At 38.4% G+C, this 71008-nt stretch overlaps 2 protein-coding genes across 4 annotated transcripts in view; one reads left to right on the forward strand and one right to left on the reverse strand.

The window, feature by feature from the left end:
* Positions 1-469: 469 nt before the first annotated feature.
* ccdc181 (coiled-coil domain containing 181) lies at positions 470-43315 on the forward strand. 2 transcript variants are annotated; one of them, XM_028799725.2, is made up of 7 exons: positions 470-654; positions 4834-4879; positions 18971-19089; positions 34317-35138; positions 38170-38316; positions 40923-41080; positions 41506-43315. In XM_028799725.2, the coding sequence occupies exons 3-7, from the start codon at positions 18982-18984 to the stop codon at positions 41669-41671; spliced, it is 1401 nt and encodes a 466-aa protein (XP_028655558.1). In that variant the 5' UTR covers positions 470-654; positions 4834-4879; positions 18971-18981; the 3' UTR covers positions 41672-43315. The 2 variants fall into 2 exon arrangements, with proteins under 2 accessions (XP_028655558.1, XP_028655559.1); XM_028799726.2 differs by lacking the exon at positions 4834-4879.
* A 13666-nt stretch (positions 43316-56981) lies between these two features.
* Positions 56982-71008, reverse strand: part of blzf1 (basic leucine zipper nuclear factor 1) — a 32515-nt gene continuing 18488 nt past the window's right edge. For both annotated transcript variants that reach the window (XM_028799728.2, XM_028799727.2), the window contains exons 4-8: positions 65874-66310; positions 64426-64625; positions 62946-63074; positions 59606-59825; positions 56982-59013 (exon numbers count right to left, since the gene is read on the reverse strand). In XM_028799728.2, the coding sequence (XP_028655561.1) occupies positions 58828-59013; positions 59606-59825; positions 62946-63074; positions 64426-64625; positions 65874-66310 (1172 nt within the window). In that variant the 3' untranslated portion in view covers positions 56982-58827. The remainder of the gene's footprint in view (positions 59014-59605; positions 59826-62945; positions 63075-64425; positions 64626-65873; positions 66311-71008) is intronic.

Here is a 71008-nt window from a genome sequence, read left to right on the forward strand (position 1 = left end):
AGCAATAAAGATGTGCTTGCCTATTTTCTATTTGACAGTGAAGATTACTCCTTTATTTATGATGACTCATTCTGATCACAACAGTAACGACAACAACAATAATAATAATACTTTTATTTAACCATTTGCAAAACATATTATTTGTTGAATTCTTTACAATCGGAGAATTTATACGGACGAAGAATTAATAAATTATTTTCTTATTCGAATTATGTCTGAATCCGCTCTGTAAGAGCAGCACAATTCCATTTTTTGTGTGACTGTCAGTATTCTAAAGCTGATAATATTCAGTCTGAAGTGTCGAGTACTGGTGAGTCAGGTTTTATGGTCTCAAGTAAACAGAGCGAACAGTGTACAGTACTCCAAATTACGCCGATATTGGCGTGCTCCTTTCATTCTGTGCACCAATGCCTTCTGCTTTTCCTGGTCCCGCCCTCTTCGGCTGCGCGCGTCGGTCTCCATGACAACAGCTGCCGCACATAAGAGGATTGCTCACATTCTGTCGTCTAGCCTGTAACCAGATTACAGAAGTGCAGCTAAAAAGAAAGGGCCCAATAAACGACGGCGACAGAAAATCAAGAGAAGCCCCTGTGAACACTTTCACGAATTAAGACTTCATAGTTTGGATCAGTTTCTGCTGCAATATTGTGGAGGGTAAGAAAATAAACAATTCCATACTGCGTTTGTCCAAATAGTTGCGGTCTTTTCGAGTTTAGTACTGGTTACCAGACCGTGTCTTCGCAGAAATTCTGAAAGAAAGAATAGTTTGATTCTTCACGTATTAAATAAGGCAAAAACAAATGTTTACAAGAGGTGCTTACCGCGCTTTTACACCCATTAACTGTGGTATGTGAGTCGGTTTGGTGCAGTGTTCTTAAGAAAACGTGTGTTTACAGTATTACCCTTATGTATGACAGCTGACAATATCAAACAAGCAGAGCATGGAAGGCTTTAGTTGAAATGTGATAACGGAGCTGTGCCTTTCATTTGTTGGGGTCACATTATAATGAACTCTTTCTATAAATGGGCTACTCCCACTTGTACACACTCATACTGAGCCAATGAAGCCCACAATGAACCTAACTTTCTTGTTTTTCGTCGGGGAAAAATATGCGTCTACGCGTACGATTTCTTGTGGGGAAAAAGTAGCGCATTCAGATAAAAATTCATCTTGTCCCGGAATTCGAAGAGCCTTACCATGCAGACATTGTGTGGGACTGCATTTGTGTCATGAGCAACAAGTGCCAGCCTGTTCTATTGTAAGATCTTATAACAATTTTGCACTTCTGTATGACAAGACAATCAGGACGTTTATCTCTAAATAATTATCAAATGTTCATGTACCTGTTTTGACAAAATGTACTTTGTTAAACATATGGTCTGAGACCTGCTGGGGCTCAATTCAGGGTTGGTACCAGTGCTTCTGATGCTTCCAGAGTGGATTTCACACTCTCATATATGCATAGGAAGAAGCAGGTTCAAGTGGCTAAATAGATAATCCATATACATCTGTTAATTGAAAAATTATGTGATAAGTGATGAGGCAGGCTTTGTTGAAAAAGATTTATGAATAGATTACAGTGTAACACCACTATCATTGAATAACAGAACTCAACTGTTATTTTCCAGAAGACATGGCCACACCTTTGTGTAACTTTCATTACAATTTTTAGACAGAGTTTAATAGTGCTTTTAAATGTTATAGCCAATTTTATTGGAGTGACTATGGCAACCAACAGAGATTTGATGTTCAGGAATAACACACAAGTTACATATTGCTGCAGAGTAAACAAACAAGTCAACCACCTCACATTGGGGAAGGGACATTTGCTTCTTCAAAATAGAGGTTTAACAATAAATTACTTTAATTTGTGCTTCTAGATTGTTCCAGTGTAGTAAATCACAAGCACAGAAGAAGTCTAATCTCTCAATTAGAAAACTGTCTTTCATTTAGACTTGCTTAAGACAAAGGTGGCAGAAAATGTTTTGCAGCTTGTCAGAAAGAAAGCCATTTTATGAAGTTTGCACATGTGGTACGCTTAGTGGTAATATCAGTACTCTTGTAGCAGCATATTGAATTTGGTCTTATTAATGAAGTCAGTCAGTCATTTTTCAACCCGCTATATCCTAACACAGGGTCATGGGGTTCTGCTGGAGCCAATCCCAGCCAGCACAGGGTGCAAGGCAGGAACAAACCCTGGGCAGGGTGCCAGCCCACCGCAGGGCACACACACCAAACACACACTAGGGACAATTTAGGATCGCCAATGCACCTAACCTGCATGTCTTTGGACTGTGGGAGGAAACCGGAGCACCCGGAGGAAACCCACGCAGACATGGAGAGAACATGCAAACTCCAAGCAGGGAGGACCTGGGAAGAGAATCCAGGTCTCCTTATGTGAGGCAGCAGCGCTACCACTGCACCACCGTGCTGCCCTATTAATGAAGTTGTAATGATATATTTAATGCTTTATTTCCTTTTCTTTTCCTCCTTATATCTGCATTCATAACATCTATAAGCCTTTAAATATAGACTTGAAATCTAACTTATTTTTTTGCAATGTGTAATCTCTAAAGACTGTAAAAAATAATGGGATCATATCTTTTAGGACCTTGACTGTTGATGGGTTTGGAGAGTTCTGGGCTGACATACTCAGTCTGTTACCACTGTGATTTTCATAAGGAAAATGGACAGAAAATGACATGAGATAACATAGTAATTAGCTGTTGAATTGTTTTGCCCACTTTGGGCACTGCATATTGTCATGGTAGCCTATGCATTGTGGCCTTCATGTGGGTAGTGCGATTAAAACTATTTATTATTCCAAAGCCTGATGTGCTTCAGTGATTGGATTGTTTGGTGGAATGAAAGGTGATTCACCTGTACTCTTCTGGCCACATGGGTACTGCATAATCTTATACACTAATTATTAGTGACTAATATATTTATATTGTGTTCTTGTGTAAATGATTTTCTGTGTTTATATGATATATCTACATTTACTGTCATGACCTTTGGTTATAATTGTTATCCTAGATATACAGCTATAATAAATTCACATGCAACAGAGTTAAAAAGTGGACTTGTTAAAGTAGCACACCAGAACCAGACCCAGTCTAGTATATTTGGATGAAGGGGCTTGCATTTTAATATTTGTGTAAAATGTTGGAATGTGGAGAGTGAAAATTCTACTATAACTTCAAGGTTTTTCATGTGATCTAATTTTCCCATGTAAATTCATTTTTCTTTCCTGTATTTTTATGCCTATATGCAAAACTTTCGATTTCCAGTATTTACATAAAGTGTTTTATGTTACATACAATTCAATACAGAATATGAAAATTTGAAAATTTTGTGCTAGATTTGCTTTTATTTGGTGCTTTTTTTTTTCTTAGAGTTTACCGGTGGGAGATGTTAACAAAATTACTACTCATTTTGGTGGTAATGTTAGGTTTTATGGAAAGAGTAACAATGGTGTTATATACTGTGTATTAGTTATTATTATTCATATTTTTGTTTACATTTGTTTCAAGCAAAAAGTTGTGCTACATTAATAATTTGGCTGTAATTTTGTTAATGTAGAAACTGATAAAGTAGTTGACTTATTTGTGATTAAAGAAAGTCAAGCAGCTGTATGATAAAACCTTAAAGTTACTGTTCTTGGCTACAATAATGAAAACAAAAATAATCAAGTACCCTTCCAGATGGGTATGTATTTATGGTCGTATGTAATACTGAATATAATAAAGGAGATACTGATTTCAATAATGGTGCTGATTTAATAAACAACCAATGCTAAATTAAATATTACATTTTTGTATTATACCACTAGAGAAGAAGTAAAAGATTAACCAGAGGAAGTCTATTTTCAACAGAATGTGTAATTGTTGGGAGTCATATTTATAATCCATCCTTACTGTGTAAATTGAGTGTAGGTATCTTAAATGTTTTGCTCAATCCAAAATAAAAATAAATGGCACATTAGTCTAATTGAGCTACCAGGAAGCTTGAGATGCAGTATACTATATGGCAGGACAAAGAACATTGCTTTTTATGAATAGAACCTTTCAAATGCACATTTCAGTAGGGGGGTTACAGTAAGTCCTTATAGAAGAGGATCTATGGGTTAAACATAGTACAGGGGGGGTTAAAGGAAATTGGGATGACATGTGCTGAGAAGACAACCAAATAATCTGTTGGATTGGGATACATGATCCTGAGAGACACTTGATACTGCAGTTTAGAAGCTCCAAAAGGCGAACAACATTCAAAATTAACCTTATACATGTAGGTCAGTACATTAATATACTTTCAGTCACCCCTTACATATTGGATCACTCTATGAAAAACTACAAAAATCTTTTGCTAACTTAAATTTATATCACTCCTCATGTGACAAGTATGTGCTTTATTTGAATTGTGCTGATACCTGGATTTCTTTTTTAATTAACTGAATAAATGTTTTTTGTGAATCACTCTGTGGTTCTGAGCCATTATTAGACACAAAGGAAAGCTGAATATTTGTCGAAGAACATAGCATCAGCAATACCTAGGGTTTGGAAACTAAGTTAGACATCTGGTAGCCAACTGGTGACAGTATTCATTGACTGATGTGGACCAACATGATTGCTGCAACATTAAAGCTTCTTTTACCGGCTGCTTTCTGACACCTATGGTTGTGGCCCAGGTACCCGTGATCTCTTGGACAGTGCAAGTCAAGAAAATTACTTGTATGTGAGAGTTTCAAATAAACATGTTGATGGATGATTTTAAAAATTATTTTGCAGCATTTTACGTTAACTGACATTATCTTTTCATGTATTTACTCATAGGAATGCTGGGATAGTAAGTTATTCAAATATGGCGATTGCATTTTAGGTAAGTTCTCTCTGTTAATGGTAGATCTTTGAGTTGAATATGCTTGAAATGGTATGATTTAGAGTGAATTATAAGGATAGTTTTTACATTATGCAGACACCTTAATCATATATGTTGCCAATAGGATGTAGTTTTTTTATGTCCCTTACTGACAGTTTGGGATGTTTATTAGCACTAGAATATACTGCTATATAGAAATGCTTATAGGTCCTTATGTTCATGTAGAGAAAAAAATGAAATTATTTGCATGTGATAATCAATGCACAACACATCACCATTGTCTGGCACCATGATTAGTGAGCAGAGCTACCTTGGCTTACAGCTTTGTCCAGATGTTTTGGCATATTTCCAGAAACATTCTTAACAGTTATGCTGACAATAGTTCAGACATTTGGATTGTAAAGCACAATATCCCAGGTTCACCTTCTTCTACTGATCTACTGTGTGACTATGAAAAATGTCTAGTAATTTATGTCTTCAGAGTATTCATATAAAAAAGGGTTACTATGAGCTCACCATTGTGCAACTATACAGGTTATTTAAAAGGAAGAGAGCTCTCTCCCGTTTTAAGTTTTTGGTTAGTAAATAAACATATCAAAAATGCAATTAATTGTGGGAAGTGTACATGTCTTTCGTTTGTAGTAGGCATTGATTCACTATAATGATCCAAGAATTTAAATTCCATTACTGAACTTTGGCAATAAAAAATATGTCTAGTGTTTTCCATGATATTTAACACTTAGCCAACATTATTTGAATCTCACTAAGAATAACATCACTTATAATCATGTAAGCAGAGTTTAGTGCAAATTTGGAAACATTTATGCTCAGTGAATTCTCCTATTCATACAACATCTCATGCTGGTATATGTGGAAGTATAGTAACAATATTGATATAGGAGAGAGTGCACAGTGCTACTTAGTGTCCTTGTTCCCTGTAGTTGGTCAGATTTCATAATTTGATTCTTGTATGGACAATTAAGTGAAATGTGGACACAGTACTGCTTAAGTTGAATAAAATAAATAGTTTTAAGACTACAAATGAAAACCGACCATGGGGTGCTACTAATTGACTATTCTTATGTAACATTGTTATAATCAATAAATATATTTGTATTCTGTTTTTATAACTTATTTCACAAGATACCAGTTACCATAACATCATTTGAAACTGTCTCTTTCAGTACTGTGGCAATTTTACCGGTTAGTACATAATATGGCAAACTACTTAGTTATTAAAGACAATGTCTCTTTCTAATGTCATGCCTAATTACATGCTGAGCTGAAGAACATACTTATTTGATCTTTTATGTGCAATTTTTAGTATGCTAAAACTAGGATATTTGCATTTCCTCATCATAATTGAAATTATATATCTCAAGGTGAAACTTTGCTTTTTATAGAAGCTCAAGAAATATTTTTTAATTTTTTTTTAAATTTTTTTTTTATTTTATTAATTTTTATTGTAATCATTCCATACAAATAGATCAATTTATAACCAAACAAATTAAAGACAAATCAGACCCCACCCCAGAGAAGGAGAGCTTAGCTAAAGGAGAGTTGCTTAGGGCTTTTTAATAAGACAACAATAAGCAAAGGAAAGGGAGAAATAAATATATATATAAATAAGAAATGGAGAAGGGAATTAAATGCGGTAATAGTTATTTCTCTTATTCTAAAATAATATTGATCAGATCCTGCCAGGTTTTGAAAAAATTTTGTACAGATCCTCTAACTGAGAATTTGATTTTTTCCAATTTCAAATAATATAAAACATCGGTTTCCCACTGACTTATCAGAGGAGAGTTAGGATTCTTCCAATTTAACAGAATAAGTCTGCGTGCCAAAAGTGTAGTAAATGCAATCACCGTTTGCGTGTCCTTTTCCACTTCAAGTCTGTCTGGAAGACACCGAACACAGCTGTTAATGGGTTAGGAGGGATTGTGACCCCAAGGCTGTCTGAAAGGCACTTAAAAATCTTTGTCCAAAATGATGTTAATTTGGTGCAGACCCAGAACATGTGACCCAGTGAGGCAGGAGCTTGGTTGCAGCGTTCGCAGGATGGATCTTGCCCTGGAAACATTTTGGACAGTTTGAAGCTCAAGAAATATTACAACAAACATCAACACTACCCATCAAACACACAGAAGAATTGTAAAAAAGATGGAAAAGACGCAAACTTCTGACTTGGATAATGCCAAGGGAGTAGTCACAATAAGGCAAAATAAAAACATATTGGTTTAGGTATGAAGGAGTCCTATTCTCCCACAGTGGTATATCTAAGAGGTCTTGTATCAATGAGTATGTTAACTCCATTGAAAAATAAATAAGTAAAAAAAAAAATATATATATATATATATATATATATATATATATATATATGTATATGTGTATATATATATATATATATATATAATATGTATATGTATATATATGTATATGTATATATATGTATATGTATATGTATATATATGTATATGTATATATCTATATATATATCTATATATATGTATATCTATATATATATCTATATATATATATATCAAATTGAATAAAAGAGAAAAGTACATTTGGTGGACAGTGTCAACAACATGTTTAGATAGTGGAAAATCATTGAGATTCTCAACAAGGATATAATTATCATAGTATAATGAATAATCAAAGCCATGAAATCAAAGACAATCAACAACTATTTAAAAATGTTTCATACCTAATGATTTAACTCAAGCATTTTGATAAAAAGGGCAAATGCTGTATGTTGGCTGACCATGGAAGTCATGTAATAGTTACTGATGACAGATAATGTGGAATACATGTAGGAATGTATTGTGACAAGCTATTAAACAACTGGTGCTTTCACATTTAGATTGTTAACAAACATCTGTGTAAATTGACAACTGCCAATGCACCATAAAGACAAAAAGAACATAGGTTAATGATTAATGATTTTTATTAGGGTTGTGCTCATAATGATTAATTGAGTTTATTGTATTTCTCATAAAAGGTGAAATGGGTGTGCAAATTTTTACTAAACTATCTGGTGCTGGCAAACTTGTAATTGATCTTAGGACTAAGCTATTTAGATAAGTCTTTATTTTTCTTAAAAAGACATTACAGTTTTATTTTTTTATTTAAAGTTAACCACATTACAATGAAGCTATACGTTTAAAAGAAAATATTTCAGAATCTGTAGGAACCAAATGAGTTTATGAGAAGGATAAGGGTTTTCATTAACTTTTTTAGGTTGCTTGCTTTTAATTGTTGTTTTTAATTAAAGGTTAATTGTATGTACCGAGCACTGCCCCTTTGTGTTTAAAAATGTCTTTAGTTCATCATGGAAAATTAAAAAAAAATTATTAGCAGTTTCAGAGGCTAGAATAAATGTTTAAACTGTAGAGTGTGATTGAGTCAATGCATACTTTTTTTGGGTGTTGCAATGAGGAGGACTGTTTTTGCAAACACTCCTAATAGTATCCAGGTAGAAGCTATGATATGCATGTGCAGGCATGTACCAGGTAACTGCTGGATTATGTTTGCTTCCATTCTAGTGATTTAAGTAGTTTTTTTGTATTTATAGCACCACATACATGTCGTTTGTTCAATTGTTCATCAGACTTTACTTTTTTGTAGAATGTGTGTTTTTTTTTAAATGTAGTAAGACAGTGTAAACATTAAGGTCTCAATTATTTAATAGACTATTAAGTTACATTTAATCATCATAAGTTTAGTCTTTGACCTAAAAATAACAATAATTATTTTGTAATCTAATTATACGATTATACTGTAATTTGATTATAAAATTATTTTCTTTATTGCTGATTTCAATCAATTACCCTAAGGTTGAATGCAATAGATCTTTTCATTCAAAGAATCAAATAATAAAATAGGCCAGTTTTCATTGAGCTGATAGCTGTTAATGCTGTAGTCTATAGTGGTTCAATGCAAATATTTATAATAGAGTTAATGATGAACTTGTTATAGGTTAAAATTCAGCAAAGTGGACATAATGCTGGCTTGTCTTAAATCATGTGTTGTTTGTTTAAAGGATTCTATTTTTTAATCAGTACATACTATATATCACTAGTTGCTGTAAAAAATGTATTTTCTGCATTAATTTTTGTTTTTTTCTGCTGATTATTGTCATTAGTTCAGTCTTGGTGGCTTACTCAGTTTCCATAAACTGTATGCCATTCTTCAACCCAGAATTTGCTTATTGTACATTTTCAGTTGCTTTTGCTGAGGAGCAGGGATGCTATGGTGCAGTTATTTCAAAAAATAGTTAATAATGAAACATATATTTGTATTACTCCGAGTCTTAAAAAATTCTGTTAAAAAGTATTATTATTTGTTAAATTATATTAAAAGTAAATACATTAATGCTTCATAAAATACATTATTTGATTAGAATTGCCCAGAAAATAAATTAAATCTATGGAGAAAGATGAAATGAATGTGTAAACACCCTAATAAGAGAGCTCTCTCCCTTGGTGTCTGTTTCCATATAATAATGCCAAGGAGACCCAGTGTAGTTAAAATAGCCACATTTATTTAAGAACATATGCACAAGGGAAAGATAAAAAAGAAACTACATGTACAAAAAAAAAAAAAATAACATAAGGAACCTGCTGTCCCACTGTGCCTTCATTGCAGAGGCTTGAACTCCTCTCTGTGTGACTGGGTATGATGGCTTTCCCTTGCCTCACCTGTCAAGTATTACATGAAAATAGTCCATTTTCATCTCCTCTCACTCCCCATCGGGATCAATAAAGTATCTATCTATCTATCTATCTATCTATCTATCTATCTATCTATCTATCTATCTATCTATCTATCTATCTATCTATCTATCTATCTATCTATCTATCTATCTATCTATCTATCTATCTATCTATCTATCTATCTTTGTCTCTGTTTCTTTCACTCTTTTTTGACCTTAGCCTCCTGCTTCTGCCAGTAAGCAATCAGTCTAACCCTGTGGACACATAGTAGACCTAGACTAAACCTTTTTTTTTTATCCTATCTTTGACTTATCTTCACCTTTAAATGAGAAGCATAGTCCCAGTGTTTCTGGCTAGGAATGTGTGCTACCATCTAGTAGTGTACAATTCTTCTAAAGTTTTCCAGCATCACGGGGCTCTCACTTTTCAATGCACTGGGTAGACCACTTCTCTTCCTTCCTTTATTGGTATTCTGTTTCTCTTCTTGGTACTCAAATGTGACACTTGGTGCCACGGCCCACCTGCCAAGTTGTTTTGCCTGCCTAAGATAAAGTCATCCCTGATGGAGGATCGCAGGAATTGGCTGGCCCAGCACTGTTTCAGCTGTAGAATGGCCAAATGGGGGAGTCAGCTTGATGGCTGAGGTCTCCAGGACTCTAAACAAATCCAAATCATATTATGTGATATCATCTACTATTAAATTCTGCTCTGTACTTTTTATACTGTATTGAGGATTTGTTCTGTTCTGTGTATTGTATTGTATTGATCCCCTTCTTTTTGACATCCACTGCACGCCCAACCTACCTGGAAAAGGGTCTCTTTTTGAACTGCCTTTCCCAGTGTTTCTTCCATTTTTTCCCTACAAGGGTTTTTTATTGGGTGTTTTTCCTTGTCTTCTTAGAGAGTCAAGGCTGGGGGGCTGTCAAGAGGCAGGGCCTGTTAAAGCCCATTGCGGCACTTCTTGTGTGATTTTAGGCTATACACAAATAAATTGTATTGTATATAGATAATCAGTTTTCCTTGCTCAAGGCCTATGCTGGGCCCCTCACTTTTCTTGAGGCACTCATATGCCACCTGTAGTCCTGGCAACACATTTACAGCTTTTGGCAATAAATGGGAAAATAAAAAAAATATACTTGACAAGACCATTTTTTAAGAAACAGTGCAATTATGGTGTTTTTTATAGTGTCACTGTTTGCTATTTGACTGTTTTAAGTTATCCTTAATACCTGTTGATATTCAACAAAGAACAAAGTATTTGTATTTAACGCCTTACAACAACTGATGTGATTAGGAGCTTTAAATTTACAGCTTAGAATCACTTTCGGGGTAAAAATCTCACCTGCTTCCAGGGTCAGAGCTTGCTTCCCAGAATGTCATCCTCAAAGTCCCTCTGGGGGTACCAGAGATACCTCTGTCCTGAACCCCAGCCTCTATTTAAAGAGTGAGGGAACTCCCAGGTCACCTGTTCCAAGTAATGGGTAGCAGGGTGCCCTATGTTTCTTAAAGGAATACCATGCTGTCATCTATCAGTCTGACCATTAGTCTATTAGCCGTTCTCCGTCATTCTCCTCCCCTAAATAACATGAACTGTGAAATAATAACTTCCAGGTATCTTTTACTTTTGGGGTTCCTGTTAGGACAGGTTAAATTTGGCTTTTCACCCAGAAAAGTGCACAATTTAAAATTAGTCTTGTGACCATCTCAGAGTTTACAATATCTGCAATTCTAATTTTTACTGCTCCAAATAGAATCACAGAACACTGCCAATTGTATTCTGAATATGGAATGGAATTTGCTTTTGCTCTTCAGTGCAATCTAGGCTTTATACATTATCATTTACTATACTTGTATAAATACTGTTAGGATGTCATTTCTAGAAAACAATTATGTCATAAGTCTTATATTTACACGTTCATAGCACATGCATATTTTTGTCTTTTATTACATGGTATTTGGTGATCGTTATTTAGTGTTAAATCATTCTGAATATATATCTGGTGTTTAGCTGTTCCTGGGTTGAATACAAGATTGTTTGGCGACTTAATGATAATAATAATTATGCTGCTGTCTAGGAACCTTCCAGTTAGCCTGGTCCCTTTTCCTTCATCTCTTTTCCTCATTTTCTTTCCCAAGTACACACTCTTTTTATCATAGTGTATATGCTAGCGGCAATGTGTGAAAAGCAGGTATTGTATAGAATGCCTAGGAAATCTAGAGAAAGCGTGATTGTAATATCTATGTTACTTTAATATGCTATATACTGTCCTTAGACATTGTATATACAGTAATACTTTGGTATTATACAGAACAACAAATACTATTTGCCTTTTGGGATTGCATAAAATGCCTAGGAAATTTTTGAAATTTTAATTGTTTCATACTTTAACACCCCATTTTCAGCATTCTATAGATTTCCTAGGCATTCTGCACAATGCCTAATTTCACACATTAACGGTAACATATACAATACAACAGGGGTGCTCTTTTCTGCTTTAATATATCCCTGCTTTTCACAAAAAGGGTACATAATGAGTTATAGTAAGCAGTTATATAGGGCTGCAATGATTAGTCGACGTAATCGACGACAACTACAAAAAATTGTCGACGCAGATTTTTTATTGTCGACGCGTCATAAACAGAACCTTCAATAGAGGCTCCAGTCACAAAGAACCACTTTGGTTTTTGTAACTGCAATGCACAACATGAATGTCTGGCAGTATTGTTTGTTATTGTTTATCAAGACTGCACACAATTTTACCAACGAAGAAAGAACATCTGAGGAGAAGAAAAATCTAGAGGAAAATAAACGTGGTTGCAATGGCGATTCGGATAGAGGAGGGAAAGGAGATGGAAAAAAATTGAGAGAGAAACTTTCTAAAGTGTGGGAGCACTTCACCGAAAAAGAAAAAAAAGTTGAATGCAGATTATACAAAGCAGAGCTTTCTTTTCATGGCAGCACCACTACGATGCATGAGCATCTGAAATGCAAGCATCCTGGAGCTGTGATGCCGCTGTCTCTTGAGAATTTATGCTGGCGCTGTTAGTTAGTTAGGGTCAGATCAGGAGGGGAGGGATATCGTGAACGAGACTGAGAAAATAAAAGTGAAAAAAGTTAACTTTTACAAGTAACAAATTTACACCCAATCTGTTCGTTTTCAAATAATATTGCATTAGTGCGATGATGTTTTCTGATTGGTACTATTCAGGTCATACAATGATTTCTTCAAATTGTCACATATATTTGTCTCTTTCTTTTTTTTTCCCCGGTGCTGCACGCTGACACCAGAAGGCGTTAGCTTATTCAGTGCTAGCAGGAGCACGCAGGTGGCTGGTTGCTTGTGCTATAACAAGTTTGACCTGGCGACGATCAAAGCACACGTACTGTGTAAGGCATGTATGGGGTCCACTGAGAAAAGAAGAGCGTTCATGGCTCACCTTGCAGAGGAACATTCTTTCCTCTGCATGTCCTGGAGTCCTGGGCAAACTGGGCAAGGTGGGGGGAGCGCAAGAAGGTAAACGAATGAATATGAATAATGTTGCATCCGTGCCACAATGTTTTCCGAAATGTACTATAAGGTCATAAAATTAATAATTCCAAATATCATATATACCTATGTCTCTAATTTTTTGTCAGTGTGGCTTTGACATCACGGGCCATAAGGTGCATACTAATTCAGCATAAGCAGGAACACTCAATAAAATTCAATTAAAAATATCAAATGACAATGAGATACGAATAATGCAGATTCGCCAGCGTTTGTGTGTCAGCTTTTATCCATCCAGATCAGAGAATTTCCAGTTCGATTGTCTCAAAACACCACTCACATCTACAGTTATTCCCAGTTTCAGATAAAAAGTAACAGCGTCAGATCCCTGGGGGGGCAGTAGTATGTATCGTGATCGTGACTGAGAAAATAAAAGTGACAAAAATAAATATACGAGGCAGTCAGGATCGAACCGGGGGACTCTTGATTATAAGTCAGCAATTCCTACCGCTGCACCACGGAAGCTATTGTATCATCCTTGAACCTTTTGTGAAAGTGTTTTTTTGATCTTTGCACTTCAGGCTTTACACATTATATAGTTTATGTCTACATTTTGTCATTTATTACTAAAATATGAAAAACATTTCTGTTTTAACGATGCATTTTTTGGTTAAGTTAAATGCACTTTTTTTGTTTAAAGACTACAATCACTTTAGTTTGTATTGTTTAATGTATTTCTTTTTTATTGTGATGGTCACACTAATATAAAAACATCTGATTATTTTCAAATTCATATGTTTCACTGGTTGTTATTTTAATTTAATTATTATTAATTTTAATCGTGTTAATGCAGAGACATCAGGGTGACATTCACAGGTGGACAGACGTGAGCAGATGAGGTAAGACATGCACTGGAGCCCAGAACAGGATGTGCAACCACAGGTTGCAGGCTTCAAAATAGTCAGGCATGAAATAATCGTGACTAATTGAAAAAGAAAATTGAACGATTAGTCGACTACCAAAATAATCGTTAGTTGCCGCCCTACAGTTATAGTAAGCAGTGTAATTATATACAATAAGTTTGCTCATAGGACACCATGACAGACAATATTTTTCCATTTTTTTCTTCCTGTCCAGTTCACTTCTGCTTCCAGAGAAGGCCGAATTAAGACCCGCATGAGCACTAGGCTCTCAAAACTCAAAGCCTCCCTCCCCCTCCCCTCACCACGCTCACCAGGCCCACACACATTAGCAGATATTATGAAAATCAGATATATCAAAAATCTAATTAAAAACTACAGAACAAATTTAGCAGGGGGACACTGGAATCTTAGGGCATCTGATGCATGATTACAGTACAAATATAGCCTGCAGTATTTTCGATTCACAACTAATATGCTTAAGAGTGAATAAGCAACAGAAACAAGAGCAAACAGAACTTTGTCATGCAGAAACTAATGCTGCAGGCTCTCAGCATAATAAGCCAAAGGCCGGTTGTGTCAATCAAACAAGTGGTACCAGCACACATATGGAAAACAAACACATGGCACTGAATATACAGCACTGTTTAATGAGAGACTGTAAAATAAAAGAAAATGAAAATAAATTTAAAAAGGTTGTGTCGGTTAAACAAGTGGCACCAGCACACATACAGTAAACAAATACACAGCACTCAATATATACCACTGTGCAATGAGGGATCATAAAAATAAAGTTAAGCTTACCATGGTATGCCACTTCAAAGAGCTGTTAATGCACCGCTACCTAAATAGCTATCAAAATTCTTCACCTTAGATAAAATACAACTGCACCAGGGCTGGTGTGTGGTATTGTTTAGTATAAACACAGTTTACAACAGTTTGTTAAGTCCATAAGCTGAACTTCAGCTGGTTATATCCTTAAAATCTTGGTGCTCAAATAAAAGTGTATGAAAATTTAAACAAAAGCATGGGCAATATCAAAGTCTGATCATTTATGTGAGAGGATTCTAATATAATAATCTACAAAGGTAGGATTAAAGTTGGGAAAAATATAAAAAAGACGAAAACAATTTGTAAATTAAAGTATCCAGTGTATGTCACATTTCAAATTTGAGTTAAAATTGACTTTCTGTAAGTATTATTAACCAGCTAAAGTCTCCTCCATACACTGATGTGTTCTCGTAACAGCAAATCTTATAAACTTGACAAAATGATTTTCTGTCAAACTTAAAAACTAATCTGATTTATTTTTTTATTTTATTGTTAATTCATGTGGGAATGAGTATTGGTTTTAAGCAATTGTCTGTTTCTCCTTTAGAGGATAGAAACTGTAAGTGAATAATTTAAGTATGTGCATGTGGTAAGCTAAATTGGATAGTCTGTGATCAAATTTTTCTTAATTAACCCCACACTAAAATCCTCCAAAATCAATCAACTTTTCAGCTAATATTGCATAGATGTCCTTTTCATTAATTTACCTCACCAATTTTGTCCACTGACAAGTCCTAAGTATGCTGCGATTATGAGCATGGACCATCTTTTGTTCTCAGCTACTCACAGCTTAGAACTGAATTTTTAACTGGGATTCTTTCAGACTCCATAAGGCTAGCCTCTGCTGAAATGCAGAAGTTCTTCCAGAGAGGAAGTTTCAACTCCCAAACAGTACCATCTGCTAGCCATTTCAGATACCCTAACTATGCATTTCCATTATGTAAGATTATCCTGCAAATGTTCCAAACCGTGTCACCATCAAGTCAACTGGTCAGTACCTATGTGTATAAGGGTAAGGGTCTCTAGTAAGATTACATGATTACAAACTCCATCAGTGGCATTTTATGTAAGGTACTCTTGCAGCAAGTGTGCTTATAAGCAACCTTATCTTCCTTCATGGTGTTTATTATGGACAGTCCATGGCCAGTAAAGAAATCCAATAAAATTCAGATCAGATATAGATCTGCTACATTGTTTTCAGTCCTGCTTCATCTGGTATTTCTGTTTTTCCTGTGAGACCATTAAAAGTCTCATTCCAGGATGGAGGAGGCCATAGGCAGTACATTTAAAAGGACCAAACATGCTCTCTCTAAAATTAATGCATATGTGCCAACAATAGACAAAGGTTTTTGCCTCTGGATTACAACTTCATAGCAATCGCCTAGGAGCTTGGGGGTATCCCTAACTATACTTGAAAACTGCAAAGGAGGAGAGAGGCCAGCTTTGATCAGGAAATCTGGTTGTGGAGAAATTTGTATGTGGGGAAGAGTCTGATTATATTTATATTTATATATCTTTTCATTGTTTTACATGAGATCTAGTTCTTTCACTTGCAGAGAATCGATATTTTATGTTCTTAAGGCCATTTTCTATTTTATAGTCTAACATGTATCTGTCTGTCACACATATGCCTATTATCTGCCTATTAACTGATCCTCAGTTTTCTAATTGTGGGTAGTTAACCCACATCTACTTGATTTAGTTGAATTAGACCATGTTTTGTAAGTCAGGGCAAATACCAACAGCAAGCTTGACTCCCGGAATGGGAGGCGGCAACCTAAGATGAAAAGATATAGGTAGTGATTACTTAAAGATACAGATAAAAATTGATTTGTGATTTAAAAAAAAAATCCAGATGGAAATGAAATGGAGGTATGCAAAGTTTCTCTGTGTTATGTACTTATACTAAATGTTTCTTGTGTGTATTTTTTTAAAGAGCTGTTTTTAATTATTGACATTTTTGGTTTTATTACTGAATTTTCCAGCTCCATGTCTAAGCTTGTAAGCACTGCTTTATATAGAACTACAGATCACACCATTAAATGTAACTGAGCATACCTGTGTTGTATAACCTCTTTACACACTGTGCAACTCTGGTCAGCAACGACAAGTAAATATTGAAATAAACCCAAGAATTTCTTATTGTACAGCTTGAATTTCTAACTTGCATTAATTTTGTGAATGTGAATTCAAATGTTAGAAGTTGTTGCTTTTTTTGTTAGGAGAAAAGACGTTGAGAATTTTTCCCAGTTTTGTCTTATCAGATGTGTAATAACTATAAAAAATTCTCTAGAGGAATATAATGAAAAATAGTTAATTTATATAGTTAATAGTTATTTAAAAAATTAATTGACCTACTCCTTGTTCATAGTTGGTGGACATTATTTTTAAATATGGCATTATACTTTATTGCTGGTTGTAAAAGCTACAAAAAAACTAATTGTAATTGGGGGGTGGTTGGTGGGGGGCATAATGGCACGGTAGGTAAAGCTCTGCTGCCTTGTAGATCCAGAGTCTTGTGGTAAACTTGTCTGTGTGCAGTTTTCCTTTTACCTGGATACTGTGTGTCCTACCACTGCCCTAAAGATGTGCATGTTAGTTTCATATACAATTATTCACAGACCCATGTTAGTTTAAGTATAGATGTATTTAGCAGTGCAGCCCATGCAGCGTTGTCTCATTACCGTGAGTCTGATGCTACACATACCCTGGGTCCTTGCACCAAATTAGATAAAGCCTGTTTGAGAACATTATGTTAGGTTAAGTGTGTGAAAATTGATTATCAGAGAAGATGCTTTTTAGTAATTCTTAAAATACTACAATTTAAAGTAAAGTCATTAACAAATTATTATTAAATAGCAATGTTACATATTGAGGATGGGTATCCTTGTCCTGTGTGTACCTTCAGCATATTTCCATGGTATCCTTGTGTGTTTGAACATCTCTTGACTGTCTTATTTTTCAAGCCCATTACTGTAAAGCCTACTTCTCAGACATGTCATTTTTTTGATGTGCCTTGCTCACCTCCTGTCTGCTTTTGTACTTCCCATCTTCTGCGGCTTTACTCCTCCTTGTGTCTCGTACCTGTACTTCCTCTTTTGATTTTGTCACCAAAGCCAAACTGACCAATTAATTTACTTGGAGGAACCAGACACACGCACACACACACACACACACACACACACACAAACAGACCTTAGCGTTTTCTTATAGCTGAATACACCGACAGCTGTTTCTGTATGAATGTGCATTAGGTTTTTCAGTCTCTACCAAGATCTAAACTTCTGTTTCTCATGGTAATGGCTGTAAGCATAAAGTTTTCTGTGACATTTACAGCCACATAAATGGGCAAAATCATGGGCCACAGGGATAATCCTAAATCACATGTGGCCAAGGGCCAGACAAATACACTACAACAGTGTATTAAGCTATTATGTTAATATGAATAATTTACTACAAGAAAACATTTTATTTTTATAATGTTTATAATGTAATTCACATTTTAGTCAAGTCTTAGTGATGTTGTTCTTGTGAAGGTTAAAGAATGTGCATGACTTTAAGTCCTCAAAATAAAGATGAATCAATTGCAATTATTTTTTCAGTTCTGAAAATTAAATGTATTTGTTTGAGTGTTCATTGTTGTTTTGTAATTACTGTATATATTGCAGTCTTTTTAACCCTGGACATAATATTCTGCTAGTTTGGCAATATTATCAGCTTCTTAATGCTTAATGAGTATTAAAATCACTATTATAAATCTAATGAATCATTCAAGATCGAGAATGTATTTTGTTACTATTTGGATAGTTCTTATTGTCATGTGAAAGTCTCAAAAAGTAATTTATTTAATAGTTCATTTTATATTCTACCATTTTTTTATTTGAAAAGTCAGAGATTATATGTGCTAAAAGTTAAGGGACTCTGATAGTGTAAAGTGAAATGAAAGTAACACTTATTATCCATAAGCATGAGATAATATAGGACTGGGACAACATTAAATATATTTTCTAATACCTTAAAGTCTTTTTCGGTTAGTTAACTTTTCAAATATTAAATGGGTAAATTTATTCTGTACCATTAAGTTTCTGTCATAAATATAATTTTTATGTGGTAATTTTATTAATTTATGTTTAGAACATTATAGGATGTCTGAGAAAGGGACAGACCAGACTATACATGAGGAGTATGAAGATGACTTTGAAAAAGACTTGGACTGGCTAATTAATGAAGAAAACAAAGCTGATCATATAGAGGTATTAATACAATTTTTAATCACCATAGAATGTACTGTATGTGTTCAAATTAAAAGTGTTTTACTTGTTGCCAGTTTGTGAACCAGTTCTTCATAAAATGTACTGATACATTATATGTTCTTTTATATACTTCCGTTATCAGGGTTGTCAAACTTATATACCACAGGCCAGATCCAGCGCTTGGATCTTTTTAAAGTAAATTAACTTCATCCATCAAATCATGTTACGAATTTCATGAGATGGCTTAGTTTTCTCAAAGACACCCATAACATACATTTCATATATAGACTTTAGCCATATTGTATTTAGCATTAAAAAGTACCTCTAGGGTCGGCTTGTATTTATCCGCACAGTTCAGTGCACTGCAACTATTAATCTATAGTTAGAATGGAAAAAAGTGAAAATAGACTTTGTCACACAGTCATAAAGAAGTTTTAGAATGATACCAAATTATCCTATGAAGGAGGTGACAGCTGAATATCACACACATTTTTGCTGCCACACAGACTGCTTTTTAAAGCTGCACAGGTGTCAGGGTTGGACACCCTTCCATGCTTTACCTGGCTGTTGCCACCCCACTACATAGTTCTTTTGTCTTTTCCGCTGACTTGATTGTTGTATGTGGATATAAAATATATTTGCATTACCAATTATGTTAAATGTGATAACTATCCATTTACGACCAACTCTTAATGTGGTCTGTGTGATCCATCATAAGTGTGTTACAGCATTAATGTGTGTGTAAACAGATGTACTTTGCTTTAGCTACAAATTCACACATGCATCTAGACTGACGCTGTCACTGACTTTATACACTGATGTAATTTTTTTACTCAGTACTGATTTTGGTTCCGTGACTGCTGGTAGCTTTCCTAACTTCATGCGGTTTCCTAGAAAAGAAAACAATATGATGTGTTTTGAAATATATATTTAAAGAACACAGACAACTGTGAAGAATTGGGGCACCCATAGGCAAACCCTTTATAATATAAACAAACTGTGGGTTATAAACACATTAAAAGAAAAAACAAAATGTCGTTGTAGACGCAAGTCTCCATAACAGACTACTCAGGATGGCAGGGCTCTCATTGATAAGGACTTCTGGCAGGAAGAGACAGGTCCAGGCAGACGGACACTGGAAGTGATGTCCAAGGGTGTTAAAGAATTCAATCTTCCTGTCTGCAGATGAAGGAAGATATAGGTTGTTAGTTGACAGCTCCCTCTTGTGTACCAGCAGGAAATTACCATTATCTGAGCCTTTAAGCTGCCCCTGATACACATGTGTGTGACAGGAACCCCAATCCTCAGCCTAGATACTTTGGGTCAGGCATTCTGAACCACGAGGTCATGAACCTGGGATTGAGAATTGGTGTTGGCATGGAGAAAGCCTAACAATGAAGGACTTTACACCAAAAAGGTTGCAGATACAAGAACCACCTGGTAACACAAAGATTCGACTTCTTGTGAAGAGTCATGCATGGTCAATCACTAGAGCGAACTCTCAACCCCGGAGGTAGTATCGCAACTGGTTAACAGCTCATTTGATAGCCAAGTCCTCTCTTTCCATAGTGTATATCTGCTTTCCTAATCCAGTAGTTTCTGGGACAGGAACATTACAGGGTGTTCAACACTGTCGACAATTGGCTCAGCACGGCACCAAGACCTCTGTATGAAGCGTTGCTCTGTAAAATAAAAGGAGAAGGAAAATCAGGCTGGTGCTGATATAAGGGCCTGCTTTAAGTCACGGAATGTATCCTCTGTTTTAGCATCCCATACTACTGAGTTAGGGACTTTCTTCTTTGTTAGATCAGTCAAGGGCGCAGCTCTCTCAAAAAAATGAGGAATAAACCGGCAGTAGTAACACGGTAATCCAAAGAAAGCTTGGACTTGCCTCTTGGTCTTCGGATGGGGCCATTTCAAGATAGTGTCTACTTTGGAACACTGTGGCCTCACAGTACCCTGGCCCACCAGGTAGCCTGTTCGTAATGGCATCAATTTTGGCACATTACAGATGAACCGTACTCTTGCCCACCAACTAGCCTAAATATTTTGCCTTGGTCAGTCCACAGAAACATTTCTTCGGATTGATGCCTAGGCCAGCTTTGCCTCAGTGTCAGGAGCACAGTGTGAATGTGCTGTGTGTGTTTGTCCCAGGTGCTGTAATAGACGACCATGTCATCCAGGTAGGCAGCACTGTAGGTGCCATTGTGTTTAGGGTCCAGGACTATGGGGCAATACCAGGGACTAAAATTTTCCTTAATAACACCAAGTTCAACTTCTGCTGTTTTTGCTTTTGGGAGGCGATATGAACATTCTTCAATGATGAACCCCGGTTTTGTAATGATGTTGTGGGCAATCAGGGAAGTTCTTCCGAGTCGCTTATTCACTACTTCCAGAACAGACAAGATGGCTGTTTCAAACTTTTGTCATTGTTTGGGTGTCAAATTCGGACTGAATTTAAGGGTGGTGTTTTCAATGAAGTAAAAACATGGTTGTCCGGAGTAGCAATTAGGGTTCCTGTCCTTATTGAATTTATTAATAGCATATAACATTCCATTCAATCAAGTCAAACTTAAAAAACTAAATTAAAATCAACCCCCACCCATGAAAAAGAGAGGAAGGCCAACAACCAGAGCAAAACTGTTGAGAATAGTAAAGAGAGAAAGGAGTCTTTTCCCCCAGTATAAATGCTTATTCCAAAATCTTATGGAATCTTATCTTAAAAGAGGTGGGGTAGGATTCTTCCAGTTGAGCAAGATAAGTCTACGTGCTAGTAGTGAAATAAAGGCAATTACAGTTTGTTTGTCCTTCTCCACTTTAAGCCCATCTGAGAGTACGCCAAAACACAGCTGTTAATGAATTAGGAGGGACTGTGACACCAAGGCTGTCTGATAGGCATTTAAAAATGTTCGTCCCGAATGATGTTAATTTGGTACATGTCCAAAACATGTGGCCCAGTGAAGCTGGGACTCGATTGCAACGTTTGCAAATTGGATCTTGCCCTGGAAATATTTTGGATAATTTTAAATGAGATAGATGTGCTCGATAAAAGATTTTAAGTTGAATAATTGAATGTTGCCTTGCGCCCTGTGTTGGCTGGGATTGGCTCCAACAGATCCCCGTGACCCTGTAGTTAGGATATAGTGGGTTGGATAATGGATGGATGGATAATTGAATCTTTGCACATATGGAGCTAGAGTGAATTCTGTGCGTGACTGACTTCCACTCCATTTCTGAAATGTTGAGTAAGAGATCCTTTTCCCACTGTGCTCTGGGATCTTTAAAATGAAGGGACTTTAAAATGTTTTTATATATTATAATGGTTTCAACAATTCACATGGTAAACTTGTTCATTTGGGAGACGGTTTGGCTGTTTCATCAAACAGTCGACTAGCCCCTTCCTCTCCTTATTTTCATAAGAACCTTATCAAGTGGAAAACAAAACCATGACTCTGTCTCTGGATTGAAATTCCTGTAGTGTTGTGCCACTGTCATAATAGCGAGCCTGAGCTATTTGCTCATGCTCCATATTTTCTTTCAGAATTGGTTGAATTTTCAAATCTGTCATGTTCCCAGGTGGGCTCCTAAGAGATGGTCATGAGCCAGCTCTCAAACCTGCCACTGGTAGGCCCACAGAAATAACAGCAATGACCTCACCTCACCCTCATGCTCTGCTACATGATACAATAAAACATTATTAATTACAAAGTGTGGGCCCAGTGGTATTGGATAAGACATGCATTGGCCGTTAAAGAGAACCACAGCATTCTTGGGGAAACTTAAGGGAATTGTCATTTAATTGTTCTCTCTTGAAAGAGGCCTAACTTGAAATTGTAGATTAGCAGGTTGATCTGGAGTGACCTCAGTAACATCAGTCTCCATAGAGATGTCTGAGCAAGACAGTGTTACATCACCCATGTCATACTGGGCTGCCATGTGTTTATGCTCTACTGCCGGCTGACGATGTTGCGTGGGGACAGCTTGAGAAGGCATCTATAATAAGACACAGAGGTTTACCTGGGATGGTTCATGTCTTTCCGCCTTTAATGTATGATCAGTCTTGCCCCAGTATCCACATTACTAACCGAGAATGCTAAACCGGATGGACGCAGGGACATCCGGCCATGGGCCGTAGCCGCAAAAAGACGTACTGCTCAGGCGCCCCAAGAAATGAGGTGCCGCGAGAGGCGGCCGCGACCACAGAAAAAAGGAGTGAGCACAGAAAAAAGGAGGCAAAGAAATGAGGCGCCGTGACCACAGAAAAAAGGAGTTAGCACAGAAAAAAGGAGTCAAATGCAGGCGACGCACACAGCACCGCACGAAAGCCATTGCACACGAAACTAGCACACAAAAAAAAGAAGCCGCTCGCGCCCCACAAATCCCACACCCACCTCCAAGCCCCCCCCCCCCCCCTACAAGCAGCAGACGGGACACACACAAAGAGGACGATTCAACAAGCCCCTGGCACACAAAAAAAAAGAACCCGCAACCCCCCCCCCACCCCCACAAGCAACGGACGGGACACACACAAAGAGGAGGATTCAACAAGCCCCTGGCACACAAAAAGAAAGAAGACGCTCGCGCCCCACCAATCCCACCACCCCCTCCAAGCAACATCCCCCCCAGACGCCGGCAAAGCACACAGCGCCGCACGAATCCCATTGCACACGAAACGGGACGCACACAAAGAGGAGGATTCAACAAGCTCCTACCACACCAAAAAAAAGAAGCCGTGACTGCCACACCAAGCCCATTAGAGACGAAACGGGACAGACTACGGACATGGCACACAAAACGTTCACAACAACGACGATTCAGACCCACAAACACACTAACATCAATAAGAAGTGACACCCAAAGCCCCATTTCTAAAGGAACCGTCCGCAGACACCTGCTAAACGATTGCGCCACTTAGCTGACAACGCGTTCAATAATGAGTCCACTATTGAGGAAAATTCATTGGGATTAATGAATGTCATTTGCAATCATTGTCATTCACTTAACTTCCCTGAAGAAACAACTGGCAATACAAGTAATGAATTTACACGTTGTTGTCAAAAGGGTGAGATTAGACTGCCTCCTTTACATTCATATCCTGAATATCTACAGAAGCTTCTAACTAACGATGTAACTGAAAGTAAAAACTTTATGAACTGCATTAGATCCTACAATAGTTCATTTGCTTTTGCATCTACCGCAGTAAATATCAGGCCACCAAAAGGCAATGGCCCATACTGCTTTCGCATATGTGGACAAATATTGCATCGCATTGGAACGGTGCACCCTGAAACAAATCAACAACGCAAATATGCACAAAATTACACACAAAGCCCCATTTCTAAATGAACCGTCCGTATTAAACATACGTCATCTCAACACGTTCACACTATGCAGCATAGGTGGATCTCATTACAATAAGGCACTATTAACCGTTCAACCGCAGAAAAGGCTCCATATTAACAGTGAGTGCGATCCTCCTTATTACTTATCCATATTTATCAAGCTCAAGAACAAACAAGTCATAAATTCACGATCACGGGTACAAAACGATACGGCTTGGATAACGGGACTAAACACAATTCACACTATGCAGCATGGGTGGATCTCATTACAATGAGGCACTATTAACCGTTCAACCGCAGAAAAGGCTCCATATTAGCAGTGAGTGCCCGTCCGTATTAAACATACGTCATCTCAACACCTTCACACTATGCAGCATAGGTGGATCTCCTTACACTGAAGCACTATTAACCGTTCAACTGCAGAAAAGGCTCCATATTAACAGTGAGTGCGATCCTCCTTATTACTTATCCATATTTCTCACGCTGAAGAACAAACAAGTCATAAATACACGATCACAGGTACAAAACGATACGGCTTGGATAACGGGACCAAACACATGAACCCGCATGAATAAACAAAATACACGGCGGCGCTTACAACGCGCTTCTGAACCTCCGGAAGAAAAAATGTCTCGGCTCCAAAAACGCAAAGCTCAACTAACACATTATCAGAAACGAGCGCATATGGACAGACACACTGAATGTAGACGCATACAGCGCGCGTCTCAAAGTGCTGCATCGAAACAGGCATGGATTCAAAACGAAACACCTCCCGCCTCAGACATACAGAAACGGCAGCGAAGGGACAAAATAAATAAAGGTGGCTGACAACGCGTTCAATAATGAGTCCACTATTCAGGAAAATTCATTGGGATTAATGAATGTCATTTGCAATCATTGTCATTCACTTAACTTCCCTGAAGAAACAACTGGCAATACAAGTAATGAATTTACATGTTGTTATCAAAACGGTCAAATTAGACTGCCTCCTTTACATTCATATCCTGAATATCTACAGAAGCTTCTAACTAACGATGTACCTGAAAGTGAAATCTTTATGAACTGCATTAGATCCTACAAATCGATATCCACTATGAACATTAACAGTGGCACTGCACATGACATCCGTCTTGCAAAACGGTTAATTATTGATGAATGTACAATGGCATCCACTCACTTACTCAACACCATTCATAAACTTCCACAAACGTTTATGAATAATAATCTTCCCTTTGGAGGAAAGGTACTTTTATTACGAGGAGATTTTAGACAGTGCTTAGCTATTGTTCCACATTCCATGCGCTCAGCTATTGTTCAGTGCACCTTAAAATATGCAGACAATTGGCATTGCTTTCAAAAGATACAGTTAGTACAAAACATGCGATGTCCACATCCAGATCATAACAATTGGTTATTACAACTGGGAGATGGTACACTCACCAATACATATAGACTTCTCCCAGATATTATTACAATTCCTCAAGCCTTTATCTGCGCCGACTTAGTTACAGACAGATTTAGAACAGCAATCTCATTAGACCAAATGCCCCTTTTAACACAACGCACTATATTATGTCCAAAAAATATTAATGTGGAAAACATAAATACCCAAGTCATTGCATTACTTCCTGGAGAGACACAACTCTTTCTAAGCTCTGACAAATTTGACTCTGATCACGACAATAACCATCTTCATTGACCTGACAAGTTCTGACCTGGAATTACCTTTTACACTTAAACGGCGTGTGCAAAGAAATTTTCCAATAAACCTTTACACTGTGCCACACACTTTATTGTTTGCTTTCTATTTGCATCATCTACACCTTCACACTATTCTATATCTCATTCATACATCACGCTCTTTCTCATTCCCAACACCAGGGGTTGGCGAGCGAAGCGAGCAGGGGGCGGAGCCCCCTAGTCATCAGATAAGGTGGGCTGTGCAAATTTCTGATTTATCCCACGGTTTGTTCCGACACAAGAGTCAGACATGTACTATCAAATTTCTCTGTGAATACAGGTCAGACTGGCCACTCCGGAATCCCATTGTTGTGGAAGCATGTAATGGCGAGCTGTAATTGATATGTTACTGCCAGAATCAATAAGTAGGGCGACCTTATGCCCATTTATTACAATGACATTGGTGAATGGAAGCGAGAGAGGATTGGTCATAAAACAGTACCTTTATCCTCATGCTCAGCGGAAGTTCATTGGTTCATCAAAGAAGGGACAGTATGGGATGGTTTACCCAACCTCCCCACACTTGTAACAGTGGGCAGGGTTGACGTGCCTCTCCTGTGGTCTGACTGCCAGTTCAGACTTGCATCAGGTAGGCTCAGGCATGGCAACGTGCTCTATCTGGGGTTTTTGACGATCAACGCTGTTCAGAGCTTCTTACAATAAGTTGCTGGAAGTTTGGCCCATTCCTCCAAACAGAACTGGTATAATTGTGACAGGTTCGTAGGCCTCCTTGCTTGCACATTCTTTTTCAGTTTTGCCCACAAACTTTCAATTGGATTGAGATCCGGATACCCATGGATAATGTTGGGGAAATGCAAATTCATAGACAATTGTACATACTTATAACTGTAATATACATCAATGTTTTATAAAAAAGTATTACATTTATTAATGTATACTTAATGTTTGTGGATAGACCTTTAAAACATAGTCTAGTGTAGTGTTTTCCATAGTGATTACACTATGTTTTAAATCCCACTACAATATTGAATGTAAAATTTCAAGCCAGCATGTATTAGGTATTTGCATATGGTGTATTTATCCTTTTAACTATCTACTTGTATATTTTCAGCAGTTTAGAGAATTCTGTGCACCCTTGTGTTGACTAAAATCATATAAAATAAATTACTATGACAGTCTCCTGGTATATTCTTCCTTTATCACCTACATAAAGTATGTCCATTTGATTCTGATCTGGGATACATGTTCTTATGATGACCAGGAAGATGTTCTACTAAAATGGTATTCATCCCTTAGAGTGGGGAATTCAGTCAAGTGTTCCTTGAATGGGTGTGCATATGTGCTTGTGGAGGTAAAGTTTACTTTGAAGGCTTCTGTTAACAAAATACAAGCAATTGGACTTTAAAACAGAGTGTCCTGGATTGACCAGTGTGCAGAAATAGCATTCCTACCTTCACAATTTCAGATACTTCACAATTTTTAGGTTCAGCTCCTGCTTCTGCTGCATGTTCTTAAAATGTTAAATCTGTGTAGATTTTTTCTGCAGGTGTTCTGATTTTCCTCCCCATTGCAAAGGAAGTATGTGTTAGCCTGACTGGTGACTCTGTTGGATCCATGTGAGTGGGTGGAAGCATTTATGTGAGAGTGACCTGCAATGGACTGGTTTGTTCCTGCTTTACACCCGGTGCTGCTGGAGTTGGCTTCAGCCTGTGTCTATCAAAAGGACTGAGGATATTTGGATGTATAAATGTATATGTATACATGTATGGATTCTAGCGTTTGATTAGGCTGGAAATTAAACGCAAACTGAGTTGCCCTTGATACATTAGAACATTTCTGATGACAAAAGGCCATTCAACAAGCTTACCAGTCCGATTCATCTGGACACATATATCATACCATCTAATGAACATAATTATCCTTAAAAGTGTTGAGAAAAGCCAAAGAAAAGCTGGCAGCAATGAAACACTAAACATGAATTCACCGAAACACACAGCAATGAAATCACCATTTGCCTATTGTATTTACTTTTTGTTCTTTGTCTCTTTATAAATAAGTAAATAAATATATATTGTCAAATGAATAGACAAGTGCCAGAAAAAAGTTTGGGGCAGCCTCCCATATACTTGAAACACAGCTGCAAATTTGAAAACTGATTGCACAATAGTACAGGTTCGAGTTCAAAACAGAACTGTTTTGGATGAGGCAAAGGTGGCGATTTTAAAGGAAGGCAGAGGAAGTCATCGGGGTTGGGGCCGGAGGCGAAGTCATCATGGCCTGGGCCGGAAGTGACGTCATTGGACCCGGGACTGTAAGTGACATCATTGGGTGCAGGACTGGAAGTGACATCATCGGAGTGAGGTGGAATTTCCTGTAACTACTCTGCATTGGAAAGAGACAAAGGATCAATGTACTCCGCCACCTCCCTGGTGTAGTGTGGAATTATCCTCATTCGAGCACTTTAGCTGACTCCCATGTGCACGTGTGTGACAAGGCCCCCCCCCCCCGCCCCAGCCCAGAAAGAGCATCAGCATTGATGTGGAGGGATCCTCGTTGATGAACAAGCGAAAACATGTATGGTTGTAGGTCAAGAAACCACCTGGTGACCCATGGATTTGACTCCTTGTGAAGGGCCATCCACTGTAAAGGTGCCAGATCCATAACAAGGGTGAACTCCCAGTCCAAGAGGTAGTACCTCAGCTGCGTAATCATCCATTTTATTGCCAAGGCCTCCCTCTCCACCGCCGCATACCTGGTTTCTCGTTCCAGTGGTTTCCGACTCAGGAACATGACGACGCTCTGGCTCAGCACGGCACCAAGACCTGTGTCTAAAGTGTCTGTCTGGAGAATGAAAGAACGGTAAAGAAAACTTGGGAGCTTTCAAGACTGGTGCTGACATAAGGGCCTGCTTGAAGTAACCAAATGCAGCGTCTGCCTTATCAGTCCATACCACATTGTTTGGGGCTCTTTCCTTTGTCAAATCAGTCAAGGGGTGCTGCTCTCAGAATATCAGGGTACAAACCGGTGGTAGTAACCCACTGAGAAGGGTATGGAGTTGCTGCTTGGTTCTTTGACGGAGTCATTTCAATATGACATCCACTTTGGAGCACTGTGGCTTCAAGGTATCCCAGCCCACTAGGTAGCCTAAATATTTGGCTTTGTCCAATGCAAAGAAGCATTTCTTTGGGTTAATCTGAAGTGCTCGTAATACCACTTAGACGTGCTGTAGGTGTTACTCCCATGTGCTGGAATAGTTGACCACATCATCCAGGTAGGCAGCACTATATGAGTTATCGAGACCGGAGCACATTATCCACCAGGTGCTGGAAAGTTGCAGGTGCCTCATGTAACTCAAATGGAAGAACACAATACTGCCAGTGACCGCTAGGGATGCTAAACATAGTCTTAGCCTTTGCGGAGTCCATTAAAGGAACCTGCCAGTACCCCTTTGTTTTGTCAAGAGTGGTCAAATATTTAGCCGGTCCTAGCCTCTCGAGGAGGTCGTCCACTTGTGGCATTGGATAGGCATCAATTTGGGAGACTTGATTAAGTCATTGCAAAACCTCCAACCTCCATCAGGCTTAGCGACCAAGACGATGGGACTGGACCAGGGACTATGTATTTCCTGTATCACTCCTAGTTCCAGCATGTGCTTGATCTCAAGTTCCAACTTGGATTTTTTTTTGCCTCGGGAAAGCGATACAGGCGTTCTTGAACTATAACCCCTGGTTCTGTGACAATATCATGCGCAATCAGAGAGGTCCTTCCTGGTGTTTCATTCACTACCTCCGGAACAGACAGGGTAACTGTTTCCAGGTCTTTGTTTGGAACTCAACTCCGAACCGAAGTTAAGGATATTTTTGCGAGCAAAGAGTTAGCGGGGCTGACTGGATAAGGGATCGGGATCCCTGTCCTTCCATGGCTTCAGCAGGTTTACATGATAGACCCACTTGCTCGGCCAATGATTGGATTGTTTCACCAAATAATTGACGAGTCCTTTCCTTAACTTTGTAAGGGCCATGCCAGTGGGCTAGCAATTTAGAATATGAGGTAGGGACAAGGACCATGACACAATCTCGTGGGCTGAACTCCCAGAGAGACATGCCTGATCGTAATATTGGGCCTGTGCTGCTTGCGCCTCTTCTATGTGACTTTTGAGCAGGGGACGAATTTTTCCAAATCTATTGCGTAATTTTGCGATATATTCTAATATATTTTTTGAGGGGAGAGCCTCTTCCTCCCATCCTTCTTTTAAAATATCCAATATGCTCCGGGGTTGTCATCCATACAACAATTCAAAAGGTGAGAAGCCCGGAGAGGCTTGTGGGACTTCCCGATTTGCAAAAAGGACGAGGGAGAAGAGCTGATCCCAGTTCCTTTCATCCTCGCTGACCACCTTGCAAAGCATTTGTTTGAGATACTGATTAACACTAGAAGTCTACAAAAAAACTCTTAATCCCAGGCCACCTTAAATTCCTTCGCACCTCTCCATTAGTGTCTTTTGTTTTTCAAATGTGCTGATCAGCACTGGCAGCAGGCAGCCTGCTATCCCATCCCCCCACTGACGCAGCTTGTCGTACACAAAGTTCTCCCAGCTCAAGTCTGTTTATGTGGGTGTGAAGGGCCTTGAATTGAATAGGGTAAATAATGTATTGTCGTTTGGAACACATACATTTCATGTGTGTTCCATGTCTGCAACGAACTGTGTAAATGTAGAATGACAGGAAATGCGAAGCAAGAAATGTTGAACACATAACTATAACAGAAACTCTTTTCATGTTCTACTAATAATTGGCCAAATGCCTACGTGAAGTGTATTAAGTGTGAAGACTGAAGTATTATATTTTTTAGCGATCCTTTGTAACTGATGAAACAGATTTGCTGACCTATACCAGCGGTTTTTCCCGTGGACACAGGTTAGACTGGTCTTAACTCTTAGCCACTGTTGTGGTAACACATATCAGCGAACCACAATGGAAATGTTGCTGCCGGAGTCAAATATGGCAGTGGTTTTATACCCATTAACAATTACCACTGCTGTATGTGGAATTGCCAGATGGTTCATAAGTGCACAACACCATTCCTTCTCTGTCCATCTGCATTCCCCATTGTCACCAGGCAGACAGTGTGCCCATGAATCTGGGGACTTTGGTGCTTGCTCCAAACGGTGACGTGTGGTCCTGTGCTTCGTCTGCGTTTGACTAAGGAGCGGTTTTGCCTTAGCCAGTGAGGCCGCCCTAATAGTTTCAACAAGCTTCATAAGCTTGAGCATTTTCTAATATCTTCGTCCCCAGATTGGCTGGGTGAGATGTTCTGGAAGGTTGTTTATAAATACAGTAAGTAGCAGGAAACCTGCTCCACTATCTGGCGGGACTTGTTTTCGTCTGGCCTTATCCATTGTCCCACCTTAGCCCATAATGCAAAAGCCTGGGTTGACCGCTCTGGGTGAAACTTACACTGTTTTACTTTATTCACCTGCTGGTCTGGGGCGCCCCCACTTTTAGCCAAAGGCTTTGCCTTGGTGGGGAGGGTGGCATTCTCCTTTGAGAGAGCATAATAAGCCGCATTTGCCTCCCCCATCTGGACCAGCCCAATCCTGTTGGCACACCCTGCACACTCCCTTTGGTACCTGTGGTATCTAATTTGCCCAGCTATGTGTACTGCGGATGGAGCTCGCACCTGGTCTTTCTGAATCACGGGACACCCTTCCTACCTGGAAACCTGGGTACATTGCTTTCCCAATTGGATGTTAGTAGATGTTATATTCTTCAGGTCCTGGTACTCTTTGGAGCCATTCATCCTGCCAACTACTCCAGTTGTCAAATGAATAGACAAGAGATTGGGGCAGCCTCCCATATATTTGAAGCCCGGCTGCAAATTTGAAAACTGGTTGCACAGTAGTACAGGTTCGAGTTCAGAACAGAACTGTTTTGGATGAAGCAAAGATGTCTGTTTTAAAGGAAGGCAGAGAAAGTGAAGTCATCGGGGCCGGGACCAGAAGCAAAGTTGTTGGGAGACGGAAGTGGTGTCACTGGGGGATGGGACCGGAAGTGACATCATCCAGCCAGAGGGATCAGAAATGACGTAATTGGGGCCAGGACCGGAAAGTGACATCATTGGTGCCAGGCAGAATTTCCCGTATCTGGTCTGCATTGGAAAGAGAGAAAGGATTAGCGCACTCTGCCACCCCCTGATCTGGTGTGGAATTACCCTCATTCAAGCCCTTTAGCTGCCTCCCATGCGCACTTGTGTGGCAACATATACATATATCACAATTTAAGTACAATCACATGATCTTAAACACCAGCAAAAGTCATTTCTTTTTGTTTTTGTTTATATAGCAGAAAAGGTAGACCCCTTCAGTATCCTTACATTATTGTAGTAATATTCATGCTCATTTTTCTTGTATGTGCTCTGATGCATTAGGCATTCTAATTTACCACCTGGTAAATAGAGTGTGACATAATGGCATAAAATATATCAAAGGTTTTGTGCAAGATTGTTTACACATTGTCATTGTAATAAAATTTGTACCACTTTTTTATTTCAGGATAAATCATTATTTTTCTTTGGACAAGATGAAATATAGACTGAATAATTTAGAAAACTACAGTATTTTGAGATAGAAGTAGTTGTCCCAGGTCAAATGAACATGGATGCTCTATTGGGATTGCACTATTGTTGAACAATGCGCCATAGTCAGATTTTGAACCAGAAGGAGTGAACTTGAACCAGAGGGAGTGAAACCTGCTGAAATTCACTGAAGTATGTTGGCTCAGAACGGAAATGAAAACAGCATGACTCAATGAAAAGTTTATGAATAGATAGAAACGTTTAAAGCAGAAAGAACAAGCATAAGCAATGATGCTCAATCTGGTCGACCATTAACATCAGACACACAAGTCCACATTACCATGGCAAATGCCTTCATTAGAGAAGACAGATGGTTTACCTTGTCCACTGTTACTGCACATTTGGATATCAGCTATGGGTCCGCACATGCCATAGTGCAGATAGTTGATTTGGGGTGCAATAAAGCTTGCCTAAGATAGGTACTGTCACAATAATGAGACATACTCAGATAAAGGTTTGGGGCAGCCACCAGTATAATATGGTATCCTGGCTGCAAAGTCATTTTTTATCCAATAAACAGCACTGATGTGCATACAACTGAGTCCAAAACAAGACTGAGGAAATAGGGAGAAGGGGCAGGCTTTTAAAGGGGAAGACAGGAAGTGAGGTCATAAGGATCAGGCCCATGTTCTTTAGCCATAGGTTCGAACCCGGACATGACATCACAGGGGCCGGAGCCGGTAAGGTCTCCTTCCATTGGCTCGGTCCCAGAAGTGACGTCAAGAGAGCCAGATGGAAGCTCCTGGGAATGGTCCACAGGAAAGAGATTAAAAGAGTCAGTGCACTCTGCCAGCTCCCGGCATGCCTCAGAACTGCCGTCACTCAAGCCCTTTAGCTGCTTCCCATGCGCACTTGTGTGACAGTACCTAAATAGCTTACTTAACTATACAAGCCAACATCCTTATGTGAATTTCATCACTCCTTCTGCCCAAAGAAATCTCACTATGGGGCATTTTTCAACAATTGTGCATTCTTTCAACACAGTGCTGCGCTGTGCCTATTTGAACTACCCATAAGTCATTGCAAACATGTTGTATTGCACCAGCTTCTATCTGTTGCAGTTATTCAATTTTCAAATTACCTTTATGTTTTAATTTACCTTTCTATTTTATTGCTGAGAAAGTACTTTTCTGTTAATTTTGTTGTAATGGGTTTTGTCAATCAAACTTTTCCTAATCTTCATAGTCCTGAACAGGGTCACAGGGAGTGCTGGAGCCTGTCACAGCTAGCACAGGGCGTAAGACAGGAACAAGCTCTGGACCGGGCGGCTGTCCATTGCAGGGTGAACACACTCAACCTAACCACACACTAGATCCAATTTAGTATCAACAAACCATCAAACCTCATGTCTTTAGACAATGTGAGGAAACCAGAGCACCCGGAGAAAACCCACACAGACACGGGGAGAACATGCAAACTCCACGCAGGAAGGACCTGGGATGTGGATCCTGGTCTCCTTACTGCGAGGAGGCAGCAGCACTACCACTGCAGGACAGTGCTGGCATAATGGATTTTGTGATAAATGTAATGTTTTATTTGTATTTTTAATAGGAACATGAGAATAAAAATTTTGAAGCTTTAATTGATGAAGAACTAGCAGAGGAGGGAGCAGATCATTCAGGGAAATTGAAAAAAAATAAAGATTTTGATAGTGAAGACACAAGAAATGGAGGCCAAGAACCACCTCCTGAAATTGAGGGTTCGTTTCTGAGGGGAGAGAAAAATACTGCACATTCTGATGAAGAAGCAAAGAAATATATTACAGAGAAGATTGAGCAAGCCAATCGGCAGCTTGAAGATGAAGGACCAGCTGATGAAAATCGCGAGCGACGCCTAAAATTCAAGGACAATTTAGTTGACTTAGTTGCTCCACCAGCAGATTATGTTGAAGGTGATGAAAATGAAGGGGACAGAGTCACAGGGCAAATGTCAGAGTTACAAATATCTGCAGGATCCCCACAGAGAAGCAAAGATGGTCAATCGAAAGACAGCAAAGTGCTTATTGAAAAAGATGGGAAGTTTGACCTGGTGAGCCTCAATGACATTGAAAGCCAGGGCCTACTTCCCCCAATACCTGGTGCCTCAAGTGATGGTGAACAAAAACAAATGTCTCCAAGGCCTTTGCCAGATGGTAGTGGTGCTGATTGGTGCCCAGTGCATGGAAGAAGAGTAGATTCTGATGCTTATTCTCCCAAACCACCTTCATTTCCTCCCAGGGGTCGACCTAGTTCAGCTCACAATATCCTAGGGACCACTTGGAAAAGACCATCAACTCGAAGGGCACATTCTGCGCAAAGTACCTTTGCATTAACTCTTGAGCAAAAAGAACACCAGAAACAACTTGAACAAAGGAGGGAAAGGCTCAGAAAAGAGGTAAGTGATACTGCCATGAAATTATAATCTTTAGTTCTTTAATTTTATTCCCTGTCCCAATAATGGGTTGAGCATATTATTTGTAGCTGAATTTGTTTCATAAAATCTGATTCAGAAGATTGTGTTTTAAGTTTGGGAAAATGTGATATAGCAATGAAATTGCAAAATTCTCTGTTTTCACTCTTCACCTGAGATAATGATTTGAGAACATTATTTGTGGCAGAACAAATGATATGGGGGTGATTCAGAAGAGTGTTTTAAGTTTGAGAGAAGATGATAGAGCAATGTATATTTTTGATATTGTGTATACTTTAAAACATGGAAATAACCATCCATCCATTATCCAACCCGCTATATCCTAACTACAGGGTCACGGGGGTCTGCTGTATCCAATCCCAGCCAACACAGGGCGCAAGGCAGGAAACAAACCCCGGGCAGGGCGCCATCCCACCGCAGGGCATACACACACACACCAAGCACACACTAGGGACAATTTAGAATCGCCAATGCACCTAACCTGCATGTCTTTGGACTGTGAGAGGAAACCGGAGCACCCGGAGGAAACCCACGCAGACATGGGGAGAACATGCAAAATCCACGCAGGGAGGACTCAGGGAAGCGAACCCAGGTCTCCTGACTGCGAGGCAGCAGCACTACCCACTGCACCACCGTGCCGCCCCATGGAAATAACTTCAGGATTATATACAATACAGACTAACATTTCTGCTCATTTTTGTTTGGAATTAATCCAGTCTTTTTCTTTAGGCATCATTGGATTTTATTAAACAAATCTCACTGTATGTACTGTAGAAAATTATGCTCTCTTAAGACTGGGCTGAAGCCATACCACTGTTTTAGTTCAGGCCCTGCTGTTCCACCGGCAGTAGAAGGAGGGCTCTTAATAAACCTTCAAGTAAAAATGTGTTTAAATTAATTTGTATTTAATCCTGACTATACTTCCAGGGAGGCAGAGTTAAGAAATAATAGACTGCTGTATATTCTCTTTGTACTGACCAAGGAACAGAAGGAGAAACAGTATTAACTGACTGGTTGGAGAACCATATGTGGCTGCCAGCACATGCAACTAAAGGATAAAATACAGATGTGTTCAAAAATTGTGAGGAAATAGACATTTAAATTAAAAATGTTACTGAAAAACTGATTCAAACTCAGGAAGGCTCTGTTATTTGTATTAAGTAGATCAGAAAATGAATAGATGGATCTATGAATGATTCAGACTCATTGTCTTTGTTCCAAAAAAGACAGACAGTTGACATTTTTACTATGGTAGTGTGCCATACAGTACATAGCAACTCCCTTCTGATGTTGCAGTCTTTGAAATTGGACAAGAAAAAGATTTTACAAATTATTGGAGTCTAGTACTATTTGTATGTGTAAATCTATTCTTGTTATTGTACTTTAAATAAGACTCACTTATTGATGATTCTTGTTATCCATCCATCCATCCATTTTCCAACCCGCTGAATCCGAACACAGGGTCACGGGGGTCTGCTGGAGCCAATCCCAGCCAACACAGGGCACAAAGCAGGAACCAATCCCGGGCAGGGTGCCAACCCACTGCAGGATTCTTGTTATTGTACTTTAAATAAGACTAAATTATTGATGATTTTATCTTGTAAAAAATGTATATACTCAATTGTTGTGATGTTGTACATGCAGTAACATCACCTAAGTTTTAACTCCATTTACCTTAAAAACTCAATGTTTAACACCACACATCCATCCATTCACTTTCCTGGTCAGAGACATGGAAAGCTAGAGCCTATCCTAAGAAGCAAGTAGCCCAGGATAGGATGGGGGTCTACTGAAAGGTATAGTCATGCACACAGTGAAAGGCAACAATGATTGTTTCCAATTTTTGTTACATGTCTAGATTCAACCATTTGTTTAAAGTCCCAAAATATAATTTTGCTTATTTCTAAGTTACCTATTGTGAGTTCAGGTGCAAATAACTGGAAGGCTTTTCTGTAAATTAGTTTATTTGATCCAATTAGTTTTCATTTAGTTGTTTTATGCAAAACAATAAACTAAAGTATTTTAAATAATTATTCTCATAGTACATTGTGTTTATATTTAGTCAATTAACTGCATTTAAAGTACATTTTATATTCTAACCTCACCATGTTTGTTAGACATTTTCTCTGCCTTCTAGAGTTTGTGTTCAAATTGCAATCACTTCAATTTTATCTTGAAAAGCTTACATTTCTATTACAGTACTTGTAAATCCAACTAATAATTTAAATTTATGAGTAACTGGATATCCTGGCACAGAGTATTCAAATCAAAAATGATTCATCTCATAGTAAGAAAAATTTCATGTTGTCTATGTTGCTTGGAGGGCTATAAATTGTAATATTTCATAGCTTGGGGCCACTTTTGACTATGCAGTGTAACTAGTCTTTAAATTAAATTAGATTTTAATCATACAGTAAATTCCTAAGTTAAATTTGCTTTTATTTTTTAATAACCACGTCCGTTTTATTAAGCAGTAAGGAAACTAAAGAATTGCTTTTAGAGCCTCACAAATCTCAGTATAGATGAGTAGATATACAGTAGATGTGTAGCAGACAGAGCTTTTGTATCCTGGATATAAATGCACATTTCACTAAAGAAGACCCCACATATTGAACAGATGGCAGTGGACTGATGCCAACTGTCACCTCAGTTGCACAGCTATGTACTGAATTGGAACAGTTTTAAAGATTGATATGTTTTCTCAGTTTGCCTTCTCTGTGTTGGTATATCTGCCCAACAGCATAATAACAGCTGCTATTGCATAAGTAATGGAAATTAGAAAACATTTATCACCAGTCCAATAAATTGGTCTAATTAAAGAGAATGTTCAGCAATTAAGGGCTTGAGTAAAAGCAAAACTAGAAAAAAACAGTATCTGGAGGTTGGTTGCCAGCTTACATTTTGCAGTCTGTCCTTGGTCAATAATGTACCTTTGCCTATTAAATGTATCGGTTTTAATTTGATTTATTTAAAAAAATAATTTTGATTCTTTTAGGAAGAAGCTAGAAAAAAGGAAGAGGAAGATATTAGAAGGCAACAAAATGAAATTGCTTTCAAAGCATGGTTAGTAAGAAAGAGAAACATGCTGCAAGAGGAACGGCGAATACAGATGGCCAAGGAAATAGAACGGATAAACAACACGGTAAACTAAGACATTTTGTCTGTCACTCAAAACCACCTTATGTTTTGTTAATGAATGTGATTTTTCACTAAAAAATTCAGAACAGATGAAGGCAGATGAAATGCTTAATTGAATTTTTCAATTGCATAATATTTACAAAAACTTTATATTGTTCAAAGCCAGTTATGTATATTAAAGCACTTTTTGCACTTTTTTATTTATTTTCAAAAACATTTAAAGTAATTGTAGTGGCTAATGTAAGTATTGGTACAAGTTGAACTAGTTCACTAAATATTACTTTGTGTTACAATACAAAGTCATGCCTTATTTTAGATTTTTTGACACTGATCAATGAAACAATTTAATAGATCTTTCTAAATTAGTTATAATTAAAAAAAATTAAATTGTTCATTCCTTATATATACTTGAATTGCATGCTATAAAGAATGCGTGGAAGGTAATAAATTTGAGTTATGATTAAATAAGCCTGTTATGAGAAGTCTCACATTGGTTTGCATAGTTTGTAACAAAAAAATATATACATGTATATTGTTAGGGTAAAGGAACATTCAGAGCAGCTCTTAGATAACATCATTGAACCCACCAAGCCAGAGAAAGGTATACAACATTTTAAAGACAATAATCAATAATAAATACAATAGCTAATATAATAATAAAAAAGTTTAATATAAAGAAATTTTAAATGTATCACAAAAATTTGAATCTGTGTCGACCAGGATCCATCAATACATTTTCTAAATCTCTTCATCCTGAGTAGGATCATGGGAAAGCTGGAGCCTTATTTCAACAAGCACAGAGCACAAGGCAGAAATAATCCCTGGACAGGGACCTGTCCATTGAAGAGTGAACATACACTTACACACCACACGCACACACTAGGGCCAATTTAGGATTGCTAATTCACCTAACCTGCATGTGTTTTTACCATGGGAGGAGACCAGAAGACATGGAGAAAATTCAGATATTCTCCAAAACTGGTTGGAAAGAACACTTATGAGAGAAGTCACCAAGAGACCCAAGTTACTCTAAAGAAACCTACAACTGAGATGGCATAATCTATCAAACCAATATTTATCTAGGTGCTTAACAGATCTTGGCCTTATGTGAAAGAGGCATATTGAAAACCTTTGTTAAAAAAATGTGATCACATACCATCTGTTTTTTCCATAAGCCATGTAGAACATACTATGACCAAGCAGAAGGTAACTGATTTATCTGAGTGAACCATAATGAACTTTTTTGAATTTAATGACAAAAGAATGTACTTACTGCAAATATACCAATACACACCATCCAGAGACCACCATACTTACTGTGAAACGTTATGGATGGACTATTCAAATGTCAGTTTTTGTCAGGGCGTGTTGGACTTGTGAAGATATATTATACTGGCAAAAATATATTAATTGAATGTATTAAGAATGCAAAGTACATTTAATTAAAAAGTGGAAATAATCATAATTTTTATTGTGTATTGTTAAACTCAAGTTATAGTATGTTGTATCTGTCCAAAAGTAACAATAAAGGTATAGAACTGAAGTGGTGGAATTCTGAGCAAGCTAACTTCAAAGTGGATTGGTAATTTATTTTACTTTGTTTTATTTGTTTATCTTGTCTCCCTGTAATCATGATTTAAACTGACACCGAGTTTGTATATGAGTGTTTATTCTCATGGCCATGTGTTTACAAATTAGTGTGCATTTTCTCTTTGTTTTCATTGATGTGAATCTTAAAGTGCATATAAACAGGAATACAGTATAAAAACCAGACAAACAAATTAACATTTAAAAAGAAAATTTTTGTTCCATTTAGATTTTTAGGACAACTAATGCTACCTTCCATTTGCCTTGGAAGTAAGATGTCAGAACTGGGAATGACATCACACCCAAGTTGACTGTGTTCTAGTAAAACATTCGGAAAACCAATATGGGTGCCTACCGTAAAACCTTTCTTGCACTTACTTGTTCAGAATACAAACAACTATTGAACAACTCATTACGCAGTATTTTGCACATCCACAAACTTTAGCAACATGTCCACAGATAGAAGTTGGACAGTACCAGTGTGTGCAACTGTTTTAATGAGAGGCAAATAGAAGTACTAATAAATGGTATAATAGTACAGTTTTCACTTACTTTTGAGGCAAAGTGCAGTAATCTTGGATTTTGAGGTCAATGTTAGTGAGGCTCACCTGACTTTCTGAGTACAGAATCTGATTTGTGGGGGTATTCCAGTTGAAACTTCCTACTGGGAACTCAGAAATTCTGACAGTTCAAATGGAACACAGCATAATACTGTAGTTAAGTAGGTCCAGCATATCACTTCTTAAAAAAACACAAGGGCCCAACAAACTTTGACTTCACTTGTTATGAGCAGGTGCTCCCCGGTTTCTACCCTTAGTATATTTTCAGTTCCTTTAGCACTTTTGGTATAGCAGCTCTTTTTCGACTTTTTAAGATTATTGTTTTCTCTTCTTGTATCAGTGAAGATGTACAAAGAATTGTTTATTTGCCATTAATATCATCAGAATATCAGGATTATGTTGTACTGTAACTTGCACTTTTGCCTTTTTTCATTTACAACCTTGAATCTTTATCATCCTGTAGCAGGAAATGCCAGATCCACAGGAAGCTTATAAACATTGGCTGAGGAAGAAAAATCAACAGCAGTCAAAGGAGCGGCAGGTTGAAGAAATTAGAAGGCAAGAAGAAGAAAACGCTATGTATATTCATGGAAGAGAAGAGTGTGAAAGGGCATTTAAAGTGTAAGTTAAGGGAATAAATTGCAGCATATGTCTCATCAGTTTCTGAATAATTTTCCTATAAGCTCCTCAAGGGCAGAGGAGGAATCTTGTTGAAAATGCAAAATGACACTCATAATATATCTGATAGCACGCTTCCCTATTCCATACGACCATGGCTTGCCAATAGGATTTTTATCCTGAACTACTGTACAGTACATGTAAACATTTTGAAATATTGTGGTGCATGTTTTATCAAGTAATTAAATTTATGAAACATAAGTGAAGGTTTATGGTGAAAGCCTTGCATGGTAAACAGAATGTTTTGGTTCCCATTGCATTTATTATCATTCAGTATGGAAAATGCATTAACATATTTATGATTTTCAGAGAAAACAAGCAATGTGATATTTAGTTTTAACACAATTTATGCTTTACTGTGTTCACAGATGGCTTAAAAGGAAGAAAGCAGAAAAGAGATCGGAGAGGCAAACAGTGAAAGACCGCTCCAGAAGGCTTCTTACTGAAGCCAGGAGAGCAAAGAGAATGCGAGATTTGTTCTACACTATCAGCGAAGCAAAATTGTTTAAATTTGTAAACCAGAATGACTTCTAAGTATTAAAAAAACTTGTGTGATCTCCAGTTGAATATATAAGTGATGGATAAAAACTAATCCACTGTGTCAGCCTAGCCAAACAAAAATTAAACTTTAATCAGAGAAAGCTGAAATAGAAACTGATTTGTACTGTATTTCAATGATAATGGAAGTATTGCATAAAGATTTTTAATCAACAATCATAATAATACAAGAAAGCAAATTATATTCTCACAAGTCTATTTCTTATTTGTATCTTTCCAAGATTATACATAAGAGGTAAGCAAGAACGATAGTATCAACTTAGGAACTCCTGTTTGTAGCCAGCTCGGGAGAAATCACATCTGTTTTATGTATCTTAGTGTTACAATCTGAATAATATCTTTACTTAGTGAACAAAATTGTCATCCAGAGTTTAATAATAGAGCATTCAGTATTTGTGATGTAAGTAAATGATACATTACATATTCCATGTTTGGAGTATTAATTGACCATTAGAGCTATTTATATGTTGCCACACATTTTTTTTAGCATGTTAAATACATCTTTAGTTAATTTTAAGGGAGATTTCATTAAGGACATGTTACAACACATCAGACATTCAGTCATGAGAATCTCATTCTGTTAAGATCTTCTGTGCATTCTGTCACATTCCTTATCTTCTAATAATAATAATCATGGGGGCTGATAAGACATCACAACTGGGCAAGAGCTGTTTCATTTAAACTAGTGGTGAATCACTCCTTCCACAGTCAATCTGATTTGACCAATAGGTACTTTCTCCAAACTATTGAATCAGTAATCTGTCATGTGGGTAATAACATGGACTTGCATTTTAGAATGCTGATTTCCAAGAAAGTAATTTGTGTTTAATTTGACATTTGATTACTGTCCTATCTGAAAGGCTATTTAAAAAGGGAAAAAGTATTGCATTTTTGTCACCTTCATGTCTCATGTTGTGCACCTTGCACTGCAGAGCAAAACAAAAAGAGTATCACAGCAGTTTTGGGTCACTAGTTTTATTTCTTAATATTGTGAACTTAGCAATATGACTTAGGTTTGACCCTTTGAGCAGTTTAATCAAGTGCAGATACAGAAGCAGGTACTGTTTATTTGTATTGCATTGTCTTGTTGATGATTTGCAGAATTTGCACTAAAATATATTTACCCGGACTCACACATCAATGTTTGTGGATTACCAAAAATGTCAAATTTAACCAATTTTTAATAATATGCTAATATAGCTATGAAAATAATTCAGATCACAATGGGGATAGAAATTCTTATTTCAGGCATTAATGTATCATTAAGAGATTTGAGGTGCATTAATACATTCATATGGTCCATAAGGCTGGTTTCTGTCTTGAATTCAGTGCTGCAGGGACAGGCTGCAGAACCCAGCAACCCTGAATTAGAATAAGCATTTTTGAGAAGAGACTGTGTTAAATATCTAACATTTTTGAAGAATGTTTGAAATGTAGTACAGGGCCAGTGCCTTCAGATAAGCAGACATCTGAAATAAAATATAAAACATCTTGTATGAACTTACGGATAATGTCATAGGAGAAGAGAAACTATGACCAATGTGACACATGAGAAGTTGAAGTCTAAAATGCATGATTCACTTTTTTTATTCAGATAAATAAAATATATATATGGAACAATTTTAATAATGCATTTGAGTGCTTTTCCTTTTTATTTTGTCTTGCGGATGTGAAGATTATTTCTCATTTCTCTTGCAGGACTGCACCATTGTATTACCAACTGAAAGTTCTTGGAATCATCTGGATGATATTTACAGTTTCTGGCTTATTTTTACAGGTGTTGGTGCATCAAGTGGTGTTGACCCTTCACAAAGCTAGGAATTTGGGTTTGTGTGTATGCCAGGAGCTTCTTCTAGTAAGTTTATCTGTTGTGTTTGTGTTTGAGTGTCAACTGGCTTTTCAAAGGAGACTGATTTCGAGTCAAGAGGTATCCTGTTACCTTGATTGGTTATGCTAAAGACTTTTCTGGTGTGTGTGTTCTATAATGGGCATGTCTGTTATCCAGGATTGCTTCCCACCTTTATACTATTTCAGTTAGGATAATTTCTTTCTGCTGTCAATCTGAACAGGAAAAGAGGGAGCAAATAGCAATGGATTACAGATGAATGTGTGGTGGTGTGATAAGGAGGTAGCCTGTGTAGGGTCAGTTCCTGCCTTGTAACTGATGATGCCAAATTAGGGTATGACTCCCTGCCACCCTGTCATGAGAAAAACTGGCTAGGAAAACAGCAACTGCACAAATAAATCTCTTCTCTCAACCTTTTGGAGTAATTGGTATACTATGTTTATGCATCATCGGGGAGATAAAAATGACTTTAGCTCTGCCTTTTTAAAATTTCATTTCAGCAGTTCACTTGTACACTTGCTTTTCATTGGAGCCCACAGAAGGGTTTCCTCTTCTCTTTCTGCCATCAAAATCAGGTTTAATGTTGCAATTATTACAGTTATCCAATTTTTTGAAAAGCACAAGTGATTACAGTAATTCCTCACTTATCGCGGGAGATAGGTTCCAAGGGAAGGGACACTACATTTATTTAATTATTTAACGTGTATTTGGACGTTTTTAAACCCTCCCTGTATTGTTTACAACCCACCATTTACTCTATTAAAAACAGGGACAACTGCTAAGCAATATGAAATCTGTAGATAAGTTTACACTTACTGTATAGCGAAGTACACGTAGCAGCTTATAGGCGGTCATGACGTCGTCGACCTTGTTGCAAAGATTCCTAAAGCAGATTCCATCCAGACTACTGCCTTATCACGTCCACTTGCAACTCATTTTGCACCCTGGTTAAAGGACACTGCGGCCGTAGATCTTATATGCTTTTCCTCCTTTTTAAATAAAAAGAATCGATGTCCTGCAGCGGTGTAGCTGTTCCCTTCCTTCAACATATCCAAAACTTTTACCTTTTCTGCAATCATTTGCATCTTCTGTTGGTGCTTGGACACGGCCCCTGAAGCATTAGCATGTTAATGATGAATGAGTGAGATGAGACTTCCTGGTTAATGCAACACTCCGTCGCTGAGCCAATCAGCAGCAGACAGGAACTTAACTGCGTGCTCTGATTGGGTAGCTTCTCAGCCATCCGCCAATAGCATCTCTTGTATGAAATCAACTGGGCAAACCAACTGAGGAGGCAAGTAAAAAGACCCATTGTCCGCAGAAACCCGCGAAGCAGCAAAAAATCCGCGTTATGTATTTAGATATGCTTACATATAAAATCCGCGAAGTCGTGAATCCGCGAAAAGTGAACCGCGAAGTAGCGAGGGATTACTGTATATCCTTAATACTATTAATGTTCATTTTTTTGTGTGTGATTTATCCAATTCAGGAAGACAGAGACCTGGAATCTAGCCTGGCAGAAACATGTAACATTTTAATATTGTCCTTTTTACTGTTCATTCATTCAGTTAGCAGAAACCATTGTTGGGGTTAAGGGATTATAGGGTTAAATCACTTAATTGGAAATTCATTTCTATTAAAAAACTGACTGCTGTAGTTTTGGCACAGGTAGATTGCTTGTAGGATAAACAGCCTTTCATTGAATAGCAATCAGTATCAAAGATTCTCAAAAAGTTTCAGTGCTACTAACCTCATTAGAAGAAAAATCAGAATCAAATTAAGTACTGTAGTTTCAAAAATTAGGCAGTATATGAATAGAGGTGTAAATCCATTTCAGGTAAAAATAAAATCAATATCTTGATGAAATACCAGAGCTGTTATGCTAAATGCAGAATAGAACTACCGAGTTGCTTAAGCAAGCCATGTCATGTTTATTCATGAGCCAGAATTACTGCACATTCCCAAATTTAAAACTGAAAAGTTTTAACACTGGAAAGTTTTATTCCTGTGCTAAGAGCTACAGAATCCTTATAGATACTGGACACGGTAAGAGCCTGAGATTTATATGATGATTTGGGGTTAATTTATTGTAGAAAAAAATCACTTTTACAAACAAACAGTTTGTTTTCAGCATGCTAGGCTCATAAACCCACAAGTGGAAATATTAGGATACCTGAAGATGGAGATGAGCATCTTGAAGCCAACTAACTTGACATATAATTATAGTCGCACATACAAAGATGCAGCATCAAAAGTGTATACATATCATACCGTATTCTAACCCTCTTAGTTCTGAGTAGGATTGAAGCAGGAAAGTGTGTACATTTAAGCCCTTTATGAGTAATTTTTATACCCATATTGGGCTAAAATTGTTTGAACTGTGAGTTGTTCTTGTAATTATTAGATGTGCAACTTAGTTTAATGTAAATACAATGCTACCTTATAAATCTGAAAATCAAATCTGATCCATTTTCTAAACCTGCTTTTATCGATTATTAGGCAGCGTATTAGACAACAGGTGGTAGTAAATCTTCTTGCTTATGAAGGGGAAACCTGAAAACTATGTAACCATTATTTGTACTTTTTTAGAAAATGTAATTTAATCCACGTTACTTTATGGAAACCAGAACAGTTTGCATTCTGGCTGGGTTTTAGCAGTAAGCTAAGCACAACAAAATTCTTGTACTTTGTGTACTTAGTTAAAATCTGCCTAAAAATCAGACCATCAGATCTACCCCTGTATTTCAGAGTAATAGAGTAGATAAGTTAGGACAGAATTTATATTTTCATTCCCAGCACAATTTCCTTCTTTGTACACACTTTATTATGCCATGTTATTTACATGTACAGTACATTTTACATAGAAAGTGTAACAAGCCCGCTGTTAGTTATTGACGTCTACTACTTACAATGTTTATCTGACCTTACAATGCACATTTAAATTGTTTCATTTTCAGAAAAATATCTCTGAGCTGCTCCTGATAATTGCATTAACTTCATAGGTAAAAATTCCCATGTTCTTTTTTTATTGAGAGTAAAAGACAGAGTATTCTGTTACTTGCCTCTTTTAAAAATGTTGTGTTGTAGAAGTAGTTTAGAAGTTCAAGGACTAAGAAAGAAACACTATCTTCCTGGTTCTCTGCTGTGAGCACTTTTGGGTTCATGGTGGACACACCTTAGTGGCACCAGAAAGTCCTACACTTCACTGCAGAGGTATAACGTAGTATACATAACCTAGTATATCTCCCCAATACTGCAGATCCTCCTAAGTCCCAGTATTCCGTTATAAACTAATTCTTTCACCAGGATAGATTTACCTGATTTACATAGAATCATTTCTCAACTGAGACCCTCCACCTGCGTCCTTGACCCAATACCAACAAGTTTCTTCAAAGAAGTATCGGGCGTGCTAATTGATAATATTCTTGACATTAGTAAATTCGTCATTAGATACGGGGGTCTTCCCGGACTGTCTTAAGACTGCTGTAGTTAAACCCCTACTCAAGAAAAATAATCTTAACCCCTCTGCTTTTGAAAATTTTAGACCCATTTCTAACCTGCCTTTCTTAAGTAAAATTCTAGAGAAGGCAGTCATTATGCAGTTAAATGACCACCTCAATAAACATGCTATTCTTGATAAATTTCAGTCAGGTTTTAGAACAAATCACAGCACAGAAACTGCACTCGTTAAAGTAGTAAATGACTTGCGGGTAAATGCAGACAGAGGCCGTTTATCTGTTCTCATCCTCCTAGATCTGAGTACCGCATTTGACACCATTGATCACAACATTCTTAGAAATCGCCTTAGTCATGGGTGGGCCTCTCTGGCAGTGTCTTAAATTGGTTTGAATCCTACCTGGCAGGGAGAAAATTCTTTGTTAGTTGTGGTAATTACAACTCAAGGACACATGATATCCTATATGGTGTTCCACAAGGCTCTATCCTGGGTCCGCTGCTCTTCTCAATCTACATGCTTCCATTAGGTCAGATTATCTCAGGGCACAACGTGAGCTACCACAGCTATGCTGATGACACACAACTGTATTTATCAATAGCACCTGATTACCCCGATTATCTTGATTCACTAACACAATGTTTGACTTGTATTTCTGAATGGATGAATAGTAACTTTCTCAAGCTAAATAAAGAGAAAACTGAAATTTTAGTGATTGGCAATAATGGATACAATGAGGCTATTAGAAATAAACTTGATGCATTAGGATTAAAAGTCAAGACAGAGGTAAAAAGCTTAGGGGTAACTGTTGACTGTAACCTGAATTTTAAATCACATATTAATCTGACTACTGGGACAGCATTTTTTCACTTAAGAAACATAGCAAAAGTTAGACCTCTTATATCATTGAAATACCCAAAAAAGACATAAATTGTTTGCAACTAGTGCAGAATGCAGCTGCTAGAATCCTAACTAGGAAAAGAAAATCCGAGCACATTTCTCCAGTTTTGATGTCACTACACTGGTTACCTGTGTCATTCACAATTGACTTTAAAATTCTGCTTATGGTTTATAAAGCTTTAAATAATCTCGCCCCGTCTTATATATCGGAATGTCTGACACCTTATATTCCAAATCGCAACCTCAGATCCTCAACTGAGTGTCTCCTTAGAATTCCAAGAGCAAAACTTAAAAGAAGTGGTGAGGCGGCCTTCTGCTGTTATGCACCTAAAATCTGGAGTAGCCTTCCAATAGGAATTCGCCAGGCTAATACAGTGGAGCACTTTAAAAAACTGCTGAAAACACATTACTTTAACATGGATTTCTCATAACTTCACTTTAATTTAATCCTGAAACTCTGTACAGTAATCCCTCGCTATATCGCGCTTCGCCTTTTGCGGCTTCACTCCATCGCGGATTTTATATGTAAGCATGTTTAAATATATATCGCGGATTTTTCGCTGCTTCGCGGGTTTCTGAGGACAATGGGTCTTTTAATTTCTGGTACATGCTTCCTCAGTTGGTTTGCCCAGTTGATTTCATACAAGGGACGCTATTGGCAGATGGCTGAGAAGCTACCCAACTTACTTTCTCTCTCTCTCTTTTGCGCTGACGTAGGGGGGCTGTTCGCACACCTAGACGATACGGACGCTCGTCTAAAAATGCTGAAAGATTATCTTCACGTTGCAATCTTTTGTGCAGCTGCAGCTGCTTCCTGAAACGACATGCTGAACAGTGCTTAGCATACTTAAAAGCACGAAGGGCACGTATTGATTTTTTTATCTGTCTCTCTCTCTATCTCTCTCTCTCTCTGCTCCTGACAGAGGGGGTGTGAGCTGCCGCCTTCAACAGCTTTGTGCCGTGGTGCTTCGCATACTTAAAAGCCAAACAGCACTATTGATTTGTTTGCTCCTTTGAAGAGGAAGATATGTTTGCATTCTTTTAATTGTGAGACTGAACTGTCATCTCTGTCTTGTCATGGAGCACAGTTTAAACTTTTGAAAAAGAGACAAATGTTTGTTTGCAGTGTTTGAATAACGTTCCTGTCTCTCTACAACCTCCTGTGTTTCTGCGCAAATCTGTGACCCAAGCATGACAATATAAAAATAACCATATAAACATATGGTTTCTACTTCGCGGATTTTCTTATTTCGCGGGTGGCTCTGGAACGCAACCCCCGCGATGGAGGAGGGATTACTGTATATTCAATTCATTATAATAACTATTATTATGGTGGCTCTAAAATCCGTACTAACCCCTACTCTCTCTTCTGTTTCTTTTCCTGTTTTTTTGTGGTGGCGACCTGCGCAACCACCACCTAATCAAAGCACTGTGATGTCCCTACATTGATGGATTAAAAGCCAGAAGTCTACATGATCATCATCATTAAGTCCTTCCATGAGAACCATAAATACAAAGAGGACCGTTTCATTTATGTTAGGTAAAATGCCCAGAGGGGGCTGGGCGGTCTCATGTCTGGTACCCCTGCAGATTTTATTTTTTTCTCTCCAGCCGTCTGGAGTTTTTTTTTGTTTTTTCTGTCCTCCCTGGCCATCGGACCTTACTCTTATTCTCTGTTATATAATGTTGTTTTATTTTAATTCTTACTTTGTCTTTTATTTTTCTTTTCTTCATCATGTAAAGCACTTTGAGCTACATTATTTGTATGAAAATGTGCTATATAAATAAATGTTGTTGTTGTTGCATACTGGAGAGGAGCAGACTGGTTGCCCTCCCCAGTACACCTGTGATGCCACAACTCATTACCCCAGTGGTCTGGAGAAACTCTAAAACACTGCAATAGGACTTACCAGTAAACCCCCGATTCTCTAAAGAATCTCAAATGCAAGAATGGCAATCAGTTTCTATTCCCTCCGATATTTGGAGGAATGACAAATGATGGAGGGTGGGAGCATCCTGGTAAAGTTTTCATTGAATTAAATACATATATTTGTACTAAAATTAATCAATTTATTAAAACAAAAATTGAATTTTAATTGTTACATCATTTAAGTCCAAAATGTCTTTGAGTTGTTGCACTTATAAATACAAACAATATCGGAGTGGAAAGGTTTAAATGAAGTAAATTGGAAACAAAACATTAATAAAATGGTAAATCCAAAATAGTTAATCAGACTCTGGGAAGCCGCTGGGTTTGACTCTGGGGCGCTCTGGCGCATGCGCCTTGGTGCGTCCTGCGTCCGTGCATATATTAATAGGCACCTCCGTTCATTGTTTTTATCCATACGGGCTCGGTTTTGTATTTCTAATCGTTGAGCGCTTTGTTTTTGGAGCCGTGGCTCCTTTGCTTCTGCTGTTTCAGAGGCGCGTTGTAGGCGCCTTCGTTCATTGTTTTTATCCATACGGGTTCGTTTTTGTATTTCCGTTAGTTGAGCTGTTTCTTTTTGGAGCCGTGATTTCTTTGCTTCTGGTGTTTCTGAATTGCGTTGTAGGAGCCTCCATTTATTGTTTTTATCCATGCAGTGTCGTTTTTGTTTCTCTGTAGCTGTGTCGTTAGGTACAACTCTTACTTTTAATACTGAATTACCGTTATGTGATTCAAATATGCCACACTGACTGCTGGCACAGTAGATTAGAGCAAGTTTAGTTTACAGGTTGTGTTGTTTGGGCGCATCTATGCGGTCTCGTTTTTGTTTTTCTGTGGCTGTGTCGTTAGGTAGAAGTTACTGTTATGTGATTCAAATATGCCACACTGACTGCTGGCACAATGGATTATAGCAAGTTTAGTTTCTAGGTTGTGTTGTTTGGGCGCATCTATGCGGTCTCGTACAGGTTGTGTTGTTTGGGCACCACCTACCGACTCTGGGAAGCCGCTGGGTTTGACTCTGGGGCGCTGAGGCGCTCTGGCGCATGCTCCTCGGTGCGTCCTGCATCCGCCGTCCGTGCATATATTAAACTGTCGTTTAGTAATATAGATGATTTGAACTATATGGTCATCAATAACCTCTTGCTGTGATTGTAGCACTCTCTGCTGGTCAATATGGGTAGCACTACCCAGAATATCTTCACACAGGACACACACACACACTCTAAGCCAGGTCAAAGAATCCATGATGAAACCGACATCTCTGTGATGTGGTAGGTAAACCCATGAAGACATGGAGAGAATGTGTCCACTGCACAGAGGCAGTGCCTTGACTGTGATTTAAACCCTGACGGTGTGAAACAATATTATGTGTGCTAAATACTTTTACAAAACCTTTTCAGTAGATTTTCCCTACACAGCTATAATTTTTTTTTTTTGGAAAAAAAAATTCATATTCACTTTTTACTTTCTTATAGTAGTCTTATACTTTTATGTATTTTTTCATGAAATATCGGCTATTACTCTTGTAATTATACTTCTGGGGCCTCATGTATAAACGGTGCATACGCACAAAAATGTTGCGTAAGAACGTTTCCACATTCAAATCGCAATGTATAAAACCTAAACTTGGCGTAAAGCCATGCACATTTCCACGGTAGCTCATACCCTGTTGCACGCAAGTTCTCTGCTCGGTTTTGCAGACTGGCGGCACCCAGTGTCAAAGCAGTGCTGTTCCTGTTTGGTTACCCATTCTTTTTTAGATCCACATCCCTGACGCAGCTTTATAAATACACTGAAATTAACCGCAGATTGTTTATTAGCTTAATGCATCTGATTGTAATTAACCTGTAACAATATAATGGTCCACAGAATGGTCAAACTATTCCAAATACCATAACTGCTTTAGCGTTGTTACTCTCACTGCACCTTCTTCTTCTTCTTTCAGCTGTTCCCGTAAGGGGTTGCCACATCAGCTCATCCTTTTCCATATTACTCTCACTGCACTACTCGGAGTATTTATATCACTGTATCTGAGTGTGAATCACAGCTGTACAGCGGCTGATCGGAAAGAGAATTATCAGTATACAGCATCAAGCACACGCTGCCTCAGCCATGCTGCCTATTTGAACTGCTCTCATACGGCAAACGCTTCAGAGCCTTTCCTGTACGGACCTCGTGGTTCAGAAACAGTTTCATCCCAAGAACTATAAACGCACTCAATCAGTCCAGCAAGTGCTCCTTGTAGAATTGTTTGTACTTATAAGTACAATTACCTCACTGTAAACTTGCGATAGTTATAATATTGCACAACCTGAGCCACTTTAAAAATCGCATAATTACATATGATGACAATATTATTTTTAAGATGAAATGCAGAAAAATATGTTTATTATATTACACAGATAAAACTTTAACTACACAGTGTCACTGTGCGCTAGCGAGCCACTAGTGCTCATTCATGGATTGTTCCTGCCTCACACTGTATTCTTGCTGGTGCTGACGCGACACTGGAAGGATAGATGGATAGAATAATTAAACATGTACTACGAAGATATTTGATGTTCCTTAAAAGTTTTGAAGAATCGCCATTCTAAGCTTACAGATAGCTTAACGTCTATTACAGAGCTGATTGTGTGGCGATTGGGTATTTGGAGAAAGAAAAGTAAGGACAGGAATTGGGGGTTAGTACGTTTGAAAGAGACAGTACTGCTACAATAAAGTATTTCATCGAAAGTCGCGTATGGCGCAGCAAGCATCTTGTGTGAGACATGAACAATCAGTGCGCCACCGTGTTCCCATGTTTAATAACATGCTTTAACTCCTATCATTATGAAACTGATATCACGTATACCATCCATCCATCCTCTTCCGCTTATCCGAGGTCGGGTCGCGGGGGCAGCAGCTTGAGCAGAGATGCCCAGACTTCCCTCTCCCCGGCCACTTCTTCTAGCTCTTCCGGGAGAATCCCGAGGCGTTCCCAGGCTAGCCGGGAGACATAATCCCTCCAGCGTGTCCTGGGTCTTCCTCGGGGCCTCCTCCCGGTTGGACGTGCCCGGAACACCTCACCGGGGAGACGACCAGGAGGCATCCTGATCAGATGCCCGAGCCACCTCATCTGACTCCTCTCGATGCGGAGGAGCAGCGGCTCTACTCTGAGCCCCTCCCGGATGACTGAGCTTCTCACCCTATCTTTAAGGGAGAGCCCAGACACCCTGCGGAGGAAACTCATTTCAGCCGCTTGTATTCGCGATCTCGTTCTTTCGGCCACTACCCATAGCTCAAGACCATAGGTGAGGGTAGGAACATAGATCGACCGGTAAATTGAGAGCTTTGCCTTATGGCTCAGCTCCTTTTTCACCACGACAGACCGATGCAGAGCCCGCATCACTGCGGATGCCGCACCGATCCGCCTGTCGATCTCACGTTCCATTCTTCCCTCACTCGTGAACAAGACCCCAAGATACTTGAACTCCTCCACTTGAGGCAGGATCTCGCTCCCAACCCTGAGAGGGCACTCCACCCTTTTCCGGCTGAGGACCATGGTCTCGGATTTGGAAGTGCTGATTCCCATCCCAGCCGCTTCACACTCAGCTGCGAACCGATCCAGAGAGAGCTGAAGATCACGGCCTGATGAAGCAAACAGGACATCATCATCTGCAAAAAGCAGTGACCCAATCCTGAGTCCACCAAACCGGACCCCCTCAACACCCTGGCTGCGCCTAGAAATTCTGTCCATAAAAGTTATGAACAGAATCGGTGACAATGGGCAGCCCTGGCGGAGTCCAACTCTCACTGGAAACGGGTTCGACTTACTGCCGGCAATGCGGACCAAGCTCTGACACCGGTTGTACAAGGACCGAACCGCCCTTATCAGGGGGTCCGGTACTCCATACTCCCGGAGCACCCCCCACAGGATTCCCCGAGGGACACGGTCGAACGCCTTTTCCAAGTCCACAAAACACATGTAGACTGGTTGGGGAAACTCCCATGCACCCTCCAGGACCCTGCTAAGGGTGTAGAGCTGGTCCACTGTTCCGCGACCAGGACGAAAACCACACTGTTCCTCCTGAATCCGAGGTTCGACTATCCGATGGACCCTCCTCTCCAGAACCCCCGAAAAGACTTTTCCAGGGAGGCTGAGGAGTGTGATCCCTCTGTAGTTGGAACACACCCTCCGGTCCCCCTTCTTAAAGAGGGGGACCACCACCCCGGTCTGCCAATGTCCATGCAATGGTGTAGAGACGTGTCAACCAAGACAGCCCTACAACATCCAGAGCCTTTAGGAACTCCGGGCGTATCTCATCCACCCCCGGGGCCCAGCCACCAAGGAGTTTTTTGACCACCTTGGTGACCTCAGTCCCAGAGATGGGGGAGCCCACCTCCGAGTCCCCAGGCTCTGCTTCCTCATTGGAAGGCATGTTATTGGGATTGAGGAGATCTTCGAAGTACTCCCCCCACCGACCCACAACGTCCCGAGTCGAGGTCAGCAGCACACCATCCCCACCGTATACAGTGTTGACACTGCACTGCTTCCCCCTCCTGAGACGCCGGATGGTGGACCAGAATCTCCTCGAAGCCGTCCGAAAGTCATTCTCCATGGCCTCCCCAAACTCCTCCCATGCCCGAGTTTTTGCCTCAGCAACCACCGAAGCTGCATTCCGCTTGGCCTGCCGGTACCTATTAGCTGCCTCCAGAGTCCCACAGGACAAAAGGGACCGGTAGGACTTCTTCAGCTTGACGGCATCCCTCACCGCCAGTGTCCACCAACGGGTTCGGGGATTGCCGCCACGACAGGCACCGACCACCTTACGGCCACAGCTCCGGTCAGCCGCCTCAACAATAGAGGCACGGAACATGGCCCATTCGGACTCAATGTCCCCCACCTCCCTCGGGACATGGTCAAAGTTCTGCCGGAGGTGGGAGTTGAAGCTACTTCTGACAGGGGGCTCTGCCAAACGTTCCCAGCAGACCCTCACAACACATTTGGGCCTACCAGGCCTGACCGGCATCCTCCCCCACCATCGAAGCCAACTCACCACCAGGTGGTGATCAGTTGACAGCTCCGCCCCTCTCTTCAACCGAGTGTCCAAGACATGTGGCTGCAAGTCCGACGACACGACCACAAAGTCGATCATCGAACTGAGGCCTAGGGTGTCCTGGTGCCAAGTGCACATATGAACACCCCTAGGCTTGAACATGGTGTTCGTTATGGACAATCCGTGACGAGCACAGAAGTCCAATAACAAAACACCACTCGGGTTCAGATCGGGGGGGCCATTCCTCCCAATCACGCCCTTCCAGGTCTCACTGTCATTGCCCACGTGAACATTGAAGTCTCCCAGCAGTACGAGGGAGTCCCCAGATGGTATGCCCTCTAGCACACCCTCCAGGGACTCCAAAAAGGGTGGGTACTCCGAAGTGCTGTTCGGTGCATACGCACAAACAACAGTTAGGACCCGTCCCCCCACCCGAAGGCGGAGGGAGGCTACCCTCTCGTCTACTGGGGTAAACCCCAATGTACAGGTTCCAAGTTGGGGGGCAATAAGTATACCCACACCCGCTCGGCCCCTCTCACCGGGGGCAACTCCAGAGTGGTAGAGTCTCCAGCCCCTCTCAAGGAGATTGGTTCCAGAGTCCAAACTGTGCGTCGAGGTGAGCCCGACTATATCTAGCCGGAACCTCTCAACCTCACACACAAGCTCAGGCTCCTTCCCCTTCAGAGAGGTGACATTCCACGTCCCAAGAGCCAGCTTCTGTAGCCGAGGATCGGACCGCCAAGGTCCCCGCTTTCGGCCACCACCCAACTCACACTGCACCCGACCTCCTTGGCCCCTCCCATAGGTGGTGAGCCCATGGGAAGGGGGACCCACGTTGCCTGAGCCCCATGGGTGCAAGCCCGGCCACCAGGCGTTTGCCATCGAGCCCCACCTCCAGGCCTTGCTCCAGAGGGGGGCCCCGGTGACCCGTGTCCGGGCGAGGGAAAACGCCGTCCAAATTTTTTATTCGTCATAGGAGGTTTGTATAACCGCTCTTTGTCTCATCCCTCACCTAGGACCAGTTTGCCTTGGGTGACCTACCAGGGGCATAAAGCCCCGGACAACAGAGCTCCTAGGATCATTGGGACACGCAAACCCCTCCACCACGGTAAGGTGGCGGTTCGAGGAGGGGTATCACGTATACATCACAGTATTTTAAATTATTCAGAGAGCTGTAATATCACGAATGTAATGGATTCTGTGTCCTGTTGGAGGAAGAGAAAGCCCGAAAGCACGTAGTGATTCACACACATAGAGCACATGGAAGATCAAATACAAAACAAAGCATTTAACATGCTACTTTAGTTACGATGTGATTGAGATACTAGTAAATTAAACAATTTAAAGATAAAATTTATGATGTTCTACTTTAATGACAAAATAAACTTTGTGATTAAAGTGGAAATTTAGATGTTAAAGTTGACATTTCGTGTTTTTTTCCCCCCACTGTGTGCCCTTTTTTTTTTCTCTGTACTCTAATAAGCTTTCATATGACACTCGGACGGTGGGCTACAACTTGCCTTTTCACGGCGACTTTGGTATGTGACAACTTTTTTTTATTTCGGGCACTGCGCGACTTTGTGAACTTGAGCTTTTGAGTTTCTCTGACACGCTATGTCACTCGATCAGCTTCCTTTTGTTGATTATATCACGGTTTAAACCAACAAATAGTACGTTTTTCCTTGCCTCCACTTGGTATTCGCTGAAATCCTTCTATTTTCCCCCAGTGATTTTGCCATTGTCTTTTCACAGAAGGCTGAGCTTAAGGGCTATTTATATTGATTTGCATATTCAAAGAGGCGTAATTCTGGGAGGAGTTGGGGCGGGGCAGCAGGCGCGTGCACGTGTGTTACTTTTCACACTGACCGGGATTTATGGAGTGGAAGAACGTGGAAGTTGGCGTTCGCACAGACTTATGCATCTAGATTTTTTTGTGCGTAAGCACATTTCCGCTTTTGTGCTTACGTCATGTTATAGTGCGAGTTCTACACACAGCGTTATACATGAGGCCCCTGGTGATTCAACACCTAATCTGAGATTTTACTGAAACCAATGAAAAGCGTTTTTTTTTTTTTTTTTTCTCAAACAAAGTCACTAGAAATAAAGTCACCTTTATTCATAAAAACAACTCACAACAGTACAATTTATTGCCATTTTTAATTATAAATATATAAATTACATTATGACAAAAACCTTTGAAAATAGATTTACTTTTTAACCTTGTAAACCAATTGCAAAGAAAAAATTTATACAAGGAGAATGCATGTAACTAAACATTTCCAGAAATGGTTAACAGTGTGTGGGAGAGGCATTATTCACAAGCTTTAAAATGTACTCCTGGTGCAACTAAGAAACGCACGTCCAGGACTCAAACTCTTTTTCAGTTTGATTCACAGTGTAGATTTTAACATGATGCTGAGAAAATACTGTGCTGTACAACAAATGAAACACCCAAGAATTATTGGGTACTGTAATATCTTTCAAAAACATTTTATCTGATCTATGCATGTTGTTCTTGGACATTATTCTTTGATAATTATGAACCATAAGAATATTACTTGTGAAGTCTTTAAAAATGCACTGATTGAAATTCAAAAGTGTTTCACTAAAGTATATGTAATACGTGTCCCTAAATGCTGCTCCTTGGTTATTTCCAATTAATGTATATATGATTATCACTGATGAAGTATTTTCATTGTACATTTTTATTTAATGTAAAATACCAGGAGTATAGAACATAAAATAAAAATAACATACAATATGTCTTGATAAAAATAACATAGTATATCTTTGATAAGGTGTTTCTGCACCAAATACAGAAGGAACACGTTTATGCATCTTTACATTTTCTTAGTATATTATATTTTAGAATGTATTGCTCTAGTACTACAAAGTAACTGGACCTTTATTATTTTGGTTAAGCAATTCCAATCAACAAAGCAATTCCACATGCTGGTTCATTCAGTTGCTTTTCAGTTCTTTTGTTGTTCTCCTAAAATATCCTCCCATGCCTTCTAAGACTGTTTAAATAGATTAGATGATTGAGACCACCAAGGTAATATTTCACTGCAGTGGTAATTACCAATTTTTAAAATGGTTGGAATACCCTTGATTGGGCTTCTTTATAAGATTTCTAAGACACCATGCTGCCCAGCAGCTGTATTCTACAGGCGAGACTTTTCCTGCAGAGTTCTTTGGTCTCATAATATTGTGGGTGAAGCAGCGGCACATCTGATAGCAGCTCCAATTCCATAAAACCTCTCATTTGATGCATTATTTTTATTATGTGATCGTTTCAAGTTTCCTCACTCCTTTTCAACTTCAACCCAGTTTCTGATCTGCAGTGAACTCTGGTGTGACTTGAATCAATTAAAAAGAACACCATTTAAATATTTGTACTTGAAGAATTTGTAGTATGTACAACTACAGTTTATCGAGATACATTTTGTCACTGAAACACACAGTCACATTAGAACAGCAAAAGGGTTAGCTATGCTATGATTCAAAATCAAAGAAAACCCATAAAATTAAATCTGGAGTTTCTGCCCGTGCTATTGCAACAATACCTTTTCAAAACCAGGAGGTAGGTTAACATGAATGTAAAACAAGTGGAGGAGGTATAATCAACTCAGACAATGCATATGATACGAGATTATGCTACACAAATACCCGTAACACGATCAGGTATTTTAAACTTCTGCCAGGACAATGTACGTTTTGGTGCCAACAGCCTAGCAAGTTGTGAATATCACCTATAATTTCAATTTTATAAACAAGAAAATACTTATTTAAATATGCCTTTCCATATAATACTGCAACAGACTTCTACCTTTCTATTAAATACTTTAAGTCAATGTAACATTTCTGCAATTAAATTCTCCTAGTGTAACAAAAGTTAAAATAAAAAAGGCCTTTTTTTTCTCCTATCCAAACAAGAAGCTGTAAAATTTACAGACAAAAAGGAAGTGTTCACTGAACTATCAGCTCCCCACTACAATGATTGCAACAGTTAAAGGTAATGTTTTCATATCTTGTATATGGATGAAATCGACCGATACTTTTTTTGTTAGAAAGCAGCTGACTAGTTGAAGATTCAGATAACGAAATGTCAGTGTTGTCCTCAATACATGAAGTAGGATCTAAGATCCTGAGCACCTGAAAAGAAACCAAAAAAAAAAAATCAATCATTGCAAAATGTAATAACACATCATCCAGTTCAAAATAAACAACAAGAACAATGGCCAGGTATTAAAGCACGGAAAGCAAAATGTATAATTCTAAGAACTGGTTAAGGACACAAATTGTAATTCCTAAGGTCTGCTCAGTGCACTAACTTCACTAGTTCCGTTTATGTTTGTCCCAGTCTTTCTTCTACAGTGATGAGGCAATATGTGGTTTACTGTCATGCCTAGCTCACTTTAAAATGTACTTAACTTACATTTCTTTTCATCTTGTTAATATTTTGTTCGCTGCTAACTTTTTGGCATTTTTGCAGGATACTAGAAGAAATCATTCTAGTGATTATAAAAATGAAGAGATTATTGTGTACAGACATTTGATAACAACAGTGATTTTTATAATACTGATCACATTCAACAGACCATGGTAGACAATACAAATAGAATAATTTGTTTTAAATAAAAAGAACAGAATGCAGGAGTAAGCGTCTATGATAACACAGTGAAAACATTTGACAGCTGCCATTAGGGTATCATGGTAGACTTGCATGAAAGGAAAAGGCGCATACCTTTCCTGCCATTTTTTCAGCTGGCGTATTACATATTTCAGGTGTTTGAGACACCTTACTTGAGTTGCTTGGGCCCACATTTCCCAGAAGGTGAGAGTTGATCGCTTTGGCCAGCTTCTCATTAGCCACAGCAATCTCACCAGTAGAGAAGGGCAAAGCACTAGGGTAATACGTCTGTTGTCTGCCCCACTGCAACGAAACTAAAAGTTCTTCCAGTAATCTGAAAATTAAAGAAATTTATATTACTTAAGTTTCTTTATATATAACTGCTATAAAGTTCTGCCCTTGATAATAAAAGTTCCTAATGTTCACATTCTCTTTTTGCTTTGTATCTGCAGGCCCAGATAAAAGTGACTGAAATGCCCCCACATCAAAATTTGTATAATTATTATTTCCTGTCTTTTCTCTAAATTATGCGGACACATCCCCCAGAATTAACAAATTCTGCTTTGGGAGAAATTCTAGGAAAGATTTACTATAGTGTAATACCTTTCAGATATTTAAACTTAGTAAACATAAGGATTGTTGCACAGGTGTCATTTAATGTATGCACTGTAAATATTTTTTTACTTGAAATATCTGAAAATATGTCAATTGTTTATACAGTATGATATAAAAACACTTATTTACTCTTTATACACCATCAGCACGGCACTATCAGATCTAAACATTAGCGTGGCAAATTGCTCGCATACTGAAGTGACTTTAGCTGCAGGTGGAAGTCCCATTTTGCTTCATGGCGCCAAGCAGAGTTGTGCTGTGGTACAGTAGTCTATTAGCTAGTGAAAGCCCTGTGAAGAAGCAGTCTGTTGTTACGGTTCTGCCTTTGTCCAGAAATGGCTTCATAAGATGTATGACCACAAACTCAGAAAGTCTTTCCCCAGAGTTATAACTCAAAACAAAGTTCTCAACAAAACATTGCCAGATGTCCGAAATCACAGCAAACCTGTCATTTTTCACACATTCTACATGGGTGTCTTTGTTGTCAAAGTGTAAATACCATCTGACAGTGGTCACTGGACATCGTATCTTTGATTGCCGGTACAACAAATACTTCTGAGCATGCATCAAGCACAATACCAACTGTGGTCATTGCTGCTCTAGTGAAAAGAATTGAGTTCATTGTACCATGTGAACGTCACTGACAGCATACTAATAATAATAATAAAAAAAAGCACTAACTTTTACAAGTAGGCAAAATTTACACCAGGTGTTACAGACTCAAATCAAATGTATGTTTTTATATTATAGTAATAATAATAGCAGCTCACTACTTAAAATGCGGAGCACCCAGACTTGAACCCGCAACCTTTTGGTTATAAGGCAGCTGTTTTTACCACTGCACCATCCAAAAATACAGATCAGCTTTATCGATTGACATTTGAGCTTGGGTTTTTAACTTATTGACAGCAATGTGTAAATTGATTTTTTTTTCTTTGGTTATATCCTCGAATAAAAATGCACATGTTTATTTGATATTTGGACTAAAGTCTTCACACATTATACACTTCTCATTATTATTAGTATAACATGGGAAAAGTTTCTATTTTAGTTATGTGTTCAGCATTTCTTGCCTCTCATTTCCTGTCATCCTACATTTACACAGATTGTTGTAGACACAGAACACACATGAAATGTATGTATTCCAAATAACGACATATTATTTACCCAATACAACTCAAAGCACCTCACACCCAGATAAACACACTTGGGCTCTGAGAATTTTGTGACTGACTTCAAGCTCTGTCGGTGGAGGATGGGATAGCAGGCTGCTTGCGCTGATCGACACATTTGCAAAACAAAAGGCGCTCATGGAAAGGTGCAAAGGAATATAAGGTGGCCCAGGATTACGACTTTTTTGGCAGGCTTCAGGAATTCTAGTGTTAAGAGATGGAGTAACAGGTTATATGGAAGAGGTCTGAGGTATAATAAGGGCAGCTAAATTCTGAACAAGCTAGACTTTATAGAGAAGATTATTGTAATTCACTTCTCTTTGGTCTCCTGCATAATTAATGCAGGAAGTGATTAACATGTGAGTAAGGACAATGGTACTATTTAGTGTGAGGGAGGGTCACAGGTGTACAAGGCTACGGAGGTGAGAAAAAGATGACCGTGTAACATTACTGATAAGCAATTCAAAAGACAGTACTATCAAAGATAACCCCCAAACTCTTAACCTGTGGGGAGGGGTAGACTGAGGTAACATCAATGCCAAGTGAAAAACTGTTAAGATTTTGAGAAAGCAGACTTGGAGCCAATGAGAGGAACCTCTGTCTTACGGCTATTGAGTTAGAAAAAATTAGAAGAAAACTAAGATTTTACTTCAAGTAGACGATCATTGAGGCAGGAAGGAGGAAGGACACAGTTGGGCTTTGTAGATATATATAGAGCTGAGTATTGGCTGCATTAATATGAAAATTAATTCCAAATTTCTTAAAAATGCCACCTAAAGGGAGTAGATATATTAAAAACATTTAGGTGGCCAAGCACCGATCCCTGGGGAACACCACTAGTGACTGGGTGGGATTGTGATAGAGAGTTTTTTAGCTAAGCAAACTGAGTACGATTAGACAGATAAGAAGTAAACCAAATAAGAGTATCAGTAATGCCAATGGCAGCTAACCAATTCAAGAAAATACTATATGTGATACAGTATCAAAGGCTGCACTCGGATCAAGTAGGACAAGGATTGTTAAAAGCCCAGCATCAGCAGCTATCAACAGGTCATTTGTGACCTTTACCAAGGCAGTTTATGTACTATGTTTTGGACGAAAGCCAGACTGAAATGTCTCGGGTTGTTATCTGTGAGATGAGCATTACCCTGTGCTGCAACTACTTTTTCAAGAATTTTTGAAATGAATGGTGCATTTGATATAGAATGATAGTTGAAATTATCAAAGTCAGCACCAGGTTTCTTTAAAATCTGAGTTATTATAGCCGATTTAAGGGATAAAGGAACAAAACCAGATCTTGGAGTGGACTGAATAATATCAGTTATAAGTGAAGAAAGTGAAGGCAACCAGGGGCTTTTACCAGTTTCAGTGGGCAATTCACAAGCTGATAAGTAAAAGGAGGTTCAGTTGAAATATTTAAATAAGAATTGTATGGCGTACTTATTGAAGACACTAGCTGTTGATGAATATTATAAATTTTGTTTTTAAAAAAGGTCAAGTGCCAGAATGCTATTAATAATGGAAAACAAAACTCTTTTGTTACTATTCTGCATGATTTGTAATAAGCAGATTCAGCTACAGATAATGCATCTTTCTACAGATTAATGTGCTCAAAATACATTTGAAAAACAAATTTTAAGTATTTTAACGGAATTATTGAAAAGTACCTGTGGGTCTCAAGCATATGCTGTGAAAACTCCTGTCGTTCATTAAGCAAATCCTGAATTGCTCCTTGAGCCTCCCTTGTTTGGCGCTGAAGTGTTGCTCTGGCACTCGTTAACTCTTCAGCCATCACTCTGGTGCAGAAAATTCATATGGATCAACATTAAGAATTCTCTAACATCTTTTTCTCTCTCTCAACCCACACTATAAATCATATCACAGTAGTCAAACCATTATTTTAAATTTGGCTTTACCTACCCCTGCATGCATCTATTTGCAAACTGATGCATTAATGACAATATACAAACAAAAGTCTGCAATATGAAAAGGGATTAGTTACTAGACATTAAAAACAATATACTAAAAGTGATGAACTTAATGACAAAATAGATGTGTTTTTGATTTATTTGGACTCCAAATGTTCAGCTTTCATCATGCGATGAAATTATTGAGGGTGACTAAGTTGGCAAATTGAGACCTCTGTCTAGAACAGTAACTGTATATTTTTAGTTTGTAAATCAGTTATTTCAAGTGACCGAATTTGATGCATTTTCTGGTAATTACCATTCAGAAATGTTTCATAAATATGAAAAGGAGCAATCATAACTCTATTTAATAAAGTTTTGAAATGTCTAAACTATGAGTTTATTACTGGTACTATTGGCATATTCACTATTACAAGCATGCTCTTTGTAGTATGCTCCTGGAATAACATTTATTTCAAACATTTTTATACAAATCTGTAAACCTTTGGAGTCATTTTTAAGAAGAAAATTCTACCCAATGACAGCTTACACATCAAATCTCACTAAATCGAGATATCAGTATGTTAACTATGAAGACGTATCATCAAGTGTCATAACAATCACATAACTTAATTGCACAGGATTGGGTCAAGCAAATTCTGTAACAGACAATCTTCTATTTAAAAAAATAAGAATGGAAATGGAAATGAGGTGTTTACAGAATGTATACACAACAAATTAGGGTTGTACTAAGCAGTGTTCAAGATTAAAAACCTTTTTTTCGTAGTAATGCTTTGATTCATTGGCCAATGAGCTAATAAATTGGCCGATTTTCATTCCAAATGTCTAGTTAGGTAATTGGCAAAATGGCTGATCTCAAACAATTATTTCACTGTCTGCTTTTCTAATTTTTACAGTAATTTAGTTTTAGTGCTCATTTACACAAAGTATTCTGGTAGCTGAGGAGGTGCACGTGTTGTTTTGCAACTAGAATGTCTTGTAAACACAGGACAGCCAAAAAAGAGAGAAGACTGGAATATTGGCTTTTAAATTAAAGAAAGTGAAGAAATACAATGAGAAAAAGGAATCTGAGGAGACCATCCAGTTGAACTTTGCAAGAAAGGCACAACTTCAGCAGAAATTTACAAAAGCGGAGTTCAGAATGTGCACTTCTTGTCTGAGTATGGACGGTGAGTAACTTTAATCAAGCACATTTTTTAGAAAAAAATATTAAAGTTACCTGCTTGCTAGGAACTTGCTGCGCCACACATCACACTGAATTGTCATACGCTCAAGTTGTTCAGAAATCTGAGCAAAATTTCTGCAAAGTGTTTCATTTTCTAGAATGAGTTGGCTTTTTTCACGGGACAGTCTCTCAAAATGATACTGCAAGTCATCACCAACAGATGCTACCAGCAACTTCTTCAGCTCACGATTAACCTGAAGGAGAAATGATATTTTATTTTGTTCAGCATCATTTGGGCTGTTTATGCTATCTTTAAAGGATCATTATCCATGCATCACCACCCCCCCCCCCCCAGCCCTGAAAAAAGAAGGGATAGGGGGGAAAAAAAACATACTGAACTGCATCTTTTAGTTAAAGAGTATCTGTAATCCATGTGTAGCTTTAAATGTTGATTTTTTTGTTATTAGCAAAACCGTTGGATTGATGAATCATCAAAATCCACACAGTCATGCCATTTTAATAGTTATCTCATTACACTGGTGTCTAAAATCTGTTTAATATACAAACTATCCAAAAATAATATACTGTATATACTCGTGAATACAACAAGGATTTTATGATGAGTTTGGAATATCTGCAGATTAGAGCTTAATTTTTTTTTTTTTTTTTTTTTTTTAACTCACTTCAGGCATATAAAAAGGCCCTGAAATCCATACATGGAAAGCAATGACAATGAGCAGTGCACGTTAGTAGTTATATCTGAATGACAATTCTCTCACTGTAAGTCATTTTCCAATTACATAGATAATGCAGATGAGCAGATACTTGTCATTCATTATTCATCCATCTTTTCCTAATAACCAAATCAATCCAACAAAATATCCAGTCAGAGCCTGGATTGTATTTGCAAAGAATGTCTCATAGCAACACAAACTTCACAGTATAGCCATAAGCTCTATATAATACTCAGATGTGATGAGATCTCTCAAAATATGTGACACTCACAAAAAAGGTATCTCCATGACAATCTGAAGGAATATAACATAGAAGAAACTGGGACCATCTTTTAATGCACACTTTCCATACCAATGGACAAGCGATTTCTTAATTTCCAATTCAAGCTGCAGTAATCCATAAGCACTAACTCCTGGGGTGTAAGATATTTGTGGCATCTAATCTCAAAGAAAACTGAATGAATCTATTAAATAGCTGTGAATTTGTAAAGGAGAAACATTGCAACTGATTTGTGTATACTGTTTAGCTTTCGTATAGTGCCCATGACTTTGTTCTAGCATTCTCTATGTCATATTGGCTGCTAAAATGACCTTCACATTTTGCTATTCATAATAAATGACTTAATAAGTGACTTCATGGCTCAGGATGAAATGTCAGACACAATATTGTAATTACACATTCTTGAAAGAATCTTGACCCACCTTCAATAACTAGGTGGAAAAAAATGAAGTATCATTCAGAGATACTTGGTGTTAATCATGTCTTACCTCTGTCTGAACTCTGAGTTGATTACAAAGCCCCTCCTTGTCCTGTAGAAGTCTCCGCTCTGAATTCTGCAATTTTTCAATAGTTGCTTTCAGTTCAACATTTTCTCGACGGGCATCTGGTCCTTCTGGGTGGACAGCACTGTCTACCTTTTGATTGCTTGCTGTGTCCACTATCTTAGTGCCCTTTACTGGAACAACATGTGAGATGGCAGCCCTGGGAACTACTATGCGGACTGCTTCCACCTCCATCGATGATTCTTTCTGTATCTTGCCCAGATGAAGGACTCCAGGATTCTGGGGAGTGGGAGATTTACTTCTTAATTTTGCTTGCACAGGACTATTTCTGATGAAAAGATCTGTATTTGTCTCTGGGGATTTGGTGGGCTCATCCATCTCCATGCCATCCCCATCACCACGCAGTGGCACAGTGGCCAAAGCTAGAAATAAGGACAATAGTCATTATCTTATAATGGTACTGGGTTATGTACTACACAGTTCTAAATTTTTCTAATATAAAAGAAAATCTTGAAACGAGACAAGACTATTGCCAAGTTGGTCTCAACCATTGAGACTATTGCCAAGAGATTCTTTCAAGTTGGTCTCAACCATGTCCAGATGATGGCCCATAGCCACGGTCCTCTCACCTCTCATTCGTGTGAATGCTTCTGTCAGACACACTTCCTGCACTCTCAGCTCTAATATATTTTTACATTTTCCTCATTTTAAGTCATTTATGAAAAGTCCTGAGTTTCATCCTTTAAAGAAACTTTTCTGGCAAGTATTTTTATACCGCAATCTATTTGTTTCCTTCATTATAGTCCTTTTCTGGACAATAATTTTATACGTTCTATTGGTGATTCTAAATTGTCCCTAGTGTGTGTGCGCCCTGCCCGGGGTTTGTTTCCTGCCTTGTGCCCTGTGTTGGCTAGGATTGGCTCCAGCAGACCCCCGTGACCCTGTAGTTAGGATATAGCGGGTTGGATAATGGATGGATGGATAGATGACACGTCAATGACTAAGCGAAGAAGAAAGGGCAGTGTGTCAAAAAGAGGCCCAAAAGTGCTGGAGAGAAAATAATTCAATAAGGAATAATAACAATCTAAGTACAAATTCAGAATATAAGGAAAGTAATAATCAGCCCGGACCAAGCGGAATTGAAAACCTACCATACGTCCAAAAGTATCACACTTTACACTGAATTTATCTGCAAAACATGGACAAAGAAGTTTTCTTGGATTTCTATATGAATCCGAAAGATCATGCTCGCAATTATAATAAACCAATATCTGATGAATTGTCAGTCATAATAATTTTCGAAAGATGGAGATATCCAAGACAGTGTTGATATTCGTGTTTATCCCAAAGTACAGCACGATTCATCGTTTCTGTCTAATAAATCGCCTCATTCCGATCCTTTACTCCTTCCTTTGCTTTTCCCTGATGGCGAAACAGGATGGTCATATAATATGAAACACACAAATCTGGTTAAACGAATAATACCTACAAAATATTTCGGGTCAACATTAGCGATAAGTTCCAATGTATTTAACCCACTTCTGTCATCTCAACATCTATCGCAAAATTACATTATTAATGCGTATCTAAAAGTCAAAGCAAATCAACTCTTTATTAAATCGAATCAAGCAAAACTTAGAATGGTACATATGCAAGGTCTCATTGATCACGTTCAAAATTCAAATATCAATAGTTACGACAAATTTGAAGCAGGTAACGCAGTAATATTACCATGATCATATCAAGGAAGTCCAAAAGCATTGCAACAGTTATATCATGATGCAATGGCAATATCCCGAACTATCAGTCAACCAGACTGATTTATTTATTACAATGACTTGCAATCCACAGTGGCCAGAAATTCGTCAATTCTTGAGAACAATGCCACCGGCTACTTCGGCTCTGGATTTTCTGACTTTCGTAAGTAGACTGTTTTATCAGAAAATCTTAATTTTTATTCAAAGAACTGGAATAGGTGTTCGGTCAAATCAGAGCAGACATTTAATTAATAAAGTATCTATTTACACGATCGAATTTCAAAAACGGGGTTTGCCTCACATGAATTTATTGGTTACTTTGTAAAATAAATTATTAACTGCTGATGATGTGGATCGGTTTGTCTGAAATTCAAAATAGAGAAACCTATCCTGAATTATGGTACAAAGTCATTAAACACGTCTCACTGACCTAATTTAAAAGATTCAGTATGTTGGGACTCAAAAGAAAAAAAAAGTGTTTAAAGAAATTTCCTAAAGCTTTTGTTAATTCAACAGATATGACTAAGGTTGGCATTCCTGATTATTGCCGCAGAGATAATCGTCACGAACAACACACTTATCACGGAAAGAAACATAAGCAGCAGAGCCGCAAAGTGGCTGGCACTGGTGAGCGAAGTGAGCAGGGGGCAGAGCCCCGTAGTTATTTTAATCATCCCATGTGCTCTTCATATTATAATATGCACTAATAACATATTCACTTCTTTTAATTCTTTTACACTCCTAACACTGCTCCAGGTAAATCTACATACTGTAAGCTCATTGATAAAAAGTTTGTTATTAATGAATCTTCCTTCTTCTTTCAGCTGCTTCCTTTAGGGGTTGCCACAGCGGATCATATAAATCTTTTTGAAATTAAAAGTACAGTGTATCATGGTTTAAGTGAATGTTTGTTTCAATACTTAGTGTTAAAATCATTTATTATATTGTGTGCCAGTTCACATAAGCATTTTTATAACAATTTTCATTATGCTTACATTTTGGGTGTCTTTAGTGCATGGTTTTCATACTTCTTAAAAATGTTATGATTTTGATATAAACACAAAATATACTCACACTTACTAAATACAGTATATCCCATTTAAGCAAAAGTATTTTATTTGTGTTGCCCATTAATAATCCTTCAAACAATTCCATTTGCTACTTCTTTCACCTGGGGGTGGTAAATTGGCAGCAACAAGGAGGGCTCATGTCTTGGGTGCTCCCTGCATGGAGTTTGCATGTTCTTCCTACGCAGGTCAGCTGAATTTGCATTTTTAAATTGGCTCAAGTGTGCAAGTGTGGACAGTCACTGTGATGGACTGGAGCTCTATGCATAGATTCTTCCTGCTTTGGCCCCAGCTTCCCTGTGACCCTTCTCTGGGTAAGCGAGTACAGAAAATGGATGGATGGATGGATGAGACTTCTTTCACTCTGCAAGATCCCTTACTTGCCACTAGTTGAGTATGTACAAAAAATGTCTTCTTAGCAATGTAAGTTGACAATTTTGCTCTCAGTAAAAGAATTGTGTTGAGAGATCCTTTTTGTCTTCTAAAAATGTAAAAATCACTATACCATCCTCTTCGAAAATACTAAAAAAAAAGAATGCTTTACATTAATTAAAACTAAGATGAACCCTGCATCTGATCTCTTATGTAATTCATGCACATCCTTGCAGTTTGTTGCTTACTATTCACTAAACTGACTTTTAACAATGCCCCCACCTCCAAACCACACAAAAATGTTTTTCTATTCTGATGACTCCTTCTCTTGTAAGTTTTGGCACGTGCTCCACAATTCTGAAACATGTCAGTTTCAATGTGGAAAGCTACTAAAATGGCAACATGTCAGCACTGCCCTCTATCTTTTTTAATTTAATCCACTTGGACATCTAAGAATATATATTCTTAAAGTTACCATCTCCCTTGTATACAGTAGGCTTCAATTTATATTTGCTAACGAGTTTTTTCTATTAATAAGTAGAAGAATGATATTAGCTTTTCTAAACTCTGCGGTTATTTTTGTAAGGCAGGTATTTATATTATAAAGTAGATGGAGGGATGGACAGACGGAGGTTTATTTGTCCCCATGTGGAAATTGGGGTTTATGAATTATAAATTATATATATAATGAATTAGTTGATGCAAGGTAAAAAATTGCACACTGTCTCCATTTATGGAAAAGTTTTCCCACAACCAGAAGAACTACCAGCTAAGTACAATAGCATTTCTAAATTACCAAAGTGTGAGCTAATATTACAGAATGAATGAGTAGTAATTTCTTTAAGCTAAACAAGGAAAAAAAAATGAAAGCCTGGATCTAAACTTTAAATCACGTATTAACTATACTACTATAACTGCTATTTTCCACCCATTTAGGAAGCAATGCAAAGGTTAGCCCTCTTAAAATATTTCAAAATTTAGGGACTGAAAAAAAAACAAAAAAACAAAAAAAAAACGACTTGCTTTTAGCTGACTAGTCAGTGTAATGCACTCCTAATAAGGACTACCTAATAAAAGATATAAATCAACTACACCTAAATTTTATGCAATAATCGAATATCTGAGAACATCTTTGTGTTACATTGGTTACCCATGTCCTTTGGAATTAATTTTAAAATACCCCTAATTGTATACAAAGCTCTGAATAATCTTCCCTCTCCTTATATTTTGGATTACCTGACCCCTTACATTCTCAACCCTCAAAAACAACTGGATTGCTTATCATTCCAAGACCTAACCACAGAAGAAGTGGTGAGGTGGCCTTTAACCATTATGCACTAAAAATGTGGAATAGCCCAGGTTAATACCATGGTTCAATTTAAAAACCTGTCTAAAAACCTCTCTTTTTCATTGCTGTGCTTTATTGTGCATCAGTTCTAATAGATTATATGAGATTGCAATTCATATTCTGTATAGATCTGCACCCATTACTGACCTCTGCTATTTTTGGTTTTCTGGCACTACTGCCCACTGATCACAGTATACTGTGGCCACCTGTAATGTTGGAAGGAATGTGGACACTTCAGTCTTCTAGGATAACAGTTTTGAATAACTTTGCCACATTTGTGTTTTACACAATGTCCACTGGGTGCTCAGCTGCCCTTTGGCCTTGGAACACTTGCAGCTTTATTTTCTCCAGCATCTCACAGGCTGGAGTTTAATTTTCCTGTCTTTCCAGGCCATCTAACCATAGCATCAGACTTTCCGGCATCATTAGAGACTTACAAAAATGAATGTATCAGTTCAATCCATATTTAAGGACTCGCTGCTATTCCTATTATTTTTTTTTTATCTATACTAATAAAAGGCAAAGCCCTCACTGACTCACTGACTGACTGACTGACTGACTCACTCATCACTAATT

This window comes from Erpetoichthys calabaricus, chromosome 4, assembly GCF_900747795.2.
Source record: "Erpetoichthys calabaricus chromosome 4, fErpCal1.3, whole genome shotgun sequence".
Lineage (NCBI taxonomy): Eukaryota > Metazoa > Chordata > Cladistia > Polypteriformes > Polypteridae > Erpetoichthys > Erpetoichthys calabaricus.

What these genes read in the sequence shown, in the direction of transcription:
- ccdc181 (XM_028799725.2), top strand. Translation starts at nt 18,982, where the DNA reads ATGTCTGAGAAAGGGACAGACCAGACTATACATGAGGAGTATGAAGAT. An exon ending in ACAAAGCTGATCATATAGAG is followed by an intron (nt 19,090 to 34,316) that starts GTATTAATACAA and finishes TATTTTTAATAG; the next exon opens with GAACATGAGAATAAAAATTT. An exon ending in TGTGAAAGGGCATTTAAAGT is followed by an intron (nt 41,081 to 41,505) that starts GTAAGTTAAGGG and finishes CTGTGTTCACAG; the next exon opens with ATGGCTTAAAAGGAAGAAAG.